General features: G+C 36.6%; 4 protein-coding genes and 1 long non-coding RNA gene across 15 annotated transcripts in view; 3 read left to right on the forward strand and 2 right to left on the reverse strand.

The window, feature by feature from the left end:
- The first annotated feature begins 13947 nt into the window (after positions 1–13947).
- LOC110917148 (NADP-dependent malic enzyme) lies at positions 13948–17795 on the forward strand. Its single transcript, XM_022161752.2, has 16 exons — positions 13948–14249; positions 14595–14790; positions 14909–15060; positions 15149–15254; positions 15366–15431; positions 15547–15642; positions 15745–15816; positions 15911–16093; positions 16176–16223; positions 16315–16467; positions 16560–16649; positions 16753–16830; positions 16921–16995; positions 17088–17178; positions 17300–17428; positions 17533–17795. The coding sequence occupies exons 1-16, from the start codon at positions 14122–14124 to the stop codon at positions 17619–17621; spliced, it is 1752 nt and encodes a 583-aa protein (XP_022017444.1). The 5' UTR covers positions 13948–14121; the 3' UTR covers positions 17622–17795.
- An 18996-nt stretch (positions 17796–36791) lies between these two features.
- LOC110916456 (2-oxoglutarate-Fe(II) type oxidoreductase hxnY) lies at positions 36792–39942 on the reverse strand. 2 transcript variants are annotated; one of them, XM_022161183.2, is made up of 11 exons: positions 39720–39942; positions 39282–39477; positions 39118–39216; positions 38548–38599; positions 38350–38471; positions 38150–38250; positions 38016–38074; positions 37883–37939; positions 37669–37714; positions 37269–37348; positions 36792–37005 (listed from the first exon to the last, which is right to left on the reverse strand). In XM_022161183.2, exons 1-11 carry the CDS (start codon positions 39804–39806, stop codon positions 36921–36923), a joined length of 984 nt encoding a protein of 327 aa, XP_022016875.1. In that variant the 5' UTR covers positions 39807–39942; the 3' UTR covers positions 36792–36920. The 2 variants fall into 2 exon arrangements, with proteins under 2 accessions (XP_022016875.1, XP_022016874.1); XM_022161182.2 differs by having other exon boundaries at positions 38150–38256; positions 39720–39939.
- A 728-nt stretch (positions 39943–40670) lies between these two features.
- Positions 40671–45047, reverse strand: LOC110916416 (cytochrome B5-like protein). 3 transcript variants are annotated; one of them, XM_022161161.2, is made up of 7 exons: positions 44827–45047; positions 44571–44669; positions 44427–44464; positions 42948–43025; positions 42733–42824; positions 41023–41114; positions 40671–40894 (listed from the first exon to the last, which is right to left on the reverse strand). In XM_022161161.2, the coding sequence occupies exons 2-6, from the start codon at positions 44647–44649 to the stop codon at positions 41054–41056; spliced, it is 348 nt and encodes a 115-aa protein (XP_022016853.1). In that variant the 5' UTR covers positions 44650–44669; positions 44827–45047; the 3' UTR covers positions 40671–40894; positions 41023–41053. The 3 variants fall into 3 exon arrangements, with proteins under 3 accessions (XP_022016853.1, XP_022016852.1, XP_022016851.1); XM_022161160.2 differs by lacking the exon at positions 41023–41114 and having other exon boundaries at positions 44571–44672; positions 44827–45032; XM_022161159.2 differs by lacking the exon at positions 41023–41114 and having other exon boundaries at positions 44827–45030.
- A 2965-nt stretch (positions 45048–48012) lies between these two features.
- On the forward strand, positions 48013–48941 carry LOC110915822 (mitochondrial import inner membrane translocase subunit TIM17-2). Its single transcript, XM_022160567.2, has one exon. The coding sequence runs from the start codon at positions 48099–48101 to the stop codon at positions 48753–48755; it is 657 nt and encodes a 218-aa protein (XP_022016259.1). The 5' UTR covers positions 48013–48098; the 3' UTR covers positions 48756–48941.
- Positions 48942–70313: 21372 nt separating this feature from the next.
- The window catches only part of LOC110916244, a 4741-nt gene continuing 2965 nt past the window's right edge, over positions 70314–72089 (forward strand). For 7 of the 8 annotated variants that reach the window (XR_004884219.1, XR_004884218.1, XR_004884220.1 and 4 more), the window contains exons 1-4: positions 70314–70530; positions 70625–70744; positions 71080–71344; positions 71444–71550. This is a non-coding gene — a long non-coding RNA (uncharacterized LOC110916244). Of the gene's footprint in view, positions 70531–70624; positions 70745–70810; positions 70909–71079; positions 71345–71443; positions 71551–72089 lie in introns of all 8 variants that reach the window. The other variant, XR_004884217.1, reaches the window with a different exon arrangement.

The raw sequence follows: 72089 nt of genomic DNA on the forward strand, positions 1-72089 counted from the left end.
ACTCAAGTGTGGATAATTTTAATGCTTTTATACGTGTGTGTGTGCCTTACGTGTTACTTGTGCATGTTTACTTTTATGTTAAAGTGTGTGGTGAATCAATCAAATCAATCAAGGCTCAAAGGTGAATCAAACTCAATCAAAATCGAATCCAAATCGTGGTGTAAGGATGCTTGTATGTTAGATATAGTAGTTGGAACTAAAAGTAATTTGATTAGGAATTCTATCATCCTCAAATCATCGTTCATCGAACTCGAAATATCGAAAATCGTCGCGAAACACTCAAAACCAGGCAAGCCGATCGAACAGGGCAACCTGATCGAACAGGCTAGCCGATCGAACAGGCTGTTCGATCGGACAGCTGCTCGATCAGGGATGCTGTTCGATCAGCTGACCCTTTCCTCTTTTGGAAGCCTATAAATAGGGCTGTCCTTGTCAAACTTTCCACTTTTGGAAAAGCTCTGACCGACCAGCCTCTTCTTCTCACTAAATCTCAGATTTCTCTCAAACCGGTAAGTATTTCGCTCTAATCCTTGTACGTTTTTGTTCATTAATCGATTCTCCATCTTTCTATCTTTCAAAATCTGAATTTCATCCATGAAATCACCAAGATCTAGGTATTCTTGAGTGATGTCATCATGGTGTTCTTGGTGTTCATCAAGAACTTCATGTTCTTGACTTCATTCAACCATGAATAAGCTAGATCTAACCGATTTCCACATAAATAACCTAAAATCTTCCAAAGATCTTAACATTTCACGGTGGAAAAGGATTGGAAGATGGGTTTTCATCTATCTTTCAACTCTTTTACACTCAAACCGGTGAAAACGAAGCTTGAACCGATTTATAAACCATTCTAAACAAACACATGGTTCAAGATTCGGGTTCTACCGAGAGATATACCGATTTCGGGTTAAACGTTAAACTTGGGTTCCAAACCGTCTCTGACCGGGTTTGGGTGATTCCTACTCGAGTCAGTAGGCTAAGTGGAGACTTCAGTTTTGTGGTTCAACTCGTAGTCAAAATATCTCTAAAACATCAACAAACAACGGGAATAACCAAGTGTTAAGTGATAGGTTAACCGAATCGAGAAGCTGGCCGAACGGCTAGGCTGTTCGATCGAACAGCCCAACCGAACGACTATGCCAGCCGATCGGTTAGGCTAACCGATCGACTAGCACTTAGTCCCACAAACTCACAAAAGTGTAGTATTGACGAGGTACTGTTCGATCGACTACGCCACTCGATTGTAATCATTACTGCTCGGATCATGAGATACTATACTTTAAAACACTTAGACTTTTCGAAACATTGGAATGTCACCCGATCGAGCATGCCAACCGATCGAGTGACATATTTGAGAACAATGCAATGCTAACCGATCGGTTGGACTAACCGATCGAACAGCTGTTCGATCGGCCAACTTGAAAGGTAGTACAAACCATCATACACAAACACATCCTTCACATCAAAGGAAGAAACAATCTACTTGAAGGAACCAGCCGATCGAGCCAGCCAGCCGATCGAATGGATGTTCGAACGGACTTCCAAACCAATCGAACAGCCCACTCGATCGAACTGCTGTCCGATCGAATGGCCTACTCGATCCGAGTACATTGTTTACTTTTTCCGCGTTACTCATCGTTGTGTTATCGAACTATTCAGGCTAACCTATTCTCAGTGCTCCCTTCAATCCACAATCAACCACTGTGAGTATACTCGATCCCTTTTTGCTTTCAGCACTTTTGGGTGTTACATACGTAATCTATCAAATTCACAAACAACACAAACTATTTGAACGCTAACCTATTTGCATGTATTACTTGTCTAAATGATTGCTGTTTATTATGTTTACACGTGGAGTGCTATCTGCCTGCTTTAGCAACGTAGTACTATAGTTTGGACTCAGCACCCGTTCACACGGGGGTTGCTAAGGACAATTACTTGCATGGATTACGGTGGTAATCATGTATTGCGAACTGTCTCGGACAGTCAACTCGAAGTCATTGGTATCGATGGTCCCATGTTGATAATTTACATGCATCGTTTGCCCTTGTGTACGTGCTTGGTTATGCGTAAACTATTCGAACTCTATATGCTATATCAAACTTGTGTACTCACCTTTACATTATATGTATTGACTTTTATTTTAACGTATGTGACAGGTGTTTAAGCTACTAGCGTGCTAGGGAAGCGAGGCAATAATAAGCTTCTAGGAGCCTGTGACCTTAGGACAGTGTCCACGTATCTGTTCCAGGGCCATAATTATCTGTAGATCTTGTACTGGCACCTGTAGTCAGTAAGATTTACGGATAGCCGTCTAGAGGTCTTAAAACAATATTTACATTCGGTTTGTAATAATTAAGAATTTGAGTTGTCGGAACAGTTCCCATATTGTTTAGTTGATTTCTATGATAACTTGATATTATTTGGGACACGGTATGGGACGTGTTGTATAACTGAATTGTATGTTAGTTGTTGTGGAGACTTCTGGACAATCTGTTTCGCTCAGTGCCGCGCCCCGATGATTCCGCCATCGGTTGGGGTGTGACAGATTGGTATCAGAGCCATAACTATAGGGAATTAGGTTAGACACGATCTAGTCCGGATCGCTGTCTTAGAGACCTAGACTATAGTTAGGAACCAAGAGACTAAGTTTATGTGCTTATTTTATGTTGTTTCCTTCTATTCTATCATTACATCCGAACTCCGAGCCAAATTTTGTAATTTGGACGGGATTAGGAGTGAAATCCGCCAATTCCTGCCTAAATTACAAATTTTTGCCAATTATTTTGTGCGATTTTCTATCAACAAATGGGGGAGAATTATACCAAATTAGGGCTGAAACCCGTAATTTGATGAAAACTTTCCTCTAAGATTTTCTTAAAACAAGGAAGAAATTGCTGAGCTAGGGGTGAAACCCTAACCTTGGCAGTTATTCCGACTTTATTTTATCTCGCCAAGGCAATTGACGGACTCCAATGACCTGAACTCACGAGTATGACCTAGAATGCGCATGCATAATGCCCAAGAATCGAGGCAGGAACATGTCCCCTAGAGTCGAAAGTGACGACAAGTCAACTGTGAATAGTTAAATTGCCATGGTTAGTCAAAGTCTAGTAGCCGCAGACAATCCATTTTCCGATTTTGAGTGTTGTTTTGTTGATTTTATGTGATTTACCTGTTTACGTGTTTTAAGATTCGTTGATTACTCCATTTGTTATCAATCTGCGTGACCTTTGTTGCTATTCTATCTCGATTCAAATCCCTGTTGATGTGATCTAAACGAAACCAGTGTGCTATGCTACGCTATACGACTAAGTTAGACGATACAATGTGATGCTATCCGATACGCAAAACGAACGACACTCGACTTGTGGTTATAGGTTTCTGTTTTCTGACTACCTCTGTGATAAAATTGCGTACGTGTTTAGGAAATTAAGTGCTCTATTTGCTTAATTGCTTATGTGCCCTAATTGCTTCTGTGCTTATGTGCCCTAATTGCTTCTGTGCTTATGTGCCTCTATGATTATGTGCTTATGTGATTATATGTGTTACGTGACGAGAGATGCGACGTGATTCTAAGCTTTAGAGATCTAAGAACGTGTGAGACTCGAATTCGTTGTGTTGAGCCTGTGACGATGTCTATTGCAGACCATGTCGTCATCTGGACAACCTAGATCACACTCGCGTCTTACCCGCCAGGAGAAAAGAGATCGACGTCTGGCTGCTATCATCTCTAAGACCGTGGCGAAAGCCGTCAGTGATGTGTTCGAGAACGCAAGCAAGTCATCGGAGGAATCCCGAACCCTCACGCCCAAAGACCCCAACAAAGCTACTTTTAGCTTCAAACAATTCAAGGCATGTGGGCCAAAAGAGTTTACCGGTGAAGATGGCCCTACGGCTCTGTTTCATTGGTTTGACTCGGTAGAAGTCACCCTTCGTCAAAGCGGATACCCAGATCACCTCCGTACTCTCAATGCTACCGGTGTCTTCCAGTCGCGAGCTTTGGACTGGTGGACCGCAGAAAGGAACAAGCGCGGGAACGACGCTGCATACGAGCTGACGTGGAAGGAATTGAAAGCGATCATGATGGACGAGTTCTGTCCTCCCCACGAACGCCAAAAGTTGGAGGATGAGTTCTGGAGTATCAAGCAAAAGGAGGGAGACAATGCTGGACTCACCGCCCGTTTCAAGCAATTGAGTATCATATGTCCCGACCAGGTCAAGACTTCTGACATGACCATCAAGAAATACATCCGTGCTCTTCCGGATTGTGTCGCAGATTTTGTTCACGCCGCCAAACCCGCATCAATCGAGGAAACCTACCTACTCGCTGCCGAGATTAACGACAAGCGAGTTAAGGCTGGTGTCTGGGATAAGCCATCCAAATCGTTGCATCAAGTTACTGCCGCATCAACCGATAACACCACTGCCCAAGCCTCCAAGTCTTCGAGAAGAAGAAAGAAGAACAAAAGTTGCGCTGCCGCAACCACTGCTGCTCCACTACAGTCTGTACCAGCCCAGCAGCAACAGCCACAGCGTTCAGCGCCAGTGATCAATGCGCCGCCAGCGAAGCGTGCGTACACCGGCCCCCACCCACTCTGTGCTACATGTTCCTATCATCACCCGGTGGGTGTGGCCTGCCGATTCTGTGCCCACTGCAACGTTTACGGGCATTTCACTGCGAGTTGCCGCTATGGTCCCCGTCAAACGCAAGCCCAGGCTGCTGTTAACCAAGCCCTGCTACCTGCTCCTCAAGCTCCTCAAGCTGCACAGGCCCCGGCAAACAATGTTCGGACCTGCTTTGCATGTGGTGACCCTAACCACTTCGCAAACCGGTGCCCGAACAGGGTGGTGAAACAAGAAGCTCAACAACCCCAGCAACAACAACAACAGCCTCAACAGCAAGCAGCTCACGCCAGAACCTTCAACATCAATGCACGTCAGGCTCAAGCTGATAACAATGTGGTCAATGGTACGTTCCTTGTGAATGGTATATATGCATCATGTTTGTTTGATACTGGAGCCGATAACTGCTTTGTGTCATTTGAATTTGAGAAGCTTCTTAGACGTAAGCGCTCTTATCTTTCGACACCCTTCGAAGTGGAAGTCGCTACCGGAAGAACCATTGCTGTCAATTCTGTGCTCCGTGATTGTACTCTCAAGCTCAACAATCATATATTCCCGATTAATCTCATTCCAATGCAGCTCGGAAGTTTCGATGTCATAGTAGGCATGGACTTTCTTCGTGAAAACCGTGCTGAAGTTGTGTGTTCCGATAAGATGATTCGTTTTGTGCTAGCTAGTGGTGATATTCTATGTGTTTATGGTGAAACTACTGCCAAAGGTCTCAAGCTCATGTCCTGTCTTCAAGCTCGCAAATATCTCCGCAAGGAATATCGAGCCTTCTTGGCCAACATTGTTGTAGCAGAGACGGACAAGAAAAAGAAAGTTGAAGTCAAGGATGTCCCCGTTGTCCGAGAATTTCCTCAGGTGTTCCCTGATGATCTTCCTGGATTACCTCCAAGTCGTGATATCGACTTTCGAATCGACCTTATTCCAGGAGCCAACCCAGTAGCCAAAGCTCCGTATCGACTCGCTCCATCTGAGATGCGAGAACTCTCAAACCAACTCCAAGAGTTACTTGAAAAAGGCTTCATTCGCCCGAGCACTTCTCCATGGGGCGCACCAGTCCTTTTCGTCAAAAAGAAGGACGGGTCGTTCCGAATGTGCATCGATTACCGGGAATTGAACAAGCTGACCATCAAGAACCGATACCCCTTACCTAGAATCGATGATCTGTTTGACCAACTACAAGGTGCTCAGTGTTTCTCCAAGATTGATCTACGTTCAGGCTACCATCAGTTGCGGATTCAAGAGGAAGACATACCCAAAACCGCTTTTCGAACCCGATACGGCCACTACGAATTTGTTGTCATGCCTTTTGGTTTGACCAACGCACCCGCGGTCTTTATGGATCTAATGAATCGCGTGTGTAAACCGTTCTTAGACCGTTTCGTCATTGTATTCATCGACGATGTCCTGATCTATTCCAGATCGAGGGCCGAACATGCGCAGCATTTGCGATTGGTTCTCGAGTTGCTTCAGGGAAACCAACTCTACGCCAAGTTCTCCAAGTGTGAGTTCTGGTTGGAGGAGGTTCAATTTCTGGGTCACATTGTGAATAGTCGGGGTATACACGTTGATCCTGCAAAGATTGAGGCAGTCAAGGGATGGGTTACGCCAAAGAATCCGTCAGAAGTTCGCTCTTTTCTCGGATTAGCTGGTTACTACCGGCGATTCATCGAAGGATTCTCAAAGATTGCTGTACCGCTTACCTCCCTTACTCATAAAGACAAGCCTTTTGTGTGGGGAAACGCGCAGGAGACTGCTTTCCAAACCCTCAAACACTTGCTGTGCCACGCACCAGTTCTTACATTGCCGGACGGAAGCGATGACTTCGTTGTCTATTGTGATGCTTCAAACCTTGGACTTGGCTGTGTTCTCATGCAACGAGACAAGGTTATAGCTTACGCATCTCGACAGCTCAAAATCCACGAGAAGAACTATACAACCCATGACCTCGAGCTAGGCGCAGTTGTCTTTGCCCTAAAGATTTGGCGACACTACCTGTATGGTACAAAGTGTACGATCTTCACCGATCACAAGAGCCTACAGCATATCTTTAACCAGAGAGAACTCAATATGCGTCAACGCCGATGGGTAGAACTTCTCAACGATTACGACTGTGAGATCCGTTATCACCCAGGCAAGGCGAATGTAGTTGCAGACGCCCTCAGCAGAAAGAATTACGTGATAGGTGTTCGAAACATCCAGGCTCAGTATAACCTCGAAGCTCTCATCCGTGAAGCACAACACGCTTGCTTTAACGAGCGTACATTGAAGAAAGAACGAATCTATCATGATGGAACTCAGCTCGTGAGCAAAGCCAACGGGATATTCTATTATCTGGACCGAATCTGGGTTCCGAGGAGGACAGATTTGCGAAAGATCATCATGAACGAAGCCCACAAATCCCGATATTCCATTCATCCCGGTGCGGACAAAATGTACCAGGACCTTCGCTACAAGTACTGGTGGCCTGGGATGAAAAGGGATATTGCTCTATATGTTGGTAGCTGTTTAACTTGTGCAAGAGTCAAGGCTGAACACCAAAGACCTTCAGGCTTACTCGAACAACCGCCGATACCCGTATGGAAGTGGGAAAGCATAGCTATGGATTTCATAACGAAGCTTCCGACCACGCCATCAGGTCACGACAGTATTTGGGTTATAGTCGACCGTCTAACCAAATCAGCCCACTTTCTGCCAATACGAGAAGACTATAAGGTGGCCAAGCTAGCCCAAATCTACACCGACGAGATCATTAAGAATCATGGTACGCCTCGAGACATCATTTCGGATCGCGATGCTCGGTTTACATCGAGATTGTGGGAAACTTTTCAAGCAGCTCTTGGTACGACGCTGAATTTGAGTACCGCATTCCACCCGCAAACCGACGGGCAGACTGAAAGAACGATTCGTACTATTGAAGACATGCTCCGTGCGTGTGTTATCGATTTTGGTGGTAGTTGGAGCAAACACCTACCGTTGGTCGAATTTTCGTACAATAATAGCTATCACTCCAGCATCGAAATGGCACCTTTCGAAGCCTTGTATGGTAGGAGATGTCGCTCGCCTATTGTATGGCACGAGGTCGGTCATTCACAATTGACTGGGCCCGAGATTCTGCAAGAAACGACTGACAAGATCCACCAGATAAGGGAAAACTTGGTAAAGGCCCGGGACAGACAAAAGATGTACGCCGATAAACGACGCAAGCCCCGCGAATTTGCAGTTGGCGACTACGTGCTCCTAAAGGTATCACCTTGGAAGGGAGTAGTCCGATTCGGCAAAAGAGGGAAACTTGCGCCTCGATTTGTTGGACCTTTTAAGATTCTGGAAAGGATCGGTAAAGTTGCCTACAAACTCGAATTACCGGAGGAACTCAGCAATGTCCACCCGACTTTCCATATTTCAAACCTTCGAAAATGCGTAGCCGACCACGACGCAATAATACCACTCGACGATCTTCAGGTCAATGAGACGCTACACTTCGTGGAAAAGCCTGTCGAAATCATGGACCGACAGACCAAGCAACTCAGACGCTCTCGCATTCCTATTGTAAAGGTACGATGGGAAGGCAAACGAGGCGCGGAGTTCACTTGGGAACTCGAAAGTGACATGAAGGCCAAGTACCCGCAGTTATTCAGATAGATCTGAAGCATCAAATTGGTAAAAAAAAAAAAATCACACGGTGATGTACGGTTCTCGGCCTAATTTCGGGACGAAATTCCCTAAAGGAGGGGAGACTGTAACACCCCGTGTTTTCCAAAAGTCAAAGTCAAAGTCAAGTGTTGACTGTTATTGGAATTAAAGATTAATAAAGATTAATTTCATTTTAGTTTCATTTTGATTTTCGTATTATTTGGAGTAAGTGTTGTATAATCAAACTAATCGACCGATAATCGAACTGTGAATCAACGACCGACTGTGAATGATAGGAAGTAACAACGCAATAAAGCTAGTCAATCAATAATCAAGCTAATCGAATCAATCATCGAACTCAAGTGTGGATAATTTTAATGCTTTTATACGTGTGTGTGTGCCTTACGTGTTACTTGTGCATGTTTACTTTTATGTTAAAGTGTGTGGTGAATCAATCAAATCAATCAAGGCTCAAAGGTGAATCAAACTCAATCAAAATCGAATCCAAATCGTGGTGTAAGGATGCTTGTATGTTAGATATAGTAGTTGGAACTAAAAGTAATTTGATTAGGAATTCTATCATCCTCAAATCATCGTTCATCGAACTCGAAATATCGAAAATCGTCGCGAAACACTCAAAACCAGGCAAGCCGATCGAACAGGGCAACCTGATCGAACAGGCTAGCCGATCGAACAGGCTGTTCGATCGGACAGCTGCTCGATCAGGGATGCTGTTCGATCAGCTGACCCTTTCCTCTTTTGGAAGCCTATAAATAGGGCTGTCCTTGTCAAACTTTCCACTTTTGGAAAAGCTCTGACCGACCAGCCTCTTCTTCTCACTAAATCTCAGATTTCTCTCAAACCGGTAAGTATTTCGCTCTAATCCTTGTACGTTTTTGTTCATTAATCGATTCTCCATCTTTCTATCTTTCAAAATCTGAATTTCATCCATGAAATCACCAAGATCTAGGTGTTCTTGAGTGATGTCATCATGGTGTTCTTGGTGTTCATCAAGAACTTCATGTTCTTGACTTCATTCAACCATGAATAAGCTAGATCTAACCGATTTCCACATAAATAACCTAAAATCTTCCAAAGATCTTAACATTTCACGGTGGAAAAGGATTGGAAGATGGGTTTTCATCTATCTTTCAACTCTTTTACACTCAAACCGGTGAAAACGAAGCTTGAACCGATTTATAAACCATTCTAAACAAACACATGGTTCAAGATTCGGGTTCTACCGAGAGATATACCGATTTCGGGTTAAACGTTAAACTTGGGTTCCAAACCGTCTCTGACCGGGTTTGGGTGATTCCTACTCGAGTCAGTAGGCTAAGTGGAGACTTCAGTTTTGTGGTTCAACTCGTAGTCAAAATATCTCTAAAACATCAACAAACAACGGGAATAACCAAGTGTTAAGTGATAGGTTAACCGAATCGAGAAGCTGGCCGAACGGCTAGGCTGTTCGATCGAACAGCCCAACCGAACGACTATGCCAGCCGATCGGTTAGGCTAACCGATCGACTAGCACTTAGTCCCACAAACTCACAAAAGTGTAGTATTGACGAGGTACTGTTCGATCGACTACGCCACTCGATTGTAATCATTACTGCTCGGATCATGAGATACTATACTTTAAAACACTTAGACTTTTCGAAACATTGGAATGTCACCCGATCGAGCATGCCAACCGATCGAGTGACATATTTGAGAACAATGCAATGCTAACCGATCGGTTGGACTAACCGATCGAACAGCTGTTCGATCGGCCAACTTGAAAGGTAGTACAAACCATCATACACAAACACATCCTTCACATCAAAGGAAGAAACAATCCACTTGAAGGAACCAGCCGATCGAGCCAGCCAGCCGATCGAATGGATGTTCGAACGGACTTCCAAACCAATCGAACAGCCCACTCGATCGAACTGCTGTCCGATCGAATGGCCTACTCGATCCGAGTACATTGTTTACTTTTTCCGCGTTACTCATCGTTGTGTTATCGAACTATTCAGGCTAACCTATTCTCAGTGCTCCCTTCAATCCACAATCAACCACTGTGAGTATACTCGATCCCTTTTTGCTTTCAGCACTTTTGGGTGTTACATACGTAATCTATCAAATTCACAAACAACACAAACTATTTGAACGCTAACCTATTTGCATGTATTACTTGTCTAAATGATTGCTGTTTATTATGTTTACACGTGGAGTGCTATCTGCCTGCTTTAGCAACGTAGTACTATAGTTTGGACTCAGCACCCGTTCACACGGGGGTTGCTAAGGACAATTACTTGCATGGATTACGGTGGTAATCATGTATTGCGAACTGTCTCGGACAGTCAACTCGAAGTCATTGGTATCGATGGTCCCATGTTGATAATTTACATGCATCGTTTGCCCTTGTGTACGTGCTTGGTTATGCGTAAACTATTCGAACTCTATATGCTATATCAAACTTGTGTACTCACCTTTACATTATATGTATTGACTTTTATTTTAACGTATGTGACAGGTGTTTAAGCTACTAGCGTGCTAGGGAAGCGAGGCAATAATAAGCTTCTAGGAGCCTGTGACCTTAGGACAGTGTCCACGTATCTGTTCCAGGGCCATAATTATCTGTAGATCTTGTACTGGCACCTGTAGTCAGTAAGATTTACGGATAGCCGTCTAGAGGTCTTAAAACAATATTTACATTCGGTTTGTAATAATTAAGAATTTGAGTTGTCGGAACAGTTCCCATATTGTTTAGTTGATTTCTATGATAACTTGATATTATTTGGGACACGGTATGGGACGTGTTGTATAACTGAATTGTATGTTAGTTGTTGTGGAGACTTCTGGACAATCTGTTTCGCTCAGTGCCGCGCCCCGATGATTCCGCCATCGGTTGGGGTGTGACATCAAGACTGTTTGTCGGGTTTCCAATGCTCACACAGGGTGATAAATAACGCTGATACGAACACATGTGTTTCGAAATAGGCTTTGTTCTTGGTTTAATGAAGTTACACGTAACATCTACTTATATTGAGATTTAAACAATGCCCGCCTCAACTGAGATAACGGACATCCATCAAGCTCAAAAAGAAAACTTGTGTTTCCCATAGTCACAAAAGATTGCGGTTTGTATTTCGCATAGCCACCGTTTCCGTAGTAAAAAACGGTTGCGGTTTGTATTTCGCATAGCCACCGTTTCCGTAGTAAAAAACGGTTGGGGTTGCACATTCAATCCTCAATACTTCATTAAAATACCACTAGTAGAAGAACCCGACACGTCTTCATGTTACGGAGAATGTTCTAGAAATTGAAGGAAAAGGAAAAGATTTGTTGAAATCGAATTTGACAACTATGACAGCTTATTAAAGGTAGCAATCACCTCCAATCATTTCCTGGTCAAATCACACACTATAAAGTTTAAAGTTATCGTGTGTTGTAGTTTGGAAAGATGATCGAATAGAGATCTGAATAACAAACTGTGGAGAACTTGTTTGTGTCGGGTTCTTCTGCTAGTTACTTGATCAACGGACTGATCGGTAACGTTACTCTACTTGTGCTCCGATTTAAGCGGCGTGTTCCGATCAACATTGTTTAAAGGTGATGAAAAGTTTAGAAACCCTAGAATGATGGTGTTTTTACGGGAAAAAATGTGATAATTGAAAAACATCAATCTATACGGCCCGTACACAGTTATACGGCCCGTATACCTTTGGTAAACATCAAAAACCTCAGAAATAAATCCATTGAGCCGTATACTTTTTATAAATCGTATACACTTGTATACGGCTCTTATAACTATATACGGGCCGTATATAATAAAATCAAAAAAAAAAAAAACATTCTCTGCGCATTTTCCTATTCAAAAACATTCTATACGGGTCGTATATTTTGTATACGACCCGTATACACTAGAGATGTGAAAATAAGATCTAGGGGGTGTGGGAATAAGGGGGCCTTTGATATATCCTTATAAAACATTCGTTTATATCACACGAGAAATTACTAAATTATTTTATTCTTATAAAAACATATAAATAAGTTTTATTTTCTAATGTCTTTATCAATAAGCATTATTGCAGTAGCCGCCGGTAACATCTACACTATTTTTTTTTTTTTTTTTTTTGAAAGGAGGTAACATCTACACTAATACATCGATGTCCCTACCGTTGGTTAATCATTTGATCCATTCCAATTTTTTTATTATTCCAGTTTCACAATACATCGATGTCCTACCGTTGGTTAATCATTTGATCCACTCCAATTTTTTTATTATTCCAATTTCACCCTCTAACATTAATTAACATAAAGATATAATTACAATTGTTATTTTGCGCACCCATTTTGGCCCACCACATTTCCACGATTATGCACCAACTCCTTGATGCATAAAATATTCAATCATTTTACATCAAACTTTAACGGATTACATATAATTATAAATATGGCATGATTAGAAGAATCCTCACCAACATCTTTAATCTTTAATAGTCAACATAAAAAAAATAAAATAATATATATAGATATGTGTTCATTTCGCACCAAATATTATTTTAAGAACTACAAAATATATACGATGCTTCAAACCTTCATTAAAAAAAAGAAAATTAAAAAAAGAATCACATGCGCACATGTGCAAGTTGTATATATGCATTAGGTAAAATATTATCATATTTTTAGCAAATAGATCTCAAACATATTCAAATCGAGATATGTTCTAGTCAATTTATATTTTCTTGTTTAGGATCTTTCTCAGAATATATCAATCATTTAAAAAATAGAACCGTTTTAACATATATCTTTTTAAAATAGCCACGTGATGTATTGTTACCACTACAATATTACAAAAAAACGTTGTATTCACATGTATATTACCATATAGCGAATTCACTACCAAAAAAAACTTCACATAAATACTCACATTTCGTAACTAACGTAAAAGCAAGTTCGGATTTACTACTTATATAATATAATATTAAAAATGTGAAATATTCTCAATCAAACACCTTCTATATACACTTAAAACACAAAGTCGGTGAAAACCCCACCAGTTTTACCTCCCATACTTTCACGATATTACAATTTTAGTCTCTTGACTTTGATATCTTCAAAGTTTCATAAAATAGCAAGTTTAGTCACTAAACTACTATTCCATTTTACAAATACTTTGCTTTTGACACCCTAATTTGGTGGTAGTTTCCTTTTCAACCCCAACCTTGTTATAGTTTTCTTCTTACCCCTAAAACTTTATCAAATTTTATCTTTACCCTTTCTTAGCCCTTAAGTTTACGAAATGCATTTTTTAACCACTTAACTTTTTATGAACTTTGTAAATGCCACTTTGACCCCCTCGAGAGTTTTTGCCTTGATGATATAAATTCGAGTTAGTCGGGTCGCGTATAATACGTTACGATTGTACGATATAAATTCGATTTACGTTACGTTTTGATCCAATTTCAATGCAACTATATGATACATTGAGTTCAATCGGATACGTCAAAACGTACGTTTTCATATAGTTAACATATTACATAACGCTTGGACTGATTTGTTCGATATTTGTGAAGTACCCGCGCCGCAACGCGCACAGGTCTTATCTTATTACTAGTTCTACATATTAAGAAGCAGAGAATCAATTTTTAGTATTTGATTATTGATATGAACAGAAAAAAAAGAAGCCACCAAAGTTGATAAGAAGAGTAAAATGGACATAACACGTTTATGACTTTTCTACATGTTTGACTAATTAGCAGGAGGCAACTTTGTGTATATATATGCGCACTACGTACAGACTTCATCACATTATTTCAATTCCTTACATTATTACAACACTTTTGGAACATCTAGAAACAAAAAATGGAGAAGAACGGAGAGTCTGTAGTTGACCCTAACTCCGCCATTGGCGGTGGCGTTGATGACGTCTACGGCGAAGATCGTGCATCGGAGGACCAACTCATCACTCCGTGGACTGTCTCTGTCGCTAGGTATAATCATCAAAACACCATTGCATAACTGTATTTACTTTGAGCTAATGATTTTGTGTATTATTATCATCTGAATTTAAGTATATTGATGTTTGATAATCTGTTCGGATGATGTATAGATCGATCGCTTTGATTAATGTTAGTTATTTGTTGATTGTTGATGTTGAATTGAACTTTGACCTAGATGATTTAGTGAGTTACAGTGTTTTCCTTTTGCTTGTTTGATTTGCATAAAGTTGTGCTGATTAGGTCAGTGTGTGCGTGTGTTGAAGTGAGAATTTACAGTTTTTTGCTTGTTTATCGATTCGGATTTTGCTTTAAGTGCTAAAAGTTTGGTGTTTGTAGTGGATACACTTTGCTGAGGGATCCACACCATAACAAGGGGCTTGCGTTTACCGAGAGGGAAAGAGATTCTCATTACTTGCGCGGTCTGTTGCCTCCGGCTGTTGCCACACAGGAACTTCAGGAGAAGAAGTTGATGCAAAATATCCGCAGTTATGAAGTTCCCTTGCACAAATATGTGGCTATGATGGAACTCGAGGTATCATCTTACTTTGATTTCCGGTGATCAACGTATTTTACAAATTGAATTTAGGATGTTTCTGAAGATGATCCTTGTTAATAGTATTAGTTCATATTTGTTCTGTTATGGTTTATAGGAGCGAAACGAAAGGCTGTTCTACAAGCTTCTTATCGATAATGTGGAAGAGCTTCTCCCTGTTGTGTACACTCCCACAGTTGGTGAGGCATGCCAGAAATACGGGAGTATATTCAAGCGTCCTCAGGGTCTCTACATTAGTTTGAAAGAGAAGTAAGGCTGATAGATCGAACTGTGTTTACTTGATATATGTGTTATTTCAAATTAGCATGTCTTGACAGTGATATACCCTGATTTACAGGGGAAAGATTCTTGAGGTACTCAGGAACTGGCCTGAGAGGAATATTCAAGTTATTGTGGTGACAGATGGTGAGCGTATCTTGGGATTGGGAGATCTTGGGTGTCAGGTACAATAAGCTAATCTTCTTAACGTTACGATTACGTTTCATCGATGTCATAGAAGTTCTATCCGATGTAAATATTGTTGTCCAATAATGGAACTTCTTAAATTCGTACAGGGTATGGGAATTCCAGTTGGGAAACTTGCTTTATATACTGCACTTGGAGGAGTTAGGCCTTCTGCGGTAAGCCATATTAAATAAACTGTTTTTATCAAATTTTGTACTCAGTTTAAAACTGGAAGCAGGTTTAAAACCGATCCGTTGTAAATCTGAATATGGTCTTTAACTTGCTATGTAGTGCTTGCCTGTTACCATTGATGTGGGGACGAACAATCAGAAGCTACTAGACGATGAGTTCTATATTGGTCTTAGACAAAAGAGGGCCACCGGAAAGGTACATTGAGACCGTTAAACTAAATTAGGGTCATTAAAGTTATATAGATTTATTGTTACTTTTATCATCTCTTTTTTATTTTAACATCTATTGTTTCTGCAGGAATATTATGACTTGCTTGAAGAGTTCATGTCTGCAGTCAAGCAAAACTACGGTGAAAAAGTCCTCGTGCAGGTAATAATTCATACATCTTCTAAAAGATAAGAGTCATAACTCATAAGCTCATCTTTACATGAAGTCTTATGTTGGTACTGTCAAAAATTTGCAGTTTGAAGACTTTGCTAACCACAACGCTTTTGAGCTGTTGGCCAAATACAGAACCAGTCATTTGGTTTTCAATGACGATATACAGGGGACTGCATCGGTGGTTCTTGCTGGTCTTGTTGCATCACTGAAATTACTTGGCGGTAGCTTGGCTGATCACACGTTCTTGTTCCTTGGTGCTGGGGAAGTAAGACATTGTATTACAATTTTTGTTATAATATTTCTTGTAATCATACGGATATCTTATGTAATACATCTTTGTATTTCAGGCAGGGACTGGTATAGCAGAGCTTATAGCTCTTGAAATATCAACAAAGGTAACAGCTTTATGTTGAAGATTACCTTTTAGTACTATCACATGCAATGATAATTGCTGCTTTTCTTAACATTTTGTTTTAACTTTTATAGACAGGTATTCCCGTTGAAGAGGCTCGTAAGAAGATATGGCTGGTGGACTCTAAGGGGTTGATTGTTAGCTCTCGTAAAGGTTCCCTTCAGCACTTTAAGCAACCGTGGGCTCATGAACATGAGCCTGTTTCAACTCTCTTAGATGCTGTCAAGGTGAGACGTTTGTGATGATTTCTTCACTATTCATGATCAAATATGTTTACCGATTTTGTGTGATGTTTAATTTCGTCTTCAATGATCATCAGGCCATCAAACCATCCGTCTTGATTGGAACATCTGGGGTAGGACAGACATTTACAAAGGAAGTGGTTGAGGCCATGGCAGCCTTCAACGAGGTTCTCTCTCTCTCTCTCTCTCTCTCTCTCTCACACACACACACACACTCTTTCTCACACACACACACAAAAACTAAAGTAACAAATATATTATTGTTTGCAGAGACCACTTATTATGGCTCTCTCCAATCCAACCTCACAAGCCGAGTGCACTGCTGAACAAGCTTACACGTGGACCGAGGTAACTGAAATTAGCTACTTTCAACTTCCATAAAAAAAAAAAAACTCTCCATGTTAACACAAACTTAACATCTAATCGATCATGGTGTAGGGCCGTGCGATATTTTCCAGTGGCAGTCCTTTTGATCCTTATGAATACAATGGCAACCTCTTCATTCCTGGCCAGGTTATACTCTCACTTATGCGTTATAAAATTTCGGTGGAAATCTAATAATCGATCATTCAAACTCTTATTATTTTGTCTTCATATAAATCCAGGCAAACAATGCGTACATTTTCCCTGGACTTGGTTTTGGGTTGGTCATTTCTGGTGCGATTCGTGTACATGATGAGATGCTTTTGGCAGCATGTAAGTGCTGACTATATATATTTCGTATTATAAATAATGCATTACAAATGTTGATTTTATGCAATATGGATTGCCCATAGCATTGTAGAACTAATTTAGTTATCTTTTTTTTTTGTTACAGCCGAGGCATTGGCAAATCAAGTAACACAAGAGCACTACGATAAAGGGATGATTTATCCCCCACTTACTAACATCAGGAAGATTTCAGCTCATATTGCGGCAAATGTTGCTGCTAAAGCATATGACCTTGGTGAGTAGCGTCTTACCATTGTGTCGAAACTGCGAGTTAATTTTTTGGATTTTTTAGTAACTTGTGTTGTTACCTTAACTAAAAACTGGCCGAATGTATTTCAGGTTTGGCAACACGTCTCCCCCGCCCTACCGATCTAGTTAAGTATGCCGAGAGTTGTATGTACACCCCCAACTACCGAAGCTACAGATAAACAACTAGAGAAATCCTATGCTGTTCAAAGTGTTGCTGTATTTGAGTCTTGTGATATTGTTTCTGTATTCTTTTGCTTTATGTTGAGATCTTTATCTTTTTCAGTGGTTATGGTGTGAAGTTCGTCTTTAGTTCAATAACATAAGCTTTTTAATTATTACATATGTTTCTGGTCCCTCAATCTTTGTTCTTTCTTCTTAAATATATATAGAGGTTAACGTACGCGATGTATTTTCAACGTGCGATTTCATTCATCAACATGCGATTTCTGATACGCACCCACCTGCGAATTGTGTTTTCATCCCCACATGCGAATTGTGTTTTCACACCAACATGCGATATTGAAAATTTTATGCACGCTCTTTTTTTTATAACGTGCGAATTCTAATCGCGTACGTAATGTACGTTAAGGATAATTGTACGATACACTTTTTCATATATATATATATATATATATATATATATATATATATATATATATATATATATATATATATATAGGGGATGGTTCAAATGAAAACCACTTTTATTGTGAAAACTCGAAAACTAACTAAAAAAGCCTAAAAAAACCTAAAAAACATACAAAATTTTTTTTTTTTTACAATTTTTTTTAGAAAAATCGCTACTTTTTATATATGGAAAAAAATTTCAAAAAAAAAAAAAAAATTGGTTGTACTGCACATGTGCACTAATACGGAAAGCCTAAACCACTTAACCCACCCCCCACCGACACCCCCCAAAAACCTAACCCCCCCCCCCCCACCCCCCCCCCCCAAAAAAAAAAAAAAAAAAACTAAACCCCCCCACCCCCCACCCTCCCGAAAACCTAAAACTAAACCCTAAACATAAACACGAAAAAAACCTAACCCCACCCCCACCCCCCAAAAACCTAAACCCCCCTCCCCCCCACACCCAAAAACCTAATCCTAATCCTAATCCTAAACCTCCAAAAAAACTAACCCTAAAAGCTAAACTAGAATCAAAAAGCTAATTTTAAGCATGTAATGCACATTGTAGTACATGTTATATTGCACATGTGCATTACTATAATAATAGTACTGAAAACAAGACGACACCATAAATCTTTTTTTATATCATAAAAAATATGCTCGAATATACTTGAATGAAAGATAAGAAAATTTGTGATCTTATGGTGTCATTTTTGTTTTAAAATGATAACGTATGGAGAAACGGGAAATGTTTGAAAAGTTATATATTTTTTGTTCCAATTTTACCCCTCCTTCATTAAAAGGCTTCCCCCCCTCCTTTTTAGTGGGTTTTAGTTAGTTTTCTAGTTTTCACAATAACTAGTGGTTTTCATTTGAACTTTCCCCTATATATATATATATATATATATATATATATATATATATATATATGTATGTATGTATGTATGTAGGGGAGAGTTCATTGGGGAACACCAAAAAAATGGGGAACTGGGGAACAGGGGCATTTTTGTCCAATTATATTTCTTTTACCCATTCCATATACGCGTTCCATTTTCATCTCTCCGTCAACGGCATCTCCGACGACCATCACCGCCCTCTTATTCTCCGCCATCGCTGCCGTCCTCACCACCTCCGCCGTCCTCACCATCTCCGCCACCTCCGCCATCCTCACCATCTCCGCCACCGCCATACCTTGCAAAGCAATCTTCTGCATCACATCATCCTCATCCTTCTACCCTACCAACAATCTCCACCATCAAAACCCTAAAAATCCCCCTCGCTTCACCTTACCCGACGCTCCGATCAACTTTGTTCCGCTTGATTTTCGATGGTGCAACAATCGCACGTTCAGGTTTTTATAGCTAAATTCTGATTCTGGTAATATGAAATCTGACTTATTTTATCGTGATTTGTGTTGTTTCTAGGCTTTCTCAGACATTTGCATTTGTTCCGATAGTTGTTGAATCTGAATACACATCATAAAGGTAATACGTCTGACTGGATGGTTAAAATTTGTAATCGTTAACTTAAAATCTGAAATTAAATTGTACTTTCGGCATCGATTGTGATAGGTCGATTTCTAGAACTTAAATTTGGTTTCTATTTGATTTATTTTGCTATGTAGGCTGTTCATGATTTTTATTTCCTATGATTTATGCACCGATTTTCATCTCACACTCGTTTTCACATTGTATGAAGAACGGTGACGGTGACAGTTAGGATTTTCTTTAGTTTTGATTTGAATTCAAGACGACTAAGATTTTGAAAATTGAAGATTTTTAAATTGTGTATAAATTGTATTCAGATTTGAATCATTGACAGCAAATGTAGATGCAATTTCATGTGTTCTTTTGCTTTAATTAGTGCATTTCTCATTTATTTTTGTTGCTTAGGTCAGTTTTTAATCAATAAAGAAGATGTGTGCATGAAAATAACTTTTTCTACATGTAACAATAAGTTTTTTTACAAGTTAATATAAGTTTTTACATGTAAAATTATGTAATAATGGCATAATTGTTTGTTTACAGATCTGAGCCTCATAATCGTTTTATCACATCGGTAACAGTACCGGTCTATGTAGTTAATATCAGTGATATATCGGTTATTGGCTCTCATGTAAAATATCAGTGTCAAATATCGGTACTAATATTATCGGTGATATTGACCGATATATCTCCGATATAGATATATCACTAAATTGTTAGAGTTAAATGGCGATATATAGAAATTCCGCATGATATTAAATTACCGATAACAATATCTGATATTTTACCGCATTAACTGCATGATGGGTACTGGTATAGATCGGTCATGTTTTTAGTTTTGGTACTTTCAATGATGCTAGTACTGAACCCACAAAATCAGTAAGATTGACGGTTGGTTTTGACGTATGTTGGCCGAAACCGAGCCAGTTTGGCTCAAAATCCGGTTTGTGCACCTCTACAATCAACCATCACTTTATATTATGGTGAACATCAAAATTTGATTACCAATATAACATTCTAGACTATCATAAGGCAGTTTTTCTGATTTAAAAGGCTATGATGATCACTTTTAGTGATTTCTCTCGTGATTTAAACAATTTTGAGATTATCTGCATCTTGGTAGGACAACTCGGATGGGTATCATAATCCCAAACTACTATGGAATCCAATGCAAGTTATTTGTATAGTCTAAGTGGTAAAGACGCTCAACCTATGGAGCATTTCCAATGTCATTGGTCAAAATCGAATGTGACTTTGATGTTTTAACCGAATGTGACGTTGAACAAAAACTGTGACTTTGATGTTTTAATCGAATTATGTAAGATTGGTTGTTATTTGTCACCTTCGTACGATGAGAACATTAAGATGTTAAATATGAGTTTGCATTGATCAGACTAGGTATATATTGAACTTTATTTGACCAAATTATATATTGAATTTGATATTACAGTTTCAAAAAAAATAAAAAAGGCTTAATGGGCCGGGCTTTTTTCAAATTAACATGTTAAATGAGCGATTGTATTGAACAACTAAACTCGAACTGACTTTATTTGACCAAACACGTTAAAATAAGTTTTTTACGATAAATTTTAACATGTTAAACAAAATTTTGCATTGACCAACTAAGTTCGATTCAACTTTATTTGACCAAATTATATATTGACTTTCGGATTATAGTCCAAAATTTAAAAAAAAAGTTTTGTGTGGAGTCTAGAGGCATCAAAATATTAAATTAAATAAGTTAACATGTTAAATGAGCGTTTGTATTGAACAACTGATGTGTGTAAAATGCAACATATAAAACACATCATTTAAGGCATAAAACTAACCCTTTTTAAGTACTAATGTTGGAAAAAGAGTGTTTTTGTCTTCCTTTTGTATTTTCAGGATGAAATGAGCTCAAAATCACAAAAGAAGCAAAAAGACTACTAAATCTACCATAAATACAAGAAAAGGAACAAAAGTGAACTGCCCGGACCCTCAACGGCACCTCCCAAGACAAAGAAAAGAGAAACAGAGTCTGAACACGCCCCGTGTCCAGTGAACACGGGGGCGTGCCCAGGAAGCAGCAGAAAAGACAAACCAGTAGAAGCTTCCATTGCTCACCACGGGGCCGTGCCCAGCGGACACGGGGGCGTGTTGAAAGTACAGCAGGCGCATTAATTGTAATTCGCAATTACAATTAATGAAGAGAGAGAATGTCAGACGGGCACGGGGCCGTGTTCAGCGAACACGGGGCCGTGTCCAGCGTTCTGTTCAGCCTATAAATAGAGGAGCTTGGCTTCATTCTCTCTCATCCCTTGGCACACCACCTCTCTCACACTTCATCCACCACCCACCACCACCATAACACCATCATCCACCACCATCATCCATTGTCCATCATAGAGTGTGTGAGTCGTCTCGGGATCCAAGATTGATCGTAAGAGTTCTTGACAATCAAGGCCATGTTTGCCTAAGTCTCTTACATCACTTGGTGAAGACAAGTGTTTAGTATAATACTTTTTATTTTTAATCTTTTGCACTTTTTATTTGGTTTTGTATTAATGACTTTAATAACTAGTTACTTATGTTGAAGGTGATCTTTCCTTATCGTTTGTCCGTGGTGTCTTGGCATTATTTTACTGTCTATATAAAATAAAAGATTTTCACCATTCATATCTCCACGGTCTATATGGAGGTATGTTGGCTACCTGGTCGGGGGTTAAGGGAACGGTTTGGTAAAGGTCTTGCCCTTGTTCAGCGTTTAGAGGTCCTGCTTGGGACCTGGGTCAAATTTAGTAGGATCTCCTTCAATACCCATAGGTATTGGATGGCGGGGATCCAAACTCTTTGACCCCCTCATAAGCTAACTACTATTAATACTATAACCCGGCTATTTAGGACTGTATCCCTGCTGACTCAGACTACTTAGCCGAGGGTAACGTCACCGCCAAAAGCGGGGCCTACCATAATTTGCATTAATAACTTAATTCATTATCTTTCAATAATCCAACTCTTTAGGATTGTATCCTTGCTGACTCAAACTACTGGGTTGAGGGTAACGTCACCTCCGAAAAAGGGGCCTACTACAATAACTAAGATAATCTCTTAAACAAGTGCAAAAGTGCGAAAATAATCAAAGGTTATACTAATACACGTGTCGGATCCAAGTGATTCATCTTGTCTATCTGTTTTTATTTTATTTTATTTTTCAGCATTTAGTTAGTTTTTATTTTTCTTAGTTTAAAACATTTTTCTAACTTTTTGATTTGATTAGACGTTGAGGATAAACCGGTATTAAAAGCTCTTGTGTCCTTGGACGACCTCGGTATCTTACCAACACTATACTACGTCCACGATGGGTGCACTTGCCCATATGTGTGTTTAGTGTTAGTAAATATCGTGTTTTATAAATTTAAAACTTGGCTAAAAGTGTAAAAAGGGCTTAAAAATATATCTAAAATTATATTACACTACACGCACATCAAGTTTTTGGCGCCGCTGCCGGGGACACAAGGATTTTAAGAAAGTTAGGAATCAACGGCCTAATCATCTTTTTATTTTTCTTTAATTTTTAGGATTTTTTTTAGATTTTTCAGCTTCTGCAGAGCTCAGCACGGGGCCGTGCCCGCTGAACACGCCCCCGTGCCCAATCATTGGAACTGGCAATCCTGTTTTATATCAGACAGTAGGCTGAACACGGGGCCGTGTCCACTCAACACGCCCCCGTGCCCAAGATTCAGTTGCTGAAAACAGAACCGTTTGATCCCGGCGGTTGGTAACTTCTGATACAAACATGAGTAATAGTGATTCTTTTTACTTTCGGCACTCTTATGGTTTGTGGTGTCAAATATGTGGAGGCGAACACGAGGAATTAAAATGTTTCTTCCTCACTTATAGGCCACACTATATAGACCCACCAATTCCTTGTAGCCTTAAGAGGGGCGAAAGTAAAAATAAACACTATTTCTCCCTCGAATGCGCCCAACCGGATATTCTAGGAGATATGCTCCTTGACGAGCTATTTCAACTAGAAGAACTACTTCTAAATTGGTCAAAAGAACTTAGGAAGGATTTCTTAGATCCATCCCTAGACGATGACCATGAGGAAATGTTGGAACCGCATTCTGACAACCTCGTTGCTCCCGAAAATACCTTTCTTCCTAGACAAGACATGGACGATAGTCGTCCCTGTGCCGATTGTGCCGTGAAGGACTCCCCATCGACCTCGTTCGGTGCATACATAGACCTGAGCGATTCGGCATACACCTTCTTTAACGAGAGCCCGGGAAAGGGTTGGACTTGTCCACCTAGAATGAAAATAGGAATTACCCTCACCGACAACCTCTTGCGTTCTCGCCTTAGTATAGGACAATTAAGGTATCTTAGGCACTTTGGGGTTGTTCCAACAAGTCAGGAGCCACCCGATATAAGTAAGCGCCTTAGAAAAGACAAAACTCCACGAGACAGTCCTCCGACACGGGGCCGTGTCCGGTCACCACGACCCCGTGTTCGCTCAGAAGATTTTCTGCTGATTCTGTCAGAATACGGACAAAATGTGTCAGGATTTTCTCTGCACACGGGGCCGTGTCCGGCGGACACGGGGCCGTGTTCAGTGTGCTGTCGTTTTCTTTAAATGCAGCCTGAATCCTGCTCATTTTTGACCACTCCACCAAGCAGAGATCCCTGGAATCTTCACATATACCATCCTAGGTAAGTACCAAAAGAAGGTTCCTAAGGACCATCTTATCTTCTCCACTTTTGTGCATTTCCTCTTCTTCCAAAAATTTTTCAAACCCTACCTCCATGGAAGCTTGGAAACCCATGATTCCAACCTTCTATGCAAGGTTTGTAGGAATTTTCGCTATGGATTCTTGTCTAAAGTTAGTTCCATAACTGTGTTTTTAAATTATCTAAGCTCATAACACGACAAAAGTATATAGAAATAATTTAAAAACCTAGAACCATTAGACAAAAATTCCTGCAGACAGTGAACACGGGGCCGTGCTCACTGAGCACGGGGCCGTGTTCGAGGTACTGTTTTGTAAAAATTTAGTTCCTCGGCTTGTTTCGCAGAAAATGGCCAGCCGGAACAGCGGAGCATCTTCAAGGAATAACCGAAATGGAAGGAGATCGTCCACCGCAGAGGATTCCCTAGTAAACTACGTTTACGCTTTAAGGGAAGCCGTGGACGAATTGACAAGTGTAGAAGAAGCTTTGGTGGATCGCGTTAATCATCTGACGATAAGTTTGGAGGGCTGCCTGCAAGAAGTAAACCTTCTGCACCAAAGGATAAACCTTCTTGCTTCCCCGCCTTTGGTTCCGGTGATTACACACAGGGCGTGGAATGTGGTACCCGAGGTTATCATTCCAGCAGAATGGCACGCCTTGCACCAAGTATCGCAACCAAGGGTAGTGCAAGGAGTCCCGGTAAGCGCTCCTCCTCAAGATACCGACGAGAATGAAGCTACCTTCTACCTCCCAAGGGAGATAGAAGAATGGCTTTGAGTGAGAACCTAGGAGCCATGGGCTGAAGAATGTTTCTACATCGGGAAGCTATTCCCGAAATTTTCCTAAATAAGTAGAACCTTTATGATAACCTTATGTATCCCTTAGTTAATTAACTATATTTATGTAATCTCTCTATTAGCAATGTTATGATGGTTTTTTATGATTTATGGACTCATGGTGGTAATGGATGAAAAAGGGAACGAGAAAAAATGGAACCATGCAGAAGAACAGAACAAACCGACAAAAATCTCCATAACAGAAGGCTCCACACGGGCCGTGCCCAACCAACACGGCCCCGTGCTGAGCCCCCTGCAGGAAATCTCCCAGTTCAGGTAACTGGACACGGGCCGTGTTCAGCGAACACGCCCCCGTGTCCAGGCTTCTGTTTCAATTCTATAATTTTTGTTACTGGCACTTGACCACGGGGCCGTGCCCGGTCAACACGGGGCCGTGTCCAGAGTGCCAGTAACACAAATCTTTGTTTTTAAACACACTTTTACATATTCTAATCAACCAAAAACTCTATTTTTGGACACATTGAGGACAATGTGTAATTTAAGTGTGGGGGGGATGCTAAAACCTTGAAATTTTTGCAAAATCCTAAAACAAGCCTTACACAAAACTCTATTGGAACCGCTAAACACCCCAAATTTTTTTTTCAAAAACTTTTTCATTTTTTTTATTTACTTGTCTTAGTTTAAGTTGGGAATAACAAGTTATAAAAGGGTTATATTTTTACAAACTTACAACCAATAGCGTCGTGATAAAAAGAACTAACATAAGAAAATTATGAAACGGTATAACAAGTCTAGCTAAAATTCGATTATATATGCTTGGTCACATTAAAAACCCATTCCCACAAAAAGTGAGTTTTGAGCCTATATTGAGCATAAAAATACATATACTTAGATTAAATGCTCATTTTTCGTTTCTTGTGTGAATAGCCGCTCGGTCTTTACAAATCTAGAACTTGCCACGACGATACATTCCCGGTCCTTACCAACTTAAACCCAAGTAAGTAAATGATAGAGGCATTAGGACTAACTATTTTTCTTTCAAAACCATTATTTTTCATTTTTTTTTACCTACCCAAAATCCCCCTAGAAAACCCCTTTGAGCCTAAACCTTTCATTTCATTACCCCCAAAACAATTTTCTACCCACCAAAAACCTTTTTCATTTTTTCACCTTTATTTTAGTGACAAACTCGGTTTTTCATAAACATACCTTTACGTGATCAAAAAAAAAAAAAAAAAATGTTGAAGTCAAAAACAAACATAAGCTACAAAAAGCTTGTTTGGAGAAATACTTCAAAAATAAATGTCACCAAAAATAAGGTATTTTACGAAAACCGACACTTGTTACGATTTTCGCCCTTTTTACTAACCACTAACCAACCACCCACCTTTAAACCCAAGCCTTCACCCCAAAAAGACCTCTTGATATTTACAAAGGTAAAAGTTAAAAAGGAGGAGGATTGATCACTTGGCAAGCATATGGAAAATGTAAATCCGTGCCGCTCTCGAGCGATTCACTTAAATATACACCTTCGGCCGAGTGATTGAGTGATCTCCCGTGAGGTATGTGAACTTGTATATAAATGGAATTTTAATAAGGCATGCTATGCCAAATTAAGTAGTTTATCTTATGAAAAGTTCAAAATAAACCATGACGAATAAGATTGTAAATAAGGTAAAAATAGAACCTATACAAACCTTGGATTCCCGACACTCTAGGACAAGTTAAAAAACTTCTCTTCTACCTATTCCATTTGGGAGTGTAAGCCACATTAAAAGAGTTTTGCTTGAGGACAAGCAAAAGTTCAAGTGTGGGGGTATTTGATGTGTGTAAAATGCAACATATAAAACACATCATTTAAGGCATAAAACTAACCCTTTTTAAGTACTAATGTTGGAAAAAGAGTGTTTTTGTCTTCCTTTTGTATTTTCAGGATGAAATGAGCTCAAAATCACAAAAGAAGCAAAAAGACTACTAAATCTACCATAAATACAAGAAAAGGAACAAAAGTGAACTGCCCGGACCCTCAACGGCACCTCCCAAGACAAAGAAAAGAGAAACAGAGTCTGAACACGCCCCGTGTCCAGTGAACACGGGGGCGTGCCCAGGAAGCAGCAGAAAAGACAAACCAGTAGAAGCTTCCATTGCTCACCACGGGGCCGTGCCCAGCGGACACGGGGGCGTGTTGAAAGTACAGCAGGCGCATTAATTGTAATTCGCAATTACAATTAATGAAGAGAGAGAATGTCAGACGGGCACGGGGCCGTGTTCAGCGAACACGGGGCCGTGTCCAGCGTTCTGTTCAGCCTATAAATAGAGGAGCTTGGCTTCATTCTCTCTCATCCCTTGGCACACCACCTCTCTCACACTTCATCCACCACCCACCACCACCATAACACCATCATCCACCACCATCATCCATTGTCCATCATAGAGTGTGTGAGTCGTCTCGGGATCCAAGATTGATCGTAAGAGTTCTTGACAATCAAGGCCATGTTTGCCTAAGTCTCTTACATCACTTGGTGAAGACAAGTGTTTAGTATAATACTTTTTATTTTTAATCTTTTGCACTTTTTATTTGGTTTTGTATTAATGACTTTAATAACTAGTTACTTATGTTGAAGGTGATCTTTCCTTATCGTTTGTCCGTGGTGTCTTGGCATTATTTTACTGTCTATATAAAATAAAAGATTTTCACCATTCATATCTCCACGGTCTATATGGAGGTATGTTGGCTACCTGGTCGGGGGTTAAGGGAACGGTTTGGTAAAGGTCTTGCCCTTGTTCAGCGTTTAGAGGTCCTGCTTGGGACCTGGGTCAAATTTAGTAGGATCTCCTTCAATACCCATAGGTATTGGATGGCGGGGATCCAAACTCTTTGACCCCCTCATAAGCTAACTACTATTAATACTATAACCCGGCTATTTAGGACTGTATCCCTGCTGACTCAGACTACTTAGCCGAGGGTAACGTCACCGCCAAAAGCGGGGCCTACCATAATTTGCATTAATAACTTAATTCATTATCTTTCAATAATCCAACTCTTTAGGATTGTATCCTTGCTGACTCAAACTACTGGGTTGAGGGTAACGTCACCTCCGAAAAAGGGGCCTACTACAATAACTAAGATAATCTCTTAAACAAGTGCAAAAGTGCGAAAATAATCAAAGGTTATACTAATACACGTGTCGGATCCAAGTGATTCATCTTGTCTATCTGTTTTTATTTTATTTTATTTTTCAGCATTTAGTTAGTTTTTATTTTTCTTAGTTTAAAACATTTTTCTAACTTTTTGATTTGATTAGACGTTGAGGATAAACCGGTATTAAAAGCTCTTGTGTCCTTGGACGACCTCGGTATCTTACCAACACTATACTACGTCCACGATGGGTGCACTTGCCCATATGTGTGTTTAGTGTTAGTAAATATCGTGTTTTATAAATTTAAAACTTGGCTAAAAGTGTAAAAAGGGCTTAAAAATATATCTAAAATTATATTACACTACACGCACATCAACAACTAAACTCGAACTGACTTTATTTGACCAAACACGTTAGAATAAGTTTTTTACGATAAATTTTAACATGTTAAACAAAATTTTGCATTGACCAACTAGGTTCGATTCAACTTTATTTGACCAAATTATATATTGATTTTCGGATTATAGTCCAAAATATTAAAACAAAGTTTTGTGTAGAGCCTAGGGGTCTCAAAATATTAAATTAAATAAATTTAATATGTTGAATAAGCATTTGCATTGAACAACTAAACTCGACTTGACGTTTTTTGACCAAACATGTTAAAATAAGTCTTTTACTATAAACTTTAACATGTTAAATAAAATTTTGCATTAATCAACTAGGTTCGATTCAACTTTATTTGACCAAATTATACATTGAATTTCGAATTCTAGTTCAAAATATTAAAATAAATTTTGTGTGGAGTCTATGGGGCCTAAAAATATTAAATTAACTAAATTTAAAATGTTAAATAAGCGTTTGCATTGAACAACTAAACTCGAACTGACTTTATTTGACCAAACACGTTAAAATAAGTTTTTTACGATAAATTTTAACATTTTAAACAAAATTTTGCGTTGATCAACTTGGTTCGATTCAACTTTATTTGACTATATTATATATTGACTTTCGGATTATAGTCCAAAATATCAAAACAAAGTTTTGTGTGGAGTCTAGGGGCCTTAAAATATTAAATTAAATAAATTTAACATGTTAAATGAGCGTTTGTATTGAACAACTAAACTCGAACTGACTTTATTTGACCAAACACGTTAAAATAAATTTTTTACGATACATTTTAACATGTTAAACAAAATTTTGCATTGACCAACTAGGTTCGATTCAACTTTATTTGACCAAATTATAAATTGATTTTCGGATTATAGTCCAAAATATTAAAACAAAGTTTTGTGTAGAGTCTAGGGGTCTCAAAATATTAAATTAAATAAATTTAATATGTTAAATGAGCATTTGCATTGAACAACTAAACTCCTTACGTTATTTGACCAAACATGTTAAAATAAGTTTTTCACTATAAACTTTAACATGTTAAATAAAATTTTGCATTAATCAACTAGGTTCGATTCAACTTTATTTGACCAAATTATACATTGAATTTCGAATTCTAGTTCAAAATATTAAAATAAATTTTGTGTGGAGTCTATGGGGCCTAAAAATATTAAATTAACTAAATTTAAAATGTTAAATAAGCGTTTGCATTGAACAACTAAACTCGAACTGACTTTATTTGACCAAACACGTTAAAATAAGTTTTTTACGATAAATTTTAACATGTTAAACAAAATTTTGCGTTGATCAACTTGATTCGATTCAACTTTATTTGACTAAATTATATATTGACTTTCGGATTATAGTCCAAAATATTAAAACAAAGTTTTTTGTGGAGTCTAGGGGCCTCAAAATATTAAATTAAATAAATTTAACATGTTAAATGAGCGTTTGTATTGAACAACTAAACTCGAACTCACTTTATTTGACCAAACACGTTAAAATAAGTTTTTTACGATAAATTTTAACATGTTAAACAAAATTTTGCATTGACCAACTAGGTTCGATTCAACTTTATTTGACCAAATTATATATTGATTTTCGGATTATAGTCCAAAATATTAAAACAAAGTTTTGTGCAGAGTCTAGGGGTCTCAAAATATTAGATTAAATAAATTTAATATGTTGAATGAGCATTTGCATTGAACAACTAAACTCGACTTGACGTTATTTGACCAAACATGTTAAAATAAGTTTTTTACTATAAACTTTAACATGTTAAATAAAATTTTGCATTAATCAACTAGGTTCGATTCAACTTTATTTGACCAAATTATACATTGAATTTCGAATTCTAGTTCAAAATATTAAAATAAATTTTGTGTGGAGTTTATGGGGCCTAAAAATATTAAATTAAATTAATTTAAAATGTTAAATAAGCATTTGCATTGAACAACTAAACTCGAACTGACTTTATTTGACCAAACACGTTAAAGTAAGTTTTTTACGATAAATTTTAACATGTTAAACAAAATTTTGCGTTGATCAACTTGGTTCGATTCAACTTTATTTGACTAAATTATATATTGACTTTCGGATTATAGTCCAAAATATTAAAACAAAGTTTTGTGTGGAGTCTAGGGGCCTCAAAATATTAAATTAAAAAAATTTAACATGTTAAATGAGCGTTTGTATTGTACAACTAAACTCGAACTGACTTTATTTGACCAAACACGTTAAAATAAGTTTTTTACGATAAATTTTAACATGTTAAACAAAATTTTGCATTGACCAACTAGGTTCGATTCAACTTTATTTGACCAAATTATATATTGATTTTCGGATTATAGTCCAAAATATTAAAACAAAGTTTTGTGTAGAGTCTAGGGGTCTCAAAATGTGAAATTAAATAAATTTAATATGTTAAATGAGCATTTGCATTGAACAACTAAACTCGACTTGACGTTATTTGACCAAACATGTTAAAATAAGTTTTTTACTATAAACTTTAACATGTTAAATAAAATTTTGCATTAATCAACTAGGTTCGATTCAACTTTATTTGACCAAATTATACATTGAATTTCGAATTCTAGTTCAAAATATTAAAATAAATTTTGTGTGGAGTCTATGGGGCCTCAAAATATTAAATTAAATAAATTTAAAATGTTAAATAAACGTTTGCATTGAACAACTAAACTCGAACTGACTTTATTTGACCAAACACGTTAAAATAAGTTTTTACGATAAATTTTAACATGTTAAACAAAATTTTGCGTTGATCAACTTGGTTCGATTCAACTTTATTTGACTAAATTATATATTGACTTTCGGATTATAGTCCAAAATATTAAAACAAAGTTTTGTGTGGAGTCTAGGGGCCTCAAAATATTAAATTAAATAAATTTAACATGTTAAATGAGCGTTTGTATTGAACAACTAAACTCGAACTCACTTTATTTGACCAAACACGTTAAAATAAGTTTTTTACGATAAATTTTAACATGTTAAATAAAATTTTGCATTAATCAACTAGGTTCGATTCAACGTTATTTGACCAAACATGTTAAATTTTTATAATTATTTTACATGATAAATGTATGGTTTCTTGGTTACCCACCTTTTTGGTGTTCCTGGTGAAACCCAATCCTCGTTCACTTTTTTTTACTTTTTTATGATACTTTTAACATGTTAAATAAATCCAACCCTAATTCACTTTTTTTTTTTTTTTTTACCTTTTTTATGATACTTCTAACATGTTAAATGTAACTAAGGTAAATTAATTTAAACATGTATAATATAAATTTTGTGATTTCTTAAAAATAAAAACGTTTGGCAAGGAGAAAAACTAAACAAAAAAAGTAAAGTTAATTTTTTTTGAATGGCTAGAATTTTATTAATCACCAAAACAAATCCCACTGTATAATGGTTGCTACTAGTAAGGCACTAGTGCAGACAAACCCCCAGCGTGTTCACATATTTTACCTATTACAAACTCACCCAAAACAAATAAACAAACAAAAAACAAGCCCTACAGAAAAGAAAAAGAACACCATTTCGCCCAGTCCATCTCCTTCGTGGCTGCAGCTGGTGGAGTTATTGCTTCCTGTTATTGCGATTTTGAGGGTGTTTTCAGAATCTTTAATGAAAAGAGAATAAAAACAACCAAATAAGAAGCAAAGTTGATATTTCTACTTATTAAACTGGAAAAAAAAGGTCGGAAGTCAGTGACATGTAGCTACATCCTTACATGTAGGAAACCAATAATCCAAATGTAATAGTTAGAAGGAAAGGATATGCTTTCAAATTATACAACTTGCAACTATGACTTAAAGTCATAGTAACTCAATAATCAATTGACTGAGTTGTGTAGCAAACTCATCCGGTTAGAACCTCTATTGACTCAGTTGATCACAGTTGACCCAACCTTGACCCGGTCGCCAGAGTTGACTGGGTTGACCGTCCCTTTGACTCGTTTCCATCAATCCTGTGCTTAGATCCCCAATCTAAAACTGGTTTTGCTGCAAGAAATACAATACCACATTTGCATGAGTCTTGATTTATCATGTTAAATATTTAAAATGCTAAATACATTGTTCCTTGGTTTTTAATTTGTTTTACCGTTTATTTGGTTAAAGTAACATGTTAAATCTAATTTTATAATATATTTAACATGTTAAATATATGGTTCTCAATTTGTAATTTTTTTTTACCTTTTATCAACTGTTTTTAAAAAAAAATTTATTTTGAATTTTTTTTATTAAAAAGGCTTCTAGATGTATTAAAAAGTTTCTGCGTGTATTAATATTCAAAAGCATCAAAAGAAATTTTGGAAAAAAAATGAACATGTTAAATTAATTTTCTATGATATATTTAAAATATTAAATGCATTGTTACTCAATTCTCTATTTTTTAAGTGTTCCACATTGAATGGTGAATTAGGGAACCATGTATTTCACATGTATATATTATAAATAAAATAAATTTAACATGTTAAAATTATTTTTTCTCAAAAACTTTTAAGGTATTTTGTATGTAAAGATGCGTGGAATCACTCTAATAAAAAAATCATTTAAAAAAACATTTTTAAATGTTTTCAAAGCATTTTTTATTTACTTACTTTTTTAATTAAAAAAGTTTCGACGTGTATTTATATTTAAAAACTATGAAAGAAATTTTGATTTTTTAACATGTTAAGATTTTTTATGATATATTTAACATGTTAAATGTATGGTTCCCCGGTTCTCTATGTTTTAAGTGTTCCACATTGAACTCAATTCATAACATAAATCCGTTGTAAATGTTAATCAAAATAACATTCAAATTAAACCGAGTCTTTTCATAATCTTAGAAATTGAAGCCGTTACGAGATTTATGTGGGGCTTTGTTTTTATTAGTTACTAGATTTTACATCATATCAACAATTTCTAGCTTGGGTCTATTGACTAAATTGTAATCCAATGATGCATACCCTCTAGCTGTAAATGAGCCTGCATGTTCAAATGAAAGCGCATTTGTGAAACTAAATGCAAGCTCATTGAACGCTCTCAAAGATGAGAAAGTAACCTTGTTAGCCTACTATAACAATATACGCAAGCCTACTCGCTAATTATATAGTTGACCCACATATGATGCAATTAATGGATTTATAATGCATTATAGGTTACAAAAATCAATGCACATAGTACAATGTCTTGATGCAGCGGTCACAAGAAAACAAATAATATAGAAAGTAATACTTCTGGTAGGCTACATAGATGAAGTTCCAAGTCAAAAAATGTATTGATTTTATATCTCATGGCCATAAGTATTCTCATTTTTTAAGTCTATGGAACACTATAATCATCATTCATCTAATTTGCAGTCGTTGGAGTTTCCGCTGCTAGAGATTAGCACCGCTTCCATCAACATTACAAGCCTAAAGTACATCAAGGCGTCAATATTACAAGCCTAAACATGACTGCAATTCACTCAGTTGATTTCAAACTCAAGACACAAACAATCAACACACCTTTTCTTTAGATATAAAATTAACTACCACCAAAATGTATTCAGAAAAAAAGGGCAAACTGAAGAGTCGTTCATTAGTAAATTTACAATTACCTTTCGATATTGTAGAGTCGTTGGAGTTTTCACTTTTCCCTCTTGAAAGTAACCTGACTGCAAAATTTGAAATCAAAATTAGATGCACGAGTCAGCAACCAACGAAGCACACAATTAAAAACTGAAATCACTCCAGGCTAACGAAGCAGAGTAGAAAAAGTATGAATCAGTCTACATACCTCAACACTGCTGCCGTGAATTTCAAGTAGGATGACTTATTGTAAGCCATCGATGCCTTTAGTGATCTCCGCATATTTGTTCTTGGTTGTTAACATCTTCCTGAACTATCATAATTATGTGTACGATCTTGATCTTTTGAGTTGATTTGAATAAACAACGAAACCCTCCACCTCCACCTCCACCCCAAACCACCACCGCTCCGTCGTGACCGGCGAACGGAACATCTCGGATCCTCTTTCTTCCTTGTCGCTTATCTTCTCTCTCTCTCTCTCTCTCTCTCTCTCTCTCTCTCTTGCTTTAACAACTTCCACCTTTCGCCGCTAAAAGAACAATCCTGATATTACACGTCAAAGCCATGCGTAAGCCTTGTGTCAAAGTACAATCATAACCTAAGCACACACAACAAAGATATTATGTATAAACAAAGCAAGATACTTTTATTAATCACCAAATTATGTACATATCTTCTTCTAGCTAGCAGCTAGAAAGACAGATTACCTTACACCCAAAAACACTCCTAACCTAGACAGTTACACTTTCATATTTTAAAAATTAAAATTATGCTACTCCTTCCAACCTAATTCTTGTCGCCTATCTTAGCTCTTGATCCACATCAACGTCATGGCTTATGCAACTGCAAAGATCCCGTCCACCACAACTGTTTCGCCCGAGAAAATTAGATCATTTCGGCTTTTCCAAAATGCTCCAACATACCACCAACACAATCATTTGTAAAACTTTCTACTTTACGAAAGACATCAACTTCTTTTTCTTTGAACCTTTCAGTTTATTTCACAATTTTTAAAGTCAAATTTGACTTTTAAGGCTGGGAAACAGATTTATCTCCAAACACATTTAAGAACAGTGTTCAGTTAAACAAATGAGGTTACTTAAAATCACATAGAACGTTCTATGTGATTTTAAGTCAAATTTGTTTTACATGTTAAATACTAATTGTCTGTACTAAATTGCTTTACATGTTAAACATAATGTTTTATAACCAGAAACCCAAATTTATAGCAAAACAACCACATTTATGCAAAAACACGACTGGTAATTTCAAAATCAGACTACATAATACAATCAGAATTCAAAGAAACCCTAAATTGTGCAATGAAAAACATACTCACACCTAGAAGAAGATGAATTAGAAGAGATCAACGAAGAGATCCATAAAAAATCTATAGCTTACGTCATGTTAATCGCACCGTTTTTGATTTTATGTTGGGAGGTACGATCGATTAGAAAAGCAATCACGATATTCATCGGTTTGGAACCAACAGTGACCGAAAATATAAGCTCCAAAACCTCTACACAGTGTGTAATCTGTCGATTAGATCAATAAGGTGGAGGAGAGGTGACGGCGACTCGGCGAGAGCTGGTGGTGGCGGTTGCGGTGGGGAGGGCGGAGGTGATAGGGCGGTGTAAAGGTTGGAAGTCTGGAAGATGGTGAATAGATTTAGTTGAATCTATTGACTAAAATGCCCTCCCGTGTCTTTTTTAGTGAAAAACAATGGATTAAATCACAACCATTGATCGATTTGATCTAAGGGTTTCTAAGGGGTTCCCCGGTTCCCCATTTTTTTGGTGTTCCCCAATGAACCTCACACTATGTATGTATATATACACACACATATTTTAAAAAATAAAAGAAATCATGTCGGATATACAAGCAGGTAAACGGGTATATCATCAAATACCAAACCCATCTCAAACCCACGAAAGAAATAAAAACTAATCGTAAAGTCGTTTCAAACCCGCAAAAAAAAAAAAAAAAAAAAAAAAGAAAAGAAAAAAAACTAATCTCAAACCCGATTAATCGACCAAAACCCGTGCCAAATGTGTGGGGTTTCGGGTTTACCCACTGAGTTCGGGTTTCATTGTCATCCCTAATTATACATGATAAACAAACCTCTTTTATGCTGGTGGTTAGGTGGTGTACCTACATCGTTTGAAAAAAAGTGGTGTACCCTACAACAGCTAGGGGTTTAGACAGTTTAGTAATGCGCAGATTACGATGTATTTATCCTATGTTAAAAGAGAGAGTAAAATGCACGAATAGTCCTTATGGTTTTGCAAAATAATACCTATAGTCCCTGACTTTTGGAAATTATACCGGTGACTATTGAACTGATTTCTTTCGTTGAATATTTCCAACCTTTATTGACCAATCTTTATCTCTTTTTATTTAACCCCTCATCTTCTTGACTCAACCAAACCAACCCCTTCAATCAAAGATTAATCCTACATTTCATTAGACCTAATTGTAACAGTTATAAAACTTGATTACTATTTAATAATCAAAGATTAATCCTACATTTCATTAGACCTAATTGTAACAGTCATAAAAGTTGATTACTATTTAATAAAATATTCTCACAAAATATATGTGATAATAAGCATAAAAATTCAATTACTTATGATATAATAAGTTGATATATATCAACTGCTTCATATAAATAAAATATATTCTTTGTTTCGGACACATATCCTGCTAAAACTTGCATTGTTCAATACACAACAAACTCCATGGCAAGCATTCAAATTCAAGGTTTATTGTATGTACTAAGATCAGCATGGGTGTCCTGATATCGTTGAAGAAGATATGCTTCACATTTGACACGAGGATACCTAACAAGATCAAGATCCAATAAACGAGTATAAGCAATCAATAAAACGGGTCGAGTATCTTATACTTGTATTTATATTTACATAACTCACGAGGCCCACAAATGGGACCTTCAAGGGGGTTAAAGGCAGACGCTTACCACTACGCCACCCCCTTGAAGGTACCAGTGGAAGTTGGGTTCAAACCTGAAATATCTATTAGACGCTTACCACCCCCTCGAAGGTTATACCTAAAATCATTCTTAGGGAGGTTACCGAATACTTACTTGGGAGGGTTTTCTCTTGATTGGCAGGTAGGTAAGCATTCAACCACACAATCATGACTAGGCTCCACAAAGTATGGAATCTGATCATACAAAATAAAAACACGCATCGGTATGCAGTGGCGAAGCTTGAAATTTCCGACCGGGGGGCAGAAGTCACCGTACCTAAAAATTTGTATAAAACTGGGGGGGGGGGGGGGGTCGAAAACATATATACCCAAAAATTTCTATACGAAAACTACATACTCTCCACTACTGAGCGAAAAGTTCGGGGGGTTGGCCGCCCCCTCCCGCCCCTTAAAAGCTTCGCCCATGTCGGTATGAATGAATTGTTGCTTTAAAGATAAATTTCCTTTTAAAATTTTGTACAAAGAAAATCAACTAGTATTAGAAGTGATCATACAGAGTATCGTTTTTGCCCGTTGCCCAACACGCGATGCAACGTTGACCTGGAAAACAAATTCATAGAACAAATCATTGTTCATGTGGGAATCCAAATCAACAACAAAACTTTAGAGATGTTGAACAAATCAATAAAAGTCAAATCCTGAAAAGTCAAAAGTTTGCAAAAGTCAAACTTTGCAAAACAATAACACACAGTGGGATACCACTTATACCTGAAAATACCATTGCTCCATCGTTCCAGCATATCGCCAAGATTCACCACAAACGCTCTAAAACATACATATAATCCATCAAACGTCAGGAACACCATCGTTATCATTGTCTGTAAAAATTCTACCAACTTACCCTTTTAACGGTTGAACATCTTCCCACACTCGAGGCTTCGCGTCTTTGTCTTTGCATATCTTAAAAAAAATTAAAAACAAATAAATAAAATTGGAACTTGAAAGGATATGTAGTGGTTAATATTTGTTGCATACTTGGAGTCCAGAAACACCATCTGTTGCCAAGAGAGTAATCAAACCGTAATCAGAGTGCGCACCAGCCCCGTATATTCCCTTTGCAGGCTCGGATACCTGGCCTGCAACTTAAAAACCAATTTCTTATCGTCTATAATAACAGAGATGTTGAAAACACTAAAAATGAAATAAATATTGTTAAAAAGATATTAAATTTTCACCTGGATAATGCAACAACCGTAGGACCGCGATAGGCTTTCCAAGCATTTCTGGTTGTTCAAAAAAGTTGGCATCTAGATCAAGTGCAAGAGCTATGAGCCTTGCAGTTTTTTTAACTACTTCCCTAAAAATATCAAAATATCAGAATTATCTTTTTTATAAATTTGGTTGTTTATTTTTATAGGGTTAAGAAAACTAACATGGCCTGTTGATGATATTTTTCCATTGTTTGCCTCCATCCAGGCAAGATATCTGTCACACACCATTCAACTAATTTACTAAATTCACAAATAAGTATATTAATATTTATATCAATATGACTATTTATAAAAGCTTCAAAGTGTGTTTGGATTTGCGTTTTGAAAGTGATTAACGGATACTCAGTCGAGGTCAAGTGATCTTTTTTGGATAATTAGTTCCGTACCAGTGACAACAAAACTGGTTATATAAAGAGTAACATGAAATTCCGCTTTATTGCATATCAAAAATCTATTTTTTACCAATTTTGTCTGTAACTTCCTCAAAAAAGAAGAATTTTTCAATCAAGTGATTATCTAACCGGACCGGATATCGAACCGCTCGCCTTACTGGTCCACTGGTTGACCATTTAAAAACCAGGTGACGTATTAATAATTTAATTAAGTATTTGCAATTATGATTTAGATTTACAATTTTACTTTGTAATTTATTTAGTCGCGATTATTCAATAGAACATAAACATTTTCTAAATGCGCATTAATCCTTGTCTAAACTTGGTTTACAGTTAATACCTGAGTCGGGCCATAAATTTGGGCCGTAAAATGTCCTCTGAGCTTCAGGATCATCTTCAGGCAATTCGACACCTATATAAAACCCCTCCTTGTGATCACCTGCAATATCAGTTGACAAAAGTTAAAAAGTAACACGCGTATGAAACACATGAGTTTGAACAAACCTTGGAGTTGGTTAGCAGGATCAAGAAGTTCATCAAGAACAGGGGTGTATCCTCGATGTTTTTCGTTCCTAAGAAGCTTCATTTTTTCCTCCAATGGAAGATCAAAAAAGTTCTTGCTTTGTGTGAACACTTGATTCATAAATTCCTCACTGATTCCATGATTCGTAACATAGAAAAAACCAGAATCCATACATGCCTATCCATTATCAAATACATAATAAGCCTTTCATACAAAAAAATAAATAAATTATAATCAAATAAACAGAGATTAACAATCATGCATAACATCCAAATTTATCACTTCATATTAAAACTCAACACATCAAAATATTGGTTTTGGATATCCTCAAATTTTATATCCAACTGTGAACAAAATCAATACACACACATATACATATACATATACATATATATATAGAAAGAGAGAGATAGAGAAACCTGTTTGAGTAAGGAAACAGAGGTAGAGATATCTGGGGATGAGAGATCAATAGAGTTCAAATTTGAAGCTTTTTTACAATCTGCCATTGGAGCACCTATTCTTCTTCTTCTTCTTCTGAATTACTTTCTTTGATTTTATGTTTTTAAGTGAAAAAAGGTGGAATCTGCAAGTGTCTGCGGTTAAACCTTTCTTTAGGCAAAACAAAATAAGATCTTTGACTAGGGTGGTATGAGGAAACAGGAAACTCCATTTTATGAAAACTAATTAATATTAATATTATTAATTATTAATTCATGTGTATAATAAAAAAGAACCCACTATTTTAATATTTTTTAATATAAAATAAATTATCACTCAATAATTTGTTTAATATAATATAAATTATCACTCAATAATTTGAAAGCATATATTTAAATGAACATTTGAAAGAAAATATTTAAATGAAATAATTTGTTTAATATAATATAAATATTTGACTTAACAGTTAAATATTTAAATTATAAAAAATTCAAAATAAAGAACTTTATCCATCAACATTCTTCAATGAATATTTGAAAGCAAATAAATATTAGTGGAGCTAGACTTTAATATGAAAATGAAATGTCATTTATAAAAGATTTTTTTTTTCAGTATTTCTGGAAAATTGGCACAAGAAAAATTGATTGTTGAATATTATGAATTATCAACATGTTAAAAAGTGTTGATAATTGAAATATTCTTTCACAATTCACACAAACCAATGAACCATACAAGATTGGAATATTAATCGAGTGTTGAATATTATCAACATGTTTAAAAGTGTTGATTTTTTTAACCGCAAATTTGGATCACTGACGGACCACTAGAGTATCATCGTGCCACTAACGAAACCACCCAATCATATCCATCTCCATTAAAGTGTTGATAATGGTCGTTTTCTATTAGTATAGAATTTATCAAAAATTGGAATATCTTTATGGAGATGCAACTGCTTGTATTGAGACATAAGATGATGACATGTTTGTATTCATCAACAACAGAATCTCATGATGTTCAAACTAAGATAATGAAGGACAATCATAGTAGAATTTATGTCTAATCATGAAAACAAATTGCATAATGAACACATCATTTTTCTAGCTCTCCAACATAGAAGTCGTCAATCATATCGAACACTCGGGTTGCATGCTGCGGCCTGCCACACATAAATGTACGTGATTAGCTAACGAGTCAAGAGCGGTGAATAGGAATTCAAAACCATGGGTCGGGTAGTTAATACTAGGTACAGAGTCGAATAACAATTAGCAAATTACACTATTATACCAGTCACAAGTAGGTTTCTGATGTGCAAGTGTCAAACAATTTGAATTAGCAAATTTAGGGATAGTGGATACACAATCATATCATAACCATACCTAAATACACACAAAGTCATAGTTACAAAATTTACTCAAGTAAACAAAAGTTTGAATAGTATAAGATAGGAAGATAAATGGAGCAAAACTCACCTCTTTAGGCAATGTGAAGTGATTAACCAACCATATAAACACTCAGAAGATGTTGAAGCACAAGTCAGAAGTAAACCAACCATACGAAAAAGGTGGCAAATAACAAAAAAAACCATGCGTGGAGTTGTTATTGACCCAAAAGGTGGTAAGTTTTACATCAATCGACTCGTATCCTCGTTCTGATCAAAAGACCTAAAACATCGTTTTGTAATTCGGAAAAAAACTTAACTCCGTTAAGCTATTTTAACGGCGGACTATTTTACAAAAAAAATTGACCAGTTCGGATTATTATCGGCCAATAACTGACTTGGGATTATTATCGGCCAAATTGAGTTAGGTGGGATTATTTATTTCCAATTTGCCTTATTTTTAAATTAACCACTTGATCCATAATAAGGGATAACACATAAACCAAACGAATCCATTCATAAGTAAACGGGTTGAAACTGATGCTACTTAACAATACCATAACAAGAACCTACAAACTTTGTAGCTTAGATGTTCCAACCATATATAAACAAGTGTAAAAGTCGGACAAAATGTTTTAAGCATGGTTTTAAAAAACGTTTGAGGCGTGTGCCTCAAGGCGAAACGGCCAAAAAACGAGTCTGAGGCGCGCCTCATGGTGTTTTTAATGTATATGCGCCTTAGAGGGGCTGAGGCGCTAAGAAAGCTGCGCCTCAGGGGATTTTGATAGTTGTTTTTGATGTTTTTGACTTTTTGTGTCAATTTCAAGCATTTCAGTCTTTTTTAAGTGTGTTTTTGATGATTTTGATGAATCTGGTGATGAAATTAGTTAGTATTATTATTTTTATAATATATATAATTTTTATATTTATTTATTAATAGCGCCTCGGCCTTACGCCTCGTTTCGCCTCGAGGCTTACGCCTCGTGAGGCAAAGGGAAAACGCCTCGAAACTCGTTTCCGTTCTTTTAAACCTTGGTTATAAGTATGTAAACCGGATTGGAATTATTTATTGGATTTAACTGAATGTAATTACAATGTAGGGGGGTCCTCAATATATACAAGTGAGAAACCCTAGAGGAACCTATCTTGGGCCTATGGAGTATGGGCTAAATACAAAAAAAAAAAAAAAAAAAAAAAAAAAAAAAAAACCTAATAATATAAAATTTTGTAACCCTTTTTGACATGTTATGCAGCACACCCGACCCACCAAGTTTTCCCTCTAGTTTCTTGATTTACTATCAGTCTTCTAGATCTTCTCAGGTGTTTATCTGGTTAGTAGAGGCAGTTCACAATACCTAAAAGCTTAAGGGTGAGTTTTTCTACAAGAATCCTTTTACAAAACCATAGCTAGAACCTACAAAGCGTTCTGGCTTAGATGTCATTTTTAAACAGCCAAAAAGTGCACCTTGCTTTAACCCAAACTTGTTACACTTTAGCATGACGAAACGAAAGTAAGCTTCTCAACATTGAACACAGTCACACAGATTACTTGAAGTATATTTTTTTTATTAAATGCCCAAGTGAAAAGAGAAAGCACATTAGAATCAGAGGCTCACCCAAAAAAGCCTTCAGTTGAATCATCCCCAGCATGAGCGAGAATTGCATCGCCACCAGGGTGTTCTTCTACATAAGGCGTGACATCATATACCTACAGATCATAGTGAAGAATATAACCCTTTTGCGGTCTTTTTTATTTTTATTTTTTTATTTTCACATTTATACATATTTAAATTGATTGACCAAAGTAATAGGTTATATAACCTAACAGAACCTTGTCTTTGATGATGATCCAGCAATCTGTCCTCTTGTTGTGCAAGGAAACCTCAGCCTTGTTGTATGCTTTTGAAACCTGCATTTAGAATATATAGTATATACACTATAATGTTCATTCACACTTGCCAAATCATGAACAATATAAAACCTTAAGCTACATTCTGATATAAACGACTCATCATTTTGACACTCGGAGAAAAGGCAACATGCTGTCAACAGAGTGACAGACATCCGGAATTAGAATAGTTTTCATTTAGCAAACTGAAATCTTGTGCTTTCAAATCCAAATATTGTATTTCTCCTGTTTTATAACTCCTAAAGTTTTAAATTCTTTAGACCTTCTGTCAGGATCTATGAACTTTTCAGATTTTGAGAAAAGCAACTTTATTTTATGAATTTGATGCTAAAAAGTTGTTTAAAAACAACCAAAATCCTGCTAAAAACTCTTGTTTTGGAGATGTGTGTGTAACATACATTATGAATGTGACTTAACATATATATATCTACAGCCTAAATTTGTACAATCAGACCTTGATTCACAAAGCGGTTGGTGCTCCGATGTGTTTTGATCCCAAAAGCTGATGCTCAATGCGCACATCACATATGTGAGGCATTCGTTATTGAAATATACTATAAAATTATTTATACATAAGATTTTAACTTGTTAACTTTTAAACACTAATTTATAAGATATTCTCATCATCTCTGGTCAGACTTATTCAAATACTTAAACCCATTGCTCAATGGATGGTGAGATTTGAAAACTCAGACCTAGGGGTGTAAACGATGCGCAACGGCTCGAGAGCTACCCGGGATCGAATCGGTAAAAAGCTCGAACGAGTCGAGCTTTAACGAGCCCGAGCTCGAGCCTGAAATATAACTCGTTTAGCTATCGAGCCCGAGCTCGAGCTTTGCATACAAAGATCGTTTAGGCTCGCGAGCCTAAACATAATTTTATATTAATTTTATATATATATTAACATTGGTGGGCCGAGCTCGAGCTGAGCTTTGACTCATTTAAGCTATATTGAAGCGAGCTCTAGCCGAGCTTTGAACTCGTTTAAGAGTGTTCTAAAATCATCTCGAGCCGAGCCGAGCCGGACTCGAGCTTTGGATTTTACTTATGAGCCGAGCTCGAGCTCAAAATTTTAGGCTCGAACCGAGCCGAGCTCGAGCTCGAGCTTCACAAAAATATCACGAGCCGAGCTCGAGTGGTGGAAGGCTCGGGCTCGGCCCGGCTCGTTTACACCGTCAGACCCATTGCAATCGGCGATTTAATTTGTTCAAATACTATTCAACTCTATAGGTAGCATTGCATCACACATCATATCGCATCAGCCACATTATGGGCATCACATCAACTGCAGCGATGCGATCTCATTGTCCCCCATCGCACATCATGCACCCCTGATGCGCGCATGTTAAAACCAAGAATCAAACAAACCAAACAAATAGTTATGAAACCGGAATGAAGTACCTTACTGTTAGCATCTGAATGCACCTTCTTGGTTTGATCTGCATTACAGATGAAAGGTTAAAAACAATCCATACCAGAGAATATAACAGCAAAAACTATCTATATAAGAAGAAAACGTTAAAACCAATGAAGAGGTTGGTTTACCAGATTTAATAAACCTTGGGACTAAAACCAACAAACTCAACAAGAATCCAATAATCAAAGTGACCACCATTAGCTCCATAGTTTTGAGCCCTAGCTCGTCTGCTGAAATGTGAGAGAATATTAAATTAAAGTGGATCTACAAATATTTCTAATTCATCCAATTGAATAATATAGGGTTTTGGATTTAGCATATGTTTAAGCCTATAATAATATAAATATTTAAAAAAGCAAATAGGCAAGTGCAATTAAGATTAACCTAGAGAGATGACGTTGTGTTGAAGGCACGAACTACGGCGGCCGGAAGTGGTGACGGAGGGCTTAAACACGGTGGTGGAGATGTGCAGTGACTCAGTGAGCAGAGTGGGTTGCTGCTGTTTTGAGTGTAGTGACCGGGGGAGATTGTTAGCCAAAGATTAGTGATTTGACATTGCCAAATTGGTCGATGAAAGGTTTTTATAATCAAACCCTTAGGTAGCGTTTGTTTCATGGAATGGAATGGAATTAGGAAGTTTTTCTTTGTAAAATTGATCTTGGTTGGGGGAGAGAGGAATTTGAAATCCCATGAATTTTTTTAATCAATGAAATTTGTGACTATTTCAACATTCCTTAGAAATCCTTCACTCTAATGAAGGAATGAAATGGAATGTTGAAATAGTCACAAATTTCATTGATTAAAGAAATTCATGAGATTTCAAATTCCTCCCTCCCCCAACCAAGATCAATTTTACAAAGAAAAACTTCCTAATTCCATTCCATTTATTCCATGAAACAAACGCTACCTTATTTTCTTAAAATGGTGTATGGGAAGTAATCAGAGATAATTCGGTAAGTTTTTCTATTGAAATGGCCATTCTTGTCCACAGTTGAGGTTGTCGATTTAAAACGGAATCAGTTACAAATATAGTGGATTAACAGCTAGGCAGGTTGGTACTAGTGGCCAACTCATGAATTATTTGTTAGGGTGCGTATGAGGTGTTCAATCATATTTTTCAAAGGGTGCGGTCGGGTTTTTTTTCCTAAAATATACACTAATTTTTTTTTCAAGAAGTGCGGCCGCCCACTTTGGCCAAAGGGTCGGATCCGCCCCTGGTTGGTAGCTAACTGTGTTCATTCTAGTCAATAAGGCTCAGATAGGAATTGACAATCAAAGAACTTATAAGACTAGTGTGAGTTCAGACTATAATATACATTTCAATGTCCATTTAAAGGATAAACAAGGTGAAAACTATTAAATTTTGTTGATATGCAAATGGTTAAGTGTGTTAATTTGATTTGATTTTAAACCACACATCCCAAAAATTTTGAGTAAAATGTGGTAAGCTAAGTGAATGGTTGATTACTATTACATGTGTGCTTGAAGGTAAATAATTTTTCATTAAGATCGATAAGCTCACTTGAACATCAAAAGTATTAATATTAACTATGTATTAATTATTATCAAAAGTAGTTTGATCACATAAAAACAGTATTCAATTTGTTTATGCATATTTATTTGTACCACATGCTTTATTATTTGTAACCTTGTATTGTTTAACTAATGGGTGTATGCTAGAGGTGTACAAAAAAACTGGTTTTAGAACCGAAATCGAAAAAAAAAAAAACCGAAACTGGTTTTTTTTTTAACCGGTTTTTTTTATAACCGGTTTTTTTTAACCGGTTTTTTTTAACCGCCGGTTTTTATACCGGTTACTATTCTTGACTTCAAAAACCGGTTATTAACCGAACCGGTTATTAAAAAAACCGGTAAAAAAACGTTTTTTTTGGGAAAAACCGATTAAAAACCGGTCCCAACCGGTTATACCGGTTATTGTTTTGGACCTCAAAAACCGGTTAGTAACCGGAACCGGTTATAAAAAAAAACCGGTTTTTATTTTGGGTGAAAAAACCGGTTTTTTTAACCGGTTTTTTAATAACCGATTAACCGATTTGTACACCTCTAGTGTATGCCACCCTGTTCAAAGCTATGTTGGGTGTATTTGATATTTGTTGATTAGAGAACCTTAAGTGTAAGCTTATTTTGACGCTTTAATTTTAAAGACCGTATCTACTCAGAAAAATATATTTAAATAGGAGAGTTCCTGATTGTGTTTCATATCTTTAGAGAGTACATGAATGGCTAGGGAAATATGTGTGCCACAAGTGCTTGCATTTTTCGTTGCTCCATTGGTCGGGTGTTGGGGCACTCCTTGATTAGTCCAAGGTAAGATAAAAGTTAGTGATCCAGTATCGTAAGTAAGACGAGAGTGGTTACTCCTTGTGGATTTGAGGATATCGCACAACGCTCGCAACACGAGTCCGTAACAAGTGGTATTATAATGGGTTTAAGCCTTCATGTAGTTTGCATTTGCATGCCAATTTCACGAAGAAGATCAATTCAGGAGGCCTATGCCTCGAGTCAAGATGACGTGTAGAGATCTTTATTTCAAAGAGCATTACATGTATAGTAATATAAAGTTGCAAGGAGTTGCGTGTTCCACTAGTGTTCTAAATTAACCATCTAGTATACATAGCTAATGTGTTTATAATGTATTTTCAAAGTAACATCCCACAAATCAATGTCAATGAGTAATTTCAGGGTGTAAGGGGTGTACGTAGGGATGTCGTGCGGTGAATAGTGTTACCGCACTGTAACACCGCCGCCATTCGAGAAAACGAGCGATAAGTAAGAGGAAAGGGGAGTAGTAGGGGTGTTCATGAGCCGAACCGAACCGAACGGAGGTCTGCTCGTGCTCGGTTCGGTTTGAAACCGAGCCGCTCGGTTTGGTTCGGATTTAGGAAATCGAGCAGAAATCTTATGCTCGTGCTCGGTTCGGTTCGCTTTTGCTCAGTTTTATTTAGCATTCCTACACAGCCATTCATTCACCAAAATTCACCAACTTATATGTCTCACACATACTTTAACAATTTAACAAAATACAAACATAAAAAGTCCCACAAAAATAAACACAACATGTCATCCAAATGTTTAATGTTTAAGAACATCTAAAATGCAAAATAACTTTCAAAACACGCGTTGTCGGCGGCTGGTGACTTAAGAGTTGAGAGAGATAAGAGATTAGGGTTTTATTTTTTTTTTTTGAACTGAAGATATGAAGACGTGAGGATTCTAGGGGCCAGATATGTTACATGTTTATTATATTTTTAATAAATATAATATATATATTTAATAGATATAATATATATAATAATAATAGTAATAATAATAAATTCGATCGAAACCGAACGAGCGACGAGCGAGCGTACCTTTGCTCGTGCTCGATTCGTTTTTAAACCGAACCGAGCTGTTCAGCTCGGTTTTAACCGAGCAAGAAATCGAACGAGCAAATTTCCAAGCTTTTTTGAACGATCTTCGAGCACCGAGCAGTTTGGACGCCCCTAGGGAGTAGGGATCTTTTTGGCAATAAACCAACATATTAAGGACCATTCTAGAACCCTCCCGAGAAACGCGAGTTCAACATCGAATATAAACATCTTATAAACCCTCATAAACCCTAATTTCTTTCTCTCTAGATCACCACCGTCGTCACCATGGGCACGCCAGAAACCTCCCGAGAACCCTGCCCAGACCGCATCCTAGACGACATCGGCGGCGCCTTCGGCATGGGCGCCGTAGGCGGCTCCGCCTTCCACTTCCTTAAAGGCACCTACAACTCCCCCACCGGCCTCCGCTTCAAAGGCGGCACAGACGCCGTCCGTATGAACGCCCCACGTGTTGGCGGCAGCTTCGCCGTCTGGGGAGGCCTCTTCTCCACTTTCGACTGCTCTATGGTCTACCTCCGCCAGAAAGAAGACCCCTGGAACTCCATCATCGCCGGCGCCGCCACCGGAGGGTTTCTCCAGATGCGTCAGGGTTTAGGCCCCGCCGGCCGATCTGCCGCTTTTGGTGGCGTTCTGTTGGCTTTAATTGAAGGTGCAGGGATCATGCTTAATAAGTTTCTTAGTGCTCAACAACCTATGCCTGTTATGGTTGAAGACGCCCCACAAGAAACTCCCAATATGCCTCCCGGTTTTCAGCTCCCGAATCGGGGTTCACAACCCGATCAGACGCTTGATGGGTCATCATCTGGATCGTCTTGGTTTGGTGGGTTGTTTGGGGGGAAGCAGGAGGAACCGAAGGGGAAAGCGAAGACGGAGGTTTTGGAGAGTTTTGATTCGCCGATGCCGCCGACTTTTGAGTTCAAGTAAATTTAAATTTGGTGATGTTTTGGGGATTAATGGAAGATTTTATGTTTTGGGTGCTAATGATGTTTTGATTCTTATAATATGTTGTTACCAACAATGATAGTATGATGTAGAAATAAGTCCTTATTACATTTGGTTTTGTTATTTTGAGGATATGCTAACAAACAGGTGTTCTTGTTCTTTGATGCACTCTGCTATGGAGTATGTGAATATGTTTATCATTGTTCTAATAGTTCTCATGTAACATTCTCTTAGTATGCGGTGTGCACAAATAATGTATGTATGTGTGGGTTCTCGGGGGGCAAAAGTGAAATAACACTAATTTTAACGTTATTTTACTAATTTCGTGAAAGTAACGTTAAAAGCGGAGATGGTTAATCATACATCATGTAGTGGCGTTAATAGCCGGAAGACAAAGGGTACATGCACTGTTTGTGGTTAGCATCTTACAATGTAATTTGTGCTTTAAACGTACACAAAGAAAACTAGTTTGTTGCTTTCAACAATGGTAACAGAATCATAATCAATGGAGTTTTGGAGTTGAGGTATGCTATGAAGGCTGGTGTTCTTGTTCTTTGATGCACTCTGTTCTGAGTTTGTGATGATTTTATTGTCTAGATATTTGGTGTTAATAATCAATCATGTAACAGATGTAGCTTCTTTGAATCTGCAAAAGGGCAAGTTGAATTTGAAACCATGTTTGCCCTAGGATTAGCTAACTTTTGTTTGGCCTAGTAGATCATCTTTAACAGCACAGTACCCTGTTGTAATATGAAATCATTAACGTAGGGTGTGTGTTCCTGCTCGTCTTGTAATATGAAATCATCTTCTTAGGCTGGAGTTCTTGAAGATGGGTGGGTGGGCGGTGTTACCACTTCAATTTTCTTTGTTTCTTCCGGTTCTAGAGAGGTATCTCATTGTTGCTCTGGAGGGCGACACATCAGCTTCCACCTCAGTCTTGCTGGATCCCGCCCCGCTTCATATCTAAGCCACACCCTCCATCCTTAGGGTAGCTACTGCTGTTTGGTTTTATTACTTTCAGAATACCAAGTTTTGTAGTAGATATGTGAATTTTGATGTCATTGCTTCCACTCTTGGGTTTGGCCTATAGGTTTGAATTCATGTACCAACTCTTTTATGCATAAACTTGTGGTTTGGTAGCATTTACAATATAATTGGTACCTTTAACATGCACAAAAAAAATCTTGTTTGTGTCACTCGACGCACTGGTCGTTTGGTTCCCAAAATTCTTTGGAATTGGAATTAGTTCCTTTGAAATTGAATGTTTAATTGTAACATGATGAAATTGCAATTTGAATATTTTCCATCATTTAGTGGAATGTAAGAATCCTTCACCACATTAATGGAATTCCGACTTTTCAATGGAATGTTACCAAAGTGACCATTTATTTCATCATTTTCATCCTCTAATTCCGTTTATATTTATATTTATATATTTACCAACCAAACACAATACAAGTTTTGATTGGAACAAATTCCAATTCCATCGAATTCCAATTACTTTTAAAATTCCAATTCTTTCAAAATAAAAAATTATACGAACCAAACGGCCCGTCTATTGTTTCTTGCAGCCACAATAGTTGTAGAATAAAAGTCAAATCTTTGCTTGATTTGATGACCGTGACCCTTATTTTAGCCTTTATGAAGAAGTTGAAGTCTTAAACACAATTGCCATTCAATTCAAATAAATTAAATTGCAACTTGTGTAAAATGATAAAATATTTGAGTTGGTTACACATACACATAACATATATCAACTGATTGCTTAACTTTAGTCACAAATTATGTAAATTCTTACAAATTGTTATTTATTTCCCTAACTAAGTTAACTATAATGAAAGTAACAATCAAATAATACACTATAACCCGTCCGATTAACACAAGAATAAATGGTATCACGGGAAGGAACTACCCACCCAGCCATAACAATCCAATTTGGTCTCTCATCGGCTCCGTGACGCAGCAGTCACTGCCTTGTTCATCACGAAACGCAACTGTCGCTGTCTCTTTTCTGTAAGGGGCATTTTGTATATCTTGTGGGTGGGCTGGCTGCTGCTTTACTAACTAAACTCTAGCCCACTACTTTGTCCACCAAGCCCACGAGGTTCAACCTAAATTTACGACCATCCTGCTGTTTATACAGGACCTGAATATCAAATTCTCAATTCATTCATACTAGGGGTGTTCATGAGCCGATCCGATCTGATCGAGGGTCTGCTCATGCTCGGATTGAATTACAACCGATCCGGTCCGATCGGATCGAATTTGCAAAACCGAGCACAAAATTGATGCTCATGCTCGGATTGAATTTGAATCGAGCGGATCGTTTTTGCTCGGTTTCGCTCAAATCCTAACTAAAATCGAGCGGATCGTCTTCGCTCGGTTTCGCTCGATTGAATTATAAGGTTGCGTTCAACAAAAACAAATCCTAACTTAATTAAAACATGTCCAACACCTTACTAACAAAAGCAATACATAACTAAAATCATGATTCTAAAAATGTTCTTAACAATATCGAGAAGCACAAAATAAAGTGCGAGATACAAATTGTCATTTAGCTCAAAATCTATAAACTTCTTCTTTAAGCTTGATCATCTCCATCCACAAAATTCAACTTCAAATCAACATATAACCTATAAACACAAGCATTAAACAAAACCATTAAGTTCTACACATATTAAACTTTTATGGTTTGTTAATTAAAATCTATAATATATATATATACACACATATTATTAATAAAAATAATTCGAGCGAAACCGAGCGATCCACGAGCGAGCGGACCTTTGCTCATGCTTGGATTGAATTTGAATCGAACCGATCCGAGCGGCTCATTTACAAACTGAGTGGGAATCGAACGAGCATTTTTCGATCAGTTTTCGAGCGACCGTCGAGCGGTTTGGACAACCCTAATTCATAATTTTTAGATTAGATTAGATTAGATATATACACCAGACGCATATATAAAAGTGATATCTCATCACTTAATTTATCTTTAACTCCTTAAAAAAAAAAAAAAAAAGAACTGTGATTGGTCGAAAAAAAGTGGACCCACCATTAACCCTAATCTAACTTTTAACTAAGTTGTGTTGCTTGCTTATTTTATCAAGATTAAAACTTACATGGTCTTTATTAGCTCTTTAATATACAAGGTAACAAATTTAATTTTATTATTTTTATTTACCTTGATATTTGTCTTTTTATAGGTTTAATTCTCTTTTATTTTACTTCTTATTTATTTAGCATTAAAGCTAACTTTTAATTCTAGACATGTTTATTTAATCGTGTTGCCTACTTATTTTTATTATCACTTAGATTAAAGGCTATATGGTATATTAATCCTTCAATATACAAGGTAACGAATTTAATTATTTCTTATCTACCTTATTATTGCTAATACTAACTTTTAACTCTGGACATGCTTACTTAACCGTATTGATTGCTTATTTTTACAGTCGTTTAGATTAAAGATTGCATGGTCTATAGTAATACATCAATATATCATGTAATAAATACATTTTCGCCAACACCTTTCTACGAACCCGCAACAAATGTGAACTCCAATACTAGTTTCAATACATTTTCAACATAGTTAATATCTTTTTTGAACCATAACATAATTAATATCTAACTAGTATGAAGTGAACCGGATATCTTTCAAGTGAATTAGTTTTTCTTAATTAATTGTTTGAAGTGAACCTGGCCTATTAGATGTATCTCTGATTCAAATATATTATGTTTACTTTCTTAGAATTAGTATGTTGGTTTAATAAGTCAAATCCTTTAAAAATATTGTCAAATTTGATGTTTAGTAATTAGAATTTTTCATGAAACCTTTTGCAGCTAGTAAGTAGTAGCAAAATCAAACTGGAACTCTAGCTTTTTTAATTAGAATTTTTCAAACCGTGAAATCAAATAGGAACCAACCCATTCATAATAGTTTTGTTTGGTCCCAATTTAAGTTTCAACGATTCAGTTTCGGGGTTCGAATAAAATAAATCCGTAACTAACGGTTTGACGTAAAACCGAGAACATCCATGCCTCTAACCTTTGTGGGTCAGGGTTACCAATTCGACTGGTGGCATTAAATGGCGAACGTTGGCCAAAGGGAGCGAGACATGGAGGGGTGGTGAAGGGTTTAAAAGGGTGAAGTCATCTGGGGTTTAAGAAAATCACCAAATTTACCTCGTTAGCCAAAAAAAAAGTACAAAATTGGTTTTGTGCCGACGTGGCATCTTTTTCTTCCTCACAAGCCCTTTTTATATAATTTTTTAATTATTTTCATAAATACCTTGTAAAAAATATAGGTTTTATGTATTTGAAAAAATATAAAAACATAAGTTTCTAAATACTTTTAGAAAAACTAAGTTTCCAAAATTAAGTTTAGATGATTTAGAGCTTATGTATGTTTCTTTAGAAGTACTAAAGATTAAAATTTAAGTTTTTATTAGAGTAAAATGCCAAAATGGTCTATGAGTTTAGTCTACTTTTGCTATTTCAGTAAAAAAAATGAAACGATTTGTATCTGGGCTCCTAAAGTTTCATTTTTGTTGCTATTTTTATCCGATTGACAAACTAGATTAGAATTTTCCGTTAACTACTCCCCTTTTTTCGGTTTCCTCATTTAAATGAAGGGTATAATCGTCATTTTATGCCATACTATATTTTAATTTAATGAGGAAAACGAGAAAAAAAATGGAGAAGTTAACAGAAATTCTAACCCAGTTTGTCATTGAATGAAAATGTTAACAAAAATGAAACCTCAGGGATCCAGATGCAAAACATTTATTTTTGGACTGAAGTAGCAAAAATGGCCTAAACTTAGGGACCATTTCGGCATTTTACTCTTTTTATTAACTTATTTTAGTTTCTATTTTGGGCGCAAGAATGCAATAGGGAAGGGGGATTGTCATGCTTATCCTCTAGAAGAGTTTTAATGTGTCACGACTGTGTTACGGCGCCGACGGGCTTAAAACATATGGAGTGGACTTGACTTGTGTAAGTTAAGATCTTGCTTTTTTAATTGTGTTAACTTCATATTGGTAGAATAATAGAATTTGTGTATCATAGATGATTGTTTTGGTGGTTAGAAAAGCTTCAATAGTAGGATGACTAACGAAGTAACGAACCTGAACTTTAAAAGGAATAGAAATTCGAAAAATTTAGGACGGGTAATGAAACACATATTCAGGTATGGGATTAATATTAAAAATTTACACGATCATGTTTCGGGATACCCAGGACAATTATTTGAGACACCCATACACATTTATCCAAACCATACCCCTAAGCATTTTTATCTTATTTTTCTTTGACTAAGAACAAGATTACTAGTTCACTAGTTTTTTTTATCTTTATTTTCCAACTCCCCTGGGTTATAAAATTTTGTAAAGTTTAAACAGTTAAATATAATCTACAAATCTCATCGGGTAATTTTAAATAAACTAATACTCCTTCCGTCCCATTAAATGTGTCTTATTTTGAATTTTCAAAGTCTTTATTTATAAACTTTGACTTTAATTATATACTAGTTAATCGTGGCCGGCTATAAATTTAAAACGAAACATAAATGAAATTAATTATAAAATACATTTTCAAATCTATATAAAACATAAGGAAAAAAAAGTAAAATACCTTCTTGGTCTCGGTTATATTTTGCTTGTCTAGTTAGCCGGTGGGACGACCCTTCATCAGCCGCCATGAACACCTGAGCCGCGTTCATAATCATGTTGTGCATAATAGCATCCTCTTCCGGAGATGATGAATACCACGCAGACGAAGACGATGAAGACATAGAAGAAATTAAAGAAATGGAAGAAATGGGTGAAGCCATGATAATTTTTTAGCGGGAGATTGGGTGGTAGCGGGTAAAAAATGGTACAAAATATGATGAGTTTTTATAAAAAGGGAAGAGTGGTAATAAAATGTGAGAGAGAATGGGTTGGTAGAGGGTGAAAAGTTATGAAAAAAAAGGTTAAAGAGATGAGTATTTATAAAAATGGAAGTGAAATGGGGTGTTTTTTGAATTGTGACCGTTTTTAATTAATATAAATTCAGAATTTAATTTTTTTTTTCAAACGGTCAAGTGCACAGCGGTCCTCACAATATTTTCTCTTTTTGTGCGCGTCTTAAACGTCGGTATATGGACGTTGCCGACGGGACGGGGGGGGGGGGGGGGGGCACGGTGTGCACTTCGGCCCCGGCCCGGGACAACCTGAGGACGTCCCCCATACCGAGCAGCCTTATTCTAGAAATGTCCCAACCATGCCCCTATAATACCTATGAGGATGGTATTAGGGGCATTATCAAAGCTTTTCATACCTCTAATGCCTATTACCAATTGTCTTTATACAAATTTGCAATAATTTCCAAGCCTCCCACGAAAATTGAAGCATTACCTTTTTTTATCACCCTTCCATATTAAAATTACCTTTCTAGCCAATTTTATACTTTGATAAATAAATATATTATATCAAGTACTATGTATTTCAACGTGAAAATAAATATAAATATATATTACTAAACGTTAAAACACTATGTATGTTATGTATAAATATTTTCTTTTGCAAGCTTATGCTTTAGTTTTTAAACAACACCGAAGTTATAATATGGTTTTATACCTATAGGCCCATTGTTTTGCATAAAACCAGCTAATGGATTTTCAAACCCAATACCCATCCCAGCTCAATTAACCTAAAATATATCTATTTTTTCTTTTACTGTAAACATACTGGGAGAGAGAGAGAGAGAGACGAATGAGAGAACCCGTTGTTGCTCCAGCGGCCTCCAACAGCGGAGCAAAGTCCGACATCATCTTTTGCTTTTGCGGAGAAGATGCGTGCGGGTGACAGAAGTGTTGAACACGAACAAATCTACTACGGCGGCTGCACATAGTCGACCTCCGGCGACTGGCCTCCAGCGCCAAAACATCTGACAACAACAAACATCACCCCCTCATCGATCTCATTCTTTTTCATTCACAGGTTGTTTCTTCAATAACTTTTATTCCGACTAAAAATTACTTATCTGAAATAAGTTATTTCTTAATTGGGTCCACAATTCACATCTTTTCCAAATGTAAATAACTTTTGTTATATCTCTATCTCTCAAAATCCTGGATTTATATTAGGAGTTGAAACTTCACAATCTTATAGACAGTAATCGAAACATTATATCTCTAAAACAACAGTAAATCACTCTTCAAATTCATGTTGGTAAGAATTGAATCTAGCTTCTCTTTAAAACAACAGGAATACTTACCGAAACACCAAGCGAGCAGTGTGTCTCTGTGATAGATAGGGGGTGTTTGGGATTCCTTATTTACTTCTGACTTATCAAAAGTCCTTCTCAAAAGTGAGAAGTTACAATTTATAACTTCTCAATTTCTCCTTTTTAAAGCTAATTTAATCCATAAAAGTCCTTTTGAGAAGGTGTTTGGGATTTCTTTTAATCCTAAAAGTCCTTCTCATGGGATGTTTGGCATTCCTTCTAACTTCCAAGAAGTTAATAAGTCAAAAGTAGCTCTAAATAAGTTAATCCAAACACCCACATAATCGTTTGACAGTAGGAAAAGAAGAGCTCTTGAAGAAAAGGAAACAAATTAGAAATTAACCCTAAATAAATACTGTCCACAACTCCAGTGTTCAAGACTTCTCTGTTGTCAGGGTACTTTTGTCTTTTGTTGCGAGGGTACTTTTGTCTTTTGGCCTATGCACCGACCTTTCTCTTTAAGAATATATAAATTTTTTGTGTTATATAAAACTTGATGAAAATTAACCCGATAAAAATACTTGTAAAGCACACTCAAATCATATAACTTTCATCAAGTATTATCTAACACAAACAAAATTATATAAAGTCAAAGTTCATAAATAAAGACTTTGAAAATTCAAAATAAGACACTTTTAATGGGACGGAGGGAGTAATATATACGGGACCTGAAGGGTACTAAACCGGATATAGGACTTGGCCGGTCTTAGGAAGGAACAAAGTGGGCAACTGTACATAGAGCCCACTTTCCCTGAGGGCCAACATTTTCTTTTTATATATGATCTATAGTAAAATTAAAGCCAAAAAACTATGTTACAAAAAACTTCTAATAATTTATATCAAGATAGTTGGTAAACGGGCAACAAGCTGCACCGCTACCCCTTTTTGAATAGCAAAACTAAGCCTTTTAAAAACTACGTCCATAGATATCGGGGTCATAACATTACTATGCATGACCATTTGAACTCGACTAAGTAGGTCCACAGCCTCTGACATCAAAAAACCAAAAGTATCAAAAGCAAAAGGGATAAACACGTGCTGGTTGTCAAGGCACGCTTTCTCATGCTTGATCACTTTACCCGAAGCGGCCTTTAAAGCAGCCTAACCCACTGTGAAAGCACTGCTCCCTAAGCCCACAAGCGGGGAAACCACTGTTAGATCCACACAGGCGTGTTTTTATATTAAATAATTATTTCTAGATAAAAGTTTTTAGTTAATTTTGAAAACCAAATATGTTTTTAAACCTATTCAATTTTAATTTAGTTTAGGCCATTAAGTAATTAAACTCATTTACCCTACTAAAACTTTTAAAGCCACTAAAATAAAAGTGGCAAGTGGCCCATAGCGGCAACACAAAAAAAGCCCGACCGGAAATTGTAGGTTTGAAGCTGGACGAAGAGGTAACGGTGACGAACTAACAATATAAAAAATAATAATAGATTGTCATTATACGGCGCCGACGGGCTCAAAACAGATGGAGTGGACTTGACTTCTGTAAGTTAAGATCTTGTTTTTTTTAATTGTGTTAACTTCATACTGGTCGAATAATAGAATTTGTGGATCATAGAGGATTGTTTTGGTGGTTAGAAAGGCTACAATAGTAGGATGACTAACGAAGTAACTGATGAAACAATGGTTAATCGGGCAGGGTTAACTTACTGGTCTCGTCAAGAAGGGTTAATCCCTTCCTCTCGAGGATCGCTGGCTGGATCACCGGTGGGTTGATCTCCTGCACAAGAAAACAAACCGTGACTCGTAACAAGGAGGATGGGGTGGGGGGTGCTCCTTGTTACCACTCTCCGGCGTAAGAATCAGTAATCTGCTTGGGAAGCAAAGTATGATAGTAGTAGTAGTGAGAGAGTTGTGAAGAGATACCTCAAACATGGTTTGGGGTTGGTATTTATAGCCGAGGAGTGAAGGAGGAGGATGATGGACGGACTGACGACGTGCTGCACCTTTGCAGGTGTGTCAGGCTTGTCGGTTGTGGATGTTACGCCACGTCAGTCCGTTGCTTACGTAGCCCTGACAGGTGACTGTCATTGATGCCACTTGCACTGTGGTGTCAGTCCCACTTGTTGAGCGTATAGGATGCGGTGCGAGCCGCATTGCTGTCTGTGGTAACATCTGATGTTATCGCGTCTCTTGCTTGTGATCAAGAAATACGCGAGATGCGGTGCTGGCCGCATCGTCGCCTGTGGTGACTGTTGCTGTTATCCAGCTTCCTTGTATTGATAGAAGTGTTCACTGGACGCGGTGCGAGGCCGCATCACTGTGAATACTTCCGTTTTCATACACCAGATGTGATGCTATGTCGCATCACTCTACCGTTCTCATGTTCCAGGTAAGTCCTCCTCCATCACTAGACAGATTGGATTCAACCCTTGTGTCGACGCGTTCTCGCATGGGCACAAGTAGGTTGTTGGCTAGTGGGGGTTTTGATAAGGGTAATGGTCACTTGCGGTCGATGCTGACGCGAGATCTGGGACCATACCCCTTCAGTAACAAACCTGAAATTTACAGAGAATAGAAATCCGAAAAATTTAGAACGGATAATGAAACATATATTCAGGTATGGGATTAGTATTAAAAATTTACACGGTCATGTTTCGAGATAACCAGGACAATTATTTGAGACACCCAAACACATTTATCCAAACCATGGCATTTTTATCTTATTTTTCTTTGACTAAGAACAAGATTACTAATTCACTAGTTTTTTTATCTTTATTTTACAACTCCCTGGGTTATAAAATTTTGTAAATTTTAGACAGTTAAATATAATCTACAAATCTCATCGGGTAATTTTTAATAAACTAATAAGATATACGAAACCTAACGGGTATTAAACCGGATATGGGACCTGACCGGCCTTATAGAGGGACAAAGTGGGCAACTTTCTAGGGTCCACTCTCCATAAGGGCTAACATTTTACTTATTATACTATATAATTATTTCTAGATAAAAGTTTGGGTAAATTACTTTTTGAGTCTCTGTGTTTTAGTGGTTTTAACCACTTGAGTCCAAAATCAAAATGTTTAACGTCCTGAGTCCCTATAGTCACTTTTCTTAACCATTTGAATCCAAATTTCTAACACCATCCACAAAGTCTGTTAACTTCAATGTCATTTTAGTCATTTACACATAAGATACAACTCTTTAATGCACAAAATACAAAGAACAAGTCTTTAATGCATGATTTTAATATTATATAAAATTAATTAATTAAATTATATATAATACAACACCTGATACCTGCCCACACACTCTTTCTCTTCTCTCTCTCACTCCTAGACCATCTTACCACCATTACCACCACCGCACCATCACCAGCCTCCCCAACATCGCACCACCATCACCCCCACCGTTGCAACAAGATCAACTGGATTTTCCACCGCTGCATCACTACCACCCGCACCATCATCACCAACCACCACACCACTATAAGCCACCACCGCACCATCGAATCTGCAGGTCCACCACCACCACAAGTCCTCCACCATCAGTTGCATTACGTGTCTTCTTCTTCTCGTTCTCCCAATTTCCGTTGTAATTTTCGAATTTTGAAATTAGGGTTTTGTTCAAAACAAGAAAAAAATTGGGGGGGTTTTGGTGAATCTTGAATGGGGTTGATGGTGAGGATGGTGGTGGTGATGATGATGGTGCGGATGGTGGTGGTGGTATAGTGCGGTGGGGAAACTCTTGATTTGATGCATCTGATTACCATATGAAGGGAAACTCTTGGTCTGATGCATTTGAGCTCTTCTGCTACAGGCTAAAGCTACCACAAGAGGAATAAGTTTGGCTCCAAGTGGCAACTGCTACTAATTTTCAAGCAACACTTACGCCGCTCATTGTACACACTCGTTCAAGAAACAAAATTTATACTGAAAATTCTCATAGTTGATTGTTGATTTCTTCGAAGCAGTGCAGAAAATAGGTTTTGAGTACTGTTTGTTTATCCCACTGGGTGTGAGAGGAAGATAAGGAAGAGTATGAGAAATTAGGTAGGGGTAATTTGGTCATTTAACAAATTTTAACAAAATAATTCTAACAGTGTTAGAAAATTGGACTCAAATGGTTAAGAAAAGTGCTTATAGGGACTCAGGACGTTAAACATTTTGATTTTGGACTAAAGTGGTTAAAACCCCTAAAACACAGGCACTCAAAAAGTAATTTACCCTAAAAGTTTTTAGTTAATTTTGAAAACCCAGTATGTTTCTAAAACTATTCAATTTTAGTTTAGTTTAGGCCATTAAATAATTAACTCATTTACCCAACTAAAACTTTTAAACCCACTTAAATAAAAGTGGCAAGTGGCGCATAGCGGCAACACAAAAAAGGGCCGACTGGAAATTGTAGGTTTGAAGCTGGATGAAGAGGTAACGGCGATGAACTAATAATATAAAAAATAATAATGGATTGTCATTGTACGATACGATTGAAGGCTTGAAACAGTACGGACTCTAAGAAAACCAAGGTTTCCTTGGGAAGGATATAGAGAAAACCTTGATGAGTTAAGAAAATCAAAGAACCACCGTCCATTCAACTAATCTATGGTGGAAATTGACGAGGCAAAATAAAAAATGTTTTTTTTCCAGAAAATGTAACGGTCTAACAAAAAGATGTAATAACTTTTACATGTTTCTCTTTCCTCTCCTTCTCTCCTCTAACACAAAAGATGTAACAAGTGTAATTCTTCGTTATAAAAAAATGTAACATATTTTTTTACGTGCACAATAAATTAAAAACTTTGTAAATTCTAAGTTCTTAAATCTACACACTTCATAATTACGGAAAAACTATTATGGAAACCTATAAAAATGTAACATGTAAAGTTAAAAAAACTAAGTAAGGTCTCAGGTTCAACCCAAGCTACCCTACCACTAGGCATACGTCTTACCAATTTCGATCAAACAACAACAGTACTAGTAGTGGCATATTTACTTAGTGACTATGCACGTGCAGGTTGCAAGTATTGATCATCCTCCTCTGCCACCGTATGGCAGTATCCAAATGCACCCGCTTAGCATGTGCCACCAGATCCAGATCACAAGGACTAATCTGAGTCACGATGTATGTTTTGTGTTGTGTTGTGTTGTACATTGTACATATTCAATGCGTATTACTTATTTGTAAACAATGTTTGATTGCTTACTTATCATACGATTGTTCACAAATCAATTACTATTTCACAAAGAAAAAATTAACCGTGTGTTTATTGTAATTAATAAAAGTTTTAATTTTCTAAAAAAATATCCTAAACTTTCTACTAGTCATTATAAATTGTTATATTTTTATAAAGTTTTTTTTTTATAAATTGTTATACTTGTTATATTTTTTATAAAAAAAAGTTGCGTAATAATTATATGTACGACTAGTATAAGACCATAAGAGACGTAGAGACTTATTTATATACGTTTTGTATAGTGCTATACGAGTTGCATGGCAAAAAGTTTTACCTAATCAACCTGTAAAGGTTTATCAACTTTTTATAAAACAGTTATATAACTCGTATAGATTTATACGAGTTGTTAGGCCAGCCGCCATACAACTTTGATGCAATTGACACCTAAATGACTCGTATAACCTTATATAAATCGCATAGAGTCTGATGTCAAAAGATCAACGTGTGGTGTCCATAACCTAGCCCTTTTTGAAACTAACTTTATGCCATCTTGACAAAAGTTATATTTAAAGTAACTGGATTCACACATTAAACCATAATTTCCAATCGTACAATACCCTCTACGAGAAAATCATGTTAAAACATAAAGAAATTCATGATATATTAATTCCACGTTTTAAAAGTTTTTCAATTGGAATTAATAGGATACTTGGACCATCTAGATATACAAAATTTTCCAATACTAACAGTAAAAAGGTAATGAATTATAATAGAATTACTACCATGCAATTTGGTTGACGATGGTATTTTTCTTATAAGAAATTTCTAGGAATCGAAGGGGAAATGTAGATATCAAACAGGTTTTCTATTCGTGGGTTAAGATCAAATACAAAGGATAAAATAAATAAGAAGGGTAAGAAGGATTCTAGTCCATTGATCTTAGATTTGGAGGGTTGAGATTAGTTGTAGGGAAAAGAAGATAATAAAAGGGCATAAAGGGAATCCTATATTTATGAATTTTCTCTCTCCACATGCAAGGCACATGCCAATTCCCCCATCGATTTAAAACGTTCATAACTTTTTCATACGACATTTTCTTTTAAAAAAAATTTCACCATAATGACGAGCGTTTTTTTATCTTTAATATGAGTACCGTATTATCATAAAAAAATAAAATAAAAAATTTCATTTTTACTGGTTTTTTTTTTTTTTTTTTGCATTGTGTTAAAGGTTCAGGTCATTGTGTCTTTTAACTGGGTTTTGGTCAGTAGAGTTTCTATACATTATGTTATTATCAAAACCTATAACACAATGTTAATTTGGGTTCTATCCATTGCGTTTTTATAAGAACCTATAACACAATAAATGACACAATGAAGATGGTGTTATATCTGGCTTTTCTATAAATTGTGTTATTACTTCAGGTCATTGTGTTTAATATGTTATTCATTGTGTTTTAATATGTTGTCCACTGTGTTTTAATAATTTGTTCAATTTTTTTTTATTATCTTTGTTTATGGTGTTTTAGTTTGTTGTGTATTGTGTTTTTAGTTTGTTTTCTATTGTGTCTTCATCTGCTCTCCATTGTGTCTTTTATCTGTTGTCATTAATTGTGTCTTTTATCTGTTATCATCAATTGTGTTTTTATTTAGTCTCATACTTATTGTGTTATATGTTATCGCCATTGTGTTATACATTAGGGGGGGGTTATCGCCATTGTGTTGTCCATTGTGTCTTTATCTGTTGTCATTGATTGTGTTTTTGATCTACTTTACATTGTGTTTTACATCATGCCCATTGTGTTATTATCAAAACCTATAACACAATGTTAATTTGGGTTCTATCGATTGCATTTTTATAAGAACCTATAACACAATATATGACACAATGAAGATGGTGTTATATATTGTGTCATATATTGGTTTTCTATAAATTGTGTTATTAGTTCAGGTCATTGTGTTTAATATGTTATTTATTGTGTTTTAATATGTTGTCCATTGTGTTTTAATAATTTGTTCAGTTTTTTTTTGTTATCTTTGTTCATTGTGTTTTAGTTTGTTGTGTATTGTGTTTTTAGTTTGTTTTCCATTGTGTCTTCATCTGCTCTCTATTGTGTCTTTTATCTGTTGTCATTAATTGTGTATTTTATCTGTTGTCATCAATTGTGTTTTTATTTAGTCTGATACTTATTGTGTTATATGTTATCGCCATTGTGTTATACGTTATGGTCATTGTATTTTAGCTTGTCCATTGTGTCTTTATCTGTTGTCATTGATTGTGTTTTTATCTACTTTACATTGTGTTTTACATCATATCCATTGTGTAATATGCAACTGGGTTTTTGAAAAATTTTTTGAAAAATATAACAATATGGTACTCATATTAAAGATAAAAAAACGCTCGATTTTATGGTATAATTTTTTTTAAAAACAAATAATGTATAAAAAAGTTACGGACGTTTAAAAAGTCGGGGGGAAATAACATGTGACTTGCATGTGCATCTTCTCTTTCCTCTTGTAGACAAAATTACCCTTTTCATTTAATTCCTCATAGGACACTTGTCACTCTCTGATGGCTTCTTACCCTTCTTATTTTTAAATCCTTTGCATTATAACTCAACCCTTCTATTCGTTTGGTAGGAGATGACTTTAGATAGTTAATGGTAGTTATGGTAGGTAAAGGATTAAATAGTTTTTAGGGTAATTACACTTTTCGTCCTTTATTTTTGTACCGGATTGCGACGGATAACCTTTAACTTTAATAATTACAGCCGCAGTCTCTTTTTTTGTTAAAAACATTATACCATAGGTCCTTTAGCACTAACTTCTTAAAATTATCAGTTAAGACTAGTCATGTGCAAAACATGAGGGTATTTTTGTCATTTTACCCTACCATTTTGTTTAAAAGTATATTTATATTTATTTATAAATAAAACAATAACCAAAAAACAAAAAAATAAAAAAACATGAATATAAACCCAAACTCACATTTCATCTTCTTTATCCTAATACATTATGTTGAACCACTGCCCTAGCATCACCACCACCGCCACCACCAGCGTCGTAAGCACCGCCACCGCCGTAAGCACCTCCACCGTCTAACATTCTTCATCTCTTCGTCTTTATCCCTCTTTTCTTGCTCGATTGCAGCAGTGGAGAGATGCTAGAGGGGGTGACGAGAACCCAGATCTAAGAAATCGGAGATCTGCAAAATTGAAGCTTTTATTTTCGTTGTCTCCCCAGATCTAAGAAATCACCAGTACAATCGTTGGTGGGGTTTTGTTAGTGGTCGGATTTCATGAACGGTGTTGGTGGTCCCATCGCCGGATCTCTTTATTGGACTGGTTAGGGAAGAAAGGGATGGCGGTGGTGACTGGATTTGAAACCCTAATTAGCAATAATCAATGACCTGCCTGCAGGATAGCCAAGCTAGAAGGATCAAGTCCCAAAGCAGAAACGGGGATTATTATTCATACGCCGCATCTAAACAAACAGTAAGCAGATTCATGGAGTATTGGAAATACAAATGCAGATCTGCAAAGGGTTAGGGGCGGTGGGTGTGGCCGGAGCGGTGGCGGCAGGATGAAAGCGAATCATCTGAAAGCAAATCAGGATTTTGTACAGAATTCATACTTCCAATCTGGTTTTTGGTATCAATGGTGTTCTCCTGCTGGTGTTTTTGTGACAACCCTCACAAAACCAGGTATCCGTACGACTTAATTAACTATTAATTGTTGCCTAATTACTGTGCTTAACTGAGATTTCTGATAAACTGCTACTTGATTATTGATACTTGTAAATATCTGCATCATACTTTGATTTTCCGTCACTACATTATTTACTTACTGAACTCTAGTGACAAACATGATGCACAAAAGCACAGTAGCATTTGAACGGATAACCTATTGAACATGCTGATATAGCCAGCATCAGGCAGACACTGCCTCTAAAGGCCTGAATGAGCCAGAAATATTTTACTACACCCGTAGTGTGTGTAGGAATACAAGGGTTGTATAACTACGTCTCTAGGAATAAGATATAGAGATTGGATGTGCCAAAAACGTACTCTAAGCACGAAACACAGCACTTTTATCAACACACTAGCTTCTAGCTAATTAATAAAGTGCCAAAATATGAGGAATTATTCCTGACACTTTGCAGAATAAATTGTGTCGCTAAAAATATTATTTACAACGCTTAAAGGATTACTTAAGCACTTTAACGGATTACTATCCAACCGAACAACCGGACTATACCCGGAACATAAAAATATTGCCAGAAATATTATTGGTATTTTTCTGAGCCAGTTAGGGTCCCTGATTACCCTAACACCCGCTTTATAACGCATTAAACAACTAACGGGGTTAATCCCTAAAGTTAACCGACTTAACCAAACTAAACTCTAACTGAACGATCAAGACCTAACCGGATACCCCCCCCTAATGGGATCGGTCACCATGATGTGACAAGGGGAGTACACTTTTGAATATTATATTAGATTTCGTGGATATCTAGACGACTTGAAACCGTTGGACGATAGCACTAAATTTCTCTATAAATACACACACACACCACACAAACTCACACACACCAACACCCACACTTTCTCTCCCTCTTGCCCCCCCCTCTCGGCCGAACATACCCACCACCATCCACCATACTTTCGGTTCGTGTCTTGCCATTCCGAGCATATACTAGTGTCGGGGATCACGTACGAGGAAGCTTGAAGCAAGCGGAAGCTAAAGGACCACGTTCATTTGCTTTTATCCACGCCGTTTTCGCCAAAGATCTTCCCTAGCCCCGAGCTAGAGGTATAACATTTAAAACTTGTTCTTGAACGTATCTAAAGTGGTTGAAAGGATTTTTAACGGTTAAAAGTCGGTAACCCATCTTTTGAATCTAAAAAGTCTACTAAAACTCGAATATTGTTGGATAAAAGGTCATGTCTTGTGTAAAAGTCGTAGTATTTGAATATGTTGATTGTTGAGGCCCAATCTACGTTGTGGTGGCTCTTATCATCGTTTAACCCGACTTTGTTAAGATCCCGAATCTTGACATACACTTGTTTCTTTTGTACAAGGGTTAAAAGGTGAAACTCCACCACACGGGAAGCATGAACTTGTGTAAAAGTGTTTTGACATGTAAAATGGTATTTAAAACGAGCCGATCTACGTATGTATAAGTGGTACATTCGTAGAACCAAGTGTCGAGAAAATCATGTTTTATATAAGTTGGATAACATGATAACAAATATGATTTTTACAAACTACAAGTGTATAAACACTTGTGAAACGAAAGATGCGACAAAATAACAATTTTTATAAAAATTGTCGGGAAGTTGTAAAGAATGATTTGTTCCAAAAACGGGGTTTTTGCAAGACTAAACTATTTTATACATAGATCCACTAAATATAACGAGATCTACACAATAGTTTTAGAAAAATTACAAGTTCATGTAATAATGCGATTTTACATACTAGTCTACAAGTTTGAAGTGTTGAAACTTGTTTAATGTGTTGGAAATTGATTGGTTGATTTAAAAGAATTGTTGAAGTGATTTTGTAAAAGAAAATGATACGCTTGAAAGCGTGGCCACCTCCAGTTACAGGGGAAACTCTGGCGAAATTTTTCTAAAATCTAACACTTAGAATTATTTACAAGTGTTAGACTACTTTTGACATGTTTTCAAATATATTTCGCCATGACTTTATTTACAAATATTCGGAGGTGGGGTTTTCACAAAAACTAGACGTGATAAATATTTATTCGATAAATATATTTTTCACAACACTGTTTATGATTATTTCGTGAAAATGTATAAATATTATTTTTAGAGTAAAAATAATATTTACTAACTTTGTCGAACCCAAAATAATACAAACGCCTACACGACAAACATATAAGTTACAATGGTAATTACTATTACCACTTAATCGCCAAAACGTAACTTACGCTTTATACGGAAATATTCACGAATGCGTATGTTGTCAACGTATTATTTTGGAAAGTATTACACGAAGAGAAAATATATTATTTTTGAGAAAAATAATTATATTTTGGAATGAGAAATAAAATATATTAAGTGAGACTTAATATTATAAACACGCATGTATTAATTCCCCCATCCTTGGGAAGGAGATTTTCTACCAAGTATATACACGGAACGGTTGTCTAACTGTTTCCCAAAAATTAAACTACAAAGCTAAAGCACGGCTATCCGTCTAATAGAATTAGCACATGTAGGTCGTTGCACAGCTTTCGGACATTTGGAGTGCTTGATTTAGCTACGCACTGACTGTGAGTTCATGTCCCCCTTTTCTCTTAACTGTTTTCAGTTTTATAAACTGCGGGGGTGAAATACATGTTACAATGATTATGAATATGTTTATACATGGTATGGTTAGCGTAAGGAGGTTTGTTACTTAGATCATGTGAGTGGGTAGGCACAACTTGAGGCCATTAATCCTCGTAGTAGGACCGAGGGACAGGAGCGGTAGATCTATCTGGGTGTAGCGAGCCCAGCCCCAGGTCCAGCATAACGGACCTCGGGGTGACTTAGTGCCCGACGCATAAATCCGCTAGGTTTGAGTCATCCCTACTTGCACTTCACACATATCAATGGCCTTGCAAACAATTGGTGATCTCTTTTTCCTTATTTGCTACATACCAGGTTTTTGATAAAGATAAAGGTTTATATACTCACTTTCGCATGAACTCGCTCAACATTATTGTTGATTTTTCAACTTACATGTATTTCAGGAAACTAACGATCTGGCGCGGTATGGCTTGTTTTTCCCGCTGCATTAGGCCCGAGGTCATCCAGGGTTCGAGGCTTGTGACTCTTTCCTGGACAAGTCACAGTCCTTGAATCATGTTTATGTTAAGTTTGCATTTGTAATGTTAAGACAAGGTTATGGTTGTTGGGTGTTAACCCGTTAAGACAATGTTTAATATTTTTATTATCAATGGATGATCTTGCATATTTTTAATTCATATAGCTTGTTATGATTAAGCTATGGTATTAAGAAGTCACACCAAATTAACCACGCTTCCGCAAAGCCAGGGTGTGACAGTTTTAACGCGTGTGACTCTGTAACTTGGGGAGAAGACACAGATGTCCACCTTTCCAACCATTTCCAAGCTGAATCATCTTTTGATGGATTACATTTGATATTGATTTAGTCAGTCCGTGGCGTAGATTCCAGTAGCTTTTATAGTAATAAGATAATTATTTTTCTCCGTCAACTAAAAATCAAAATCTTAATGCAAAACAGTATTGAGTAAACGAGACGCTCTTATTATATTTTAGAGTAACACTGTGTTCTAGAGTTTACTAATGGAAGGAAAAGAAACAAAAAGAAAGTAAAAATATTTTGTGTTCCAGAGTTTCATTTAAGAAAGGAAAAGAAATGAAAATAAAACATGTCGTGTTCCCGAGTTTCATTTAAGGAAGGAAAAGAAAGGAAATGAAAGGAAAACTAGGCTAAATTCTTTAGTTTTTCTTTCCTTCCGATTTGGGAGGAAAGGTGGGAAAGACATCTTTTTTTTCCTTTCTCGTTCTTTCCTTTCTCACTTTTTCTTTCTTTTCTTTTCCTCCATTAAGTTAACTCGGGAACAGAGCGTAAAGGATTGATTCATGGGGTATTGGAAATACAAATGCAGATCTGCAAAGGGTTAGGGGCGGTGGGTGTGGCCAGAGTGGTGGCGGCAGGATGAGGTGGTGGTGGCGGCAGGATGAGGTGGTGGTGGCAAGTGTGGTGGTTAGGGTTAGGAAATTGGGGAAGATGAAGTATATATGCAATTTTTTTTTGTTTTATTTATTAAACATTTAGATAAACACATGAATTGACCAAAACTGGAAATTTTAATCTGGTTAGTACTAAAGGATGTAGAGTGTAACCGGTTTTGCAAAAAGAGATTGTGACTGTAATTATTAAAGTTAAAGGCTATCTGTTGCAATCCAGCACAAACGTAAAGAACGAAAAAATGTAATTTACCCTAGTTTTTATTCTTGTCTTGTTTTAAATAAATAATATTATTGTGGCACTGGTATTCATAATATATTTATTTATCTACTATAAATAAGTAACATTTTGATGTATAGAGGTCTTGTATTTTATGCATAGGGTGATTTTCAAAAAAAAAAAAAAATGATGTTATACTTTTAGTCTCAAAGTTAATTGATATTTTTCCTTTTAGCCCAAAAGCTTTCATTTTTTCCAATTTAACCTTACAATTTTTTTTTACTTTCAAGTTTAGTCCCCTATACTTTTCATATTTCGTAAAATTTTCGTTTTACCTTTTATTCTAAACGAGTTGACTCTAACCCGCGCGTTGCGGCGGGATGCTGATTATTAATGTCTTTAGTATCATTACATGAGAAGTGAAAATTGTTAATATTTACTTCTAGAGTTAATTACTGTTTTCGTCCCTATGGTTTGTCAAAAATCACTGTTTCAGTCCATTAGTTTAAAAATTACGATTTCAGTCCCTGTGGTTTCACTTTCGTAACCATTTCAGTCCCTGTAGTTTCACTTTCATAACCATTTCAATCCATTTATTCTGTAAGTACAGGGACTGAAATGGTATTAAGAAGAGCAAAAAATATTATTACAGAAAAAAATAAAATACTTTAAAATAAAATATTATATAATTAGTGGAATGCCTCTTAGAGATCAGATATTCGCTTTCTTAAGGTACGTACGTTATAATCGTTTGATACAGGACTATAATAACCTAATACATTCGAATTCAGTGTGAAATATTTTTGTATAAATGTTAAAACTTGAATGTTGAAAAAAAAAAAAACATTATTGCCCATGAATTTTATATAGAGTATAACCATAGAAACAATTGTTTAAAACTAAAAAATAAATAAAGAATAACATAGAGTATAACAAACTATCGAACAATTGTTTGAAACTAATCTCTATACCTAATAAAACAACAAGGTTTTGCCACTTGGCATCACCTCAATCCACCAACACACTTGTCAAAACCTCCTTTAGTTTACTATCCTATGTGTCACAATCTCAAGCCCTCTATCCTAGGTGTAATTTTGATAGTTTTTTCATTTTTTAATTTAATCCTATGTGTAATTTTTAAAGCATATACAACAAACCCTACTCAAACCAGTTACTGGTTCAAACGTCAGAAAGCTTCCACCTTTCCAGTTTCCTCAAATAGTTTCTCATTCAAATTCAAATTCACTATTTCCCCAATCCAGATCTGGAAAACAAATTCCATAACCCAGAGAGAGAGCCGATGGAAACGCCCTTGATTCAACCGATCTTCATATATAAGTTTTTGACCGATTATGGTTTTTCGATTCGTCGTCTGTAGAGATGAAGATCGTCTTCTTCAGGTACGATCATCTTAGTCATGTTGGTTTGTTTCTTTCCGTTCATCTCAAAGTTAGGGCTTCGATTAACGGAAGGGTTTTTGTTTTGGTGATATAGGTGTTTACAACGATCTCGGAGCTCCAGATCTGAGCATAAGTTTATCACGGCCGGTGCTCGGCGGCGAGCAACATCCGTACCCTAGGCGGTGCCGTACTGGTCGCCCGATGTCCACCAAAGGTACACTGCTACTTACTGAACTGTATGAATATTAATACTAAGTTGAAGGTTGTATGTTATTTCTAGGGTTAATATATCATTGTTTTGTTTGAGGAATAAATTGAAAATCACTGTTGGAATTGGAGCAAAAATTAGAGATCTTGAATTTGTTTTTCGTTCAGAAGGTGAATTGTTTAGATATGCTTTAATTTGATGAGTTTTTTTAGTTTTAAATTTTCAAATTTGGGATTTATTTTTTGTGGGTTTTCGATTTAATGCAACTTTATGTTGTTTGTTTATGTAAAAATTTGATTGTGTTTTGATTTGAATTTAAATATAAATTTGTCTTCAAGCAGGGAAAATAAAGCATAACAATGCTTCAGCAATTGATCTCAATGCTAAAGATGATGGTCCATCATGTGTTGATGACACAACTTTATCGCAATCGAAGATGAATTGTGTAAAGTCGAGAGGTTTCACATTTGATCTAAACATCGAAGATGATCAAGATCAAGTGAAACCGCGCGATTCATTGTCGGAATGTGGGAGTACTTGTCATTTAGGGGGTGAGCGAGACTCGGTGAGGGTTGGAACAAAATGAAGCGAAACGGGTTTTTAATAGTATGGAAACTAATCTTTATTGTTCTATGTTCTCCTCTTCCTTTTTTTGTACCAGATTCCATATTTAGTCTCACAATGTTATTCTTTGTCATATTTTAGAGTTGCTGGAAATAGAAATCAAGTAATCTGCTTTACTTCTTCATCAGCATTGTTGTTGTTCATGGTTTGATGGTTGTTTTCCTTCGACATCATGTTCGTTGCTGAAGGTATTATTCTTATTTAATACATTATCCGTCATTATATTAATTAAGGTTTTGATAATATGAATATGGTGTTTTTGTGCACGAATTGACCATGATAACCAAGTTTGAAGATTTTATACTTTATAAAATGCATATGCTGCACTTTGTATATAAATCACACACAATACGATTTTTTACATAAAACATTGTGTTGAGTTGAGCACTTGAAATTGTTTCAACACCTGGTTAACAACAGGTTGTAATCCGCGTTTGCTTAAGCTTTAGCCAACCATTGATTTGATTGTGTCTTTTATGCCGATTGATTTTAAATATGTTGTTCTTGCAAAAGATGTTTGATGCTCATTAAGAGAAATCGTTTTTAAAGCATATAACAAAAAGAAAATATTCGAAATAAAAATATCAATATTTGATGTGAATAGAGAAGAGCAAATGGTATCGGGTACCGTTTTGGAACCAGTCCGTTACCGAATATTTGGGGTTTTTTTTACCGGAACCGGTTTTTACCTTCTAATCAATTGCCGACCGATTTAATATAGTTTTCT

This window comes from Helianthus annuus, chromosome 16 (assembly GCF_002127325.2).
Source record: "Helianthus annuus cultivar XRQ/B chromosome 16, HanXRQr2.0-SUNRISE, whole genome shotgun sequence".
Lineage (NCBI taxonomy): Eukaryota > Viridiplantae > Streptophyta > Magnoliopsida > Asterales > Asteraceae > Helianthus > Helianthus annuus.

Bases quoted from the DNA above. Each gene is read 5' to 3' on its own strand.
- LOC110917148 (XM_022161752.2), top strand. From the start codon at position 14,122: ATGGAGAAGAACGGAGAGTCTGTAGTTGACCCTAACTCCGCCATTGGC. The intron at 14,791-14,908 runs GTATCATCTTAC...TATGGTTTATAG, and splicing joins TGGCTATGATGGAACTCGAG to GAGCGAAACGAAAGGCTGTT. The intron at 16,224-16,314 runs GTAACAGCTTTA...TAACTTTTATAG, and splicing joins CTCTTGAAATATCAACAAAG to ACAGGTATTCCCGTTGAAGA.
- LOC110916416 (XM_022161160.2), bottom strand. From the start codon at position 44,649: ATGGAGCTAATGGTGGTCACTTTGATTATTGGATTCTTGTTGAGTTTG. The intron at 44,465-44,570 runs GTAAACCAACCT...TCTGTAATGCAG, and splicing joins CCCAAGGTTTATTAAATCTG to ATCAAACCAAGAAGGTGCAT. The intron at 40,895-42,732 runs GTGAGCCTCTGA...TATGTGTGGCAG, and splicing joins TCAACTGAAGGCTTTTTTGG to GCCGCAGCATGCAACCCGAG.
- LOC110915822 (XM_022160567.2), top strand. From the start codon at position 48,099: ATGGGCACGCCAGAAACCTCCCGAGAACCCTGCCCAGACCGCATCCTA.
- LOC110916456 (XM_022161182.2), bottom strand. From the start codon at position 39,806: ATGGCAGATTGTAAAAAAGCTTCAAATTTGAACTCTATTGATCTCTCA. The intron at 39,478-39,719 runs GTTTCTCTATCT...GATAATGGATAG, and splicing joins CTGTTTCCTTACTCAAACAG to GCATGTATGGATTCTGGTTT. The intron at 38,075-38,149 runs GTATGCAACAAA...ATTTTTTTTAAG, and splicing joins ATGGTGTTTCTGGACTCCAA to ATATGCAAAGACAAAGACGC.